Here is a 72,089-nt window from a genome sequence, read left to right on the forward strand (position 1 = left end):
GCTGGGTACGTATTTAATAGGCCTTTTTTAGTTTAATATACATATACTACGTATGGACTACCTTGCAATTTAGAGGACGGTGTTAGGAAGTTTTAAGATACCTTGCCATCGGCAAGTGTTACCGCAACCCAAGTAATGCGATTGTGGATGACAGTCTTCAGTAGAAGTTTCTACGCAATCCATGGTGGAGGGTACATAAGCTTCATTCCGAACTTACGGCCGTATATACTTGTTATAACTAGATTTGTCAATTTTTTATTGTTTTTTTTTATTTTTTTTAATTTTACTAAAGGGTTTGTGTTTCTTAAGAAATAAAATTCTTGAAGCAGGAGAATAATTTAAACAAATTTTAGGATTTGTTTTTTGGTAAATTTATAATTGTTACTTTACTAACTTATCATGTTCTTACAAAAAGGCCTTGTAAACGAATACCTTTTCCATTAACTTTCGTTTAATATAAATCTGCCTCTATGATAGAAAGGGACCTTGAAGATTACCTAAAAAAAGCAAAAAAAAACGAACATTATTCCACTGACATTAAATGCGTAACTGCAGGTGTTGTTGTTTCGATGGTGCTGTAGGAGGTATGAAAATCATTGTTCACCGTAAAACTCAGAACAAATTTCAACGACACTCGTCTCAGACCAACATCAATTTAGCCAACACAAGGGAAATAATCAAAAGCTCTTTCGTCCTTTTTATCTACAATTCCTCACTCCGTTTTCACAAAACATTCCCCCTCAAGGTGTGGATTATTTTAAATATTCATCCGCGGTCTCAACGTTCCTGAAACTAAGGCGTTCGTTGTTTTTATTTTTACTGGGCATTTTTCTGCTGCTCTGCCAAGGAGATTGATTAACCATTTACTGCCATTTAAAGTATTCACAAAAAAACAGTGTAAAGGTGAATTGCTAAGGACAAAAAGGGGTTAAAAACACAGTTACGCTTTGTCGGTTTTTTGTCGGTGGTAGTCAGAGCCTAAGGATGAAAGGTGCATAAAGGTGGTTGGTTAGTTGATTCTGGGCCGAGATGATGCTTATGAAGCATACAAAATTTTCTTTTCGAAGGGCAAACATTTAAAAGTGTATAAAAAAATCTTTACAAATTATGGGGGTGTTCTAATGGATGATTTTTTCACCTCTCTCTCTGTCTCTCTTAGCTTTTCATTGATAATCCTTAAAATGTTTTGACAATTGTCATTGGTTTTTGACATAAGCCGTATGTCGGATATTTGTCCGGATTACTGGAGGCAGATATACATGATCAAACATAAGCAATTAAATGTAAATGTCACTAACATTACAGTTGAGATTATACAAATAACTCTGACAGTCAGTTCGACCTGGCCAAAGGTGTATACCCTCCGACATACATAGGTTAGCTAATATGTCTTGCAACCACGTTGGTGTCATTTCTGTCATTTGCCAGACAGCTGGCAGATTTATTCCAGTGACAGTTCAATTTATTGTTTAAAAGCTTACGAAATCATTTTGATCTATCACATTCGGAAATATGGCAGTGTTGCATTGCGTTCAACAAGTGGACAAAAAAACGGAAACAAAATCAGAAATGATCCGAAAAGTGAAGACCAGATTTGATTGAAATCTACGCCGCAGACGTAGAAAATTTCCTCGTGAGCTAAACATATCACTAGAATCAATGAAACTCGATGAAAGCCATTGTAGTTCATTAAGCCAAACTGCAAAGAGCCAAGGAGTTGATTCGCTTTCGCGAATGTCGCAAGTTACCGAATTTTCGTTTTCTCCGATGAAGGTTAGGTTAGGTTAGGTTAGGTTAGGTTAGGTTAGGTTAGGTTAGGTGGCAGCCCGATGTATCAGGCTCACTTAGACTATTCAGTCCATTGTGATACCACATTGGTGAACTTCTCTCTTATCACTGAGTGCTGCCCGATTCCATGTTAAGCTCAATGACAAGGGACCTCCTTTTTATAGCCGAGTCCGAACGGCGTTCCACATTACAGTGAAACCACTTAGAGAAGCTTTGAAACCTTCAGAAATGTCACCAGCATTACTGAGGTGGGATAATCCACGGCTGGAAAACTTTTTGGTGTTCGGTCGAAGCAGGAATCGAACCCACGACCTTGTGTATGCAAGGCGGGCATGCTAACCATTGCACCACAGTGGCTCCCATATGAAAAAAAACACACCAGAATTTTGCAGATTGTAAGCAAACTAAATAATCGAGTTTACTTGCCAAAGAGGTGAGCAGAAAATTTACAATGGATCTCAGGGTCAAAATAAATGCCGGATATAATCGGGAAATGTCCTATATGACCGCATGCATTAACCAAGAATGACTTAAAAAGGAAGCTTAATTTCTTCTGCACAATGGCCACCAAAGTCTCCGGAGCTCAATCTGTTGGACTTTGGTTTTCTCCGATGAGAAGCCATTCCAAATTGAGCATTTGGTGAACAAAGAAAATATTCAGAGTATATTGGAGTTATATAAAATTGTGAACCGATATGGATCAATTTTTGCAGGATTACCAAAATTCGATTACCTTTCAGGGCATCCGAAATTCAACTCTGGGGATCGGTTTATATTGGAGCTATATATAATTATGGGCCGATTAGGGCTACATTTTCTACGGTCATAGAGGAGGATATATTTCCTTCACGTACAACTTTTCATCCGGATCGCACGAATTTTGCTCTTCCAAGTCCAGGAAGTCAATCAATGAACTCCACCTTATTTCCTCCACGTCAAATCTGGGGGGCTATATGAAAAAATGGTCCAATATGGTCCATTTGCAATCACGATTGCCACTCGGGCCCAAAATAAACTACCAAGATTAGAAGAAAATATTACCAAAAATCTACCAAATTTGAAAATCTTAATTTGAAGCTCTGCATCACATTTTTGTAGAAAATATATTTTCATAGAAAATTTTGTCAAAATTTTATGTTTATAGAAAATTTTGTTAAAATTTGCTTCTGTAGAAAATTTTTCTATAGGATTAATCCTATAGAAAATTTTGACAAAGTTTTAATTCTATAGGAAATTTTGACGAAATATTAATTTTATAGAAAATTTTGTCGAAATTTCAATTCTATAGAAATTTTTGCAACAATTTTATTTTTATAGAAAATTTTGTCAAAATTTTAATTCTAAAGAAAATTTTGACAATATTATATTTTTATCGAAATTTTTGTTAAAATTATATTTTTATATAAAATTTTGTCAAAATTTTATACTTATAGAAAATTTTTTTAAAATTTGTTTCTGTTTTGTCAAAATTTTAATCTTATAGAAAATTTTGACAAAATTTTAATCCTATAGAAAATTTTGACAAATTTTTAAGTCTATAGAAAATTGTGACAAAATTTTTATTCTATACACTATTTTGCCGAAATTTCAATTCTATAGAAATTTTTGCCACAATTTTATTTCTATAGAAAATTTTGTCAAAATTTTATTTCTATGGAATATTTTGTCAACATTTTATTTCTATAGAAAATTTTGACAAAATTTTTATTCTAAAGAAAATTTTGTCGAAATTTCAATTCTGTCAAGATTTTATTTCCGATTTTTTTTTTGATTTCAGTTTAAAACCATGCATAAACTACAAGTGTAGCTTAACCAACAGAGGAAAAGAATATTTGAAGACGAAGCCCTATAGACTGTATGATGGTTGGATGGATACACGTTTCGGAATTACCACATTCCTCATCAGCATCCTCTACTTGCAGCAAAACTATCAACCAATTATCAGAATAAATTCAGGCAGTTCATTAAACCCAACAATGAACCACACTTGAACCTTCCGAAAAAAGGTGTTACATGATAGGCGGCTTATGCCGAAATAAATTCGTACAAACATATCTCTTTTCCTTTGCCACCGTTAAATCATCGATTTGAGTGCAGTTGGCTGGGTTTATTTTGAGCGTGCTTCCCCTTCTTTCATTCGTTTTGTTTTGTTATTATACCCTTCACCACTACTGTGGTACAGGGTATAATAAGTTTGTGCATTTGTATGTAACGCCAAGAAATAGTGGTCATAGACCCATCTTTAAGTATACCGATCGGCTTAGAATTAAATTCTGAGTCGATTTAGCGATGTCCATCTGTCTGTCTGTCTGTCTTTCCGTCCGTCCGTCTGTCTGTATATGTAATTTTGTGCACAAAGTACAGCTCGCAATTTAAGTCCGATCGTCCTCAAATTTGGCATAGGGCCGTTTCTTGGGACAGAGACAATCGCTATTGGTTTTGGAAAAAATCGGTTAAGATTTAGATATAGCTGCCATATATATTTTATCCCCGATATGGTCATAGTTAGCGTGTTTATCAACCGATGTTCTTCAAATTCAGTATATCCGAATATTTTATGAGTCTCGAAAAACTTGCAAAATATCAGCCAAATCAGTTCAGATTTAGATATAGCTCCCATATATATCTTTCGTCCGATTTAGACTCATATGACCACAGAGGCCAAAGTTTACTACCGATCTTCGTGAAATTTTGCACCGAGGGTAGTATTGACATTCTACCAATGCTTGGTAAATTTGATTGAAATCGGTTAAAATATAGATATAGCTCCCATATATATTTTTCGTCCGATTTGAACTTATATGGCCACAAAAGCCAGACTTTTGTCGTGATTTGCTTCAAACTTTGCACAAGGGGTACGTTTAATAGTATCGTTAAGTGTGTCAAATTTTGTTAAAAAAAAAAAAAAAAAATATATATATATATATATATATATATATATATATATATATATATATATATATATATATATATATATATATATATATATATATATATATATATATATATATATATATATATATATATATATATATATATATATATATATATATATATATATATATATATATATATATATATATATCTTTCGCCCGATTTGGACTTATGTGGTCTCAAAAGCCAGAGTTTTGCCCTGACTTACTCCTAATTTTGCACAAGCGGTACTTTTACCGGTACTATTGTATGTGCCACATATGGTCAAAATCGATTCAGATTTCGATATAGCTCCCATATATACATTTCGTCCGATTTGAACTTATATGGCCTCAAAATCCAGGGTTTTGCCGTGATTTGGTTCAAATTTCGCACAAGGAGTACGTATAGTAGTATAGGTAATTGTGGCAAATTTGGTTGAAATCGGTTCAGATTTAGATATGGCTCCCATATAAATCTCCCGTCCGATTTACACTCATATGACCAGGGGGGCCAAAGTTATACTCCCATTTACGTGAAATTTCGCATAGATAAATATCAGAATTATTATTCTAACTATGGTTAGGTTAGGTTATGTGGCAGCCCGATGTATCAGGCTCACTTAGACTATTCAGTCCATTGTGATACCACAGTGGTACATGTCAAATTTAGTCAAAATCAGGTTCAGATTGTATATAGCTCCCATATATACGTACACCAGAGTTGGGGAAATATGGTAGATTGTTACACATTTAGACCCATTTTCAATGGAAGTTTCCTCCAATTAACTGGATAGCGTTAGCCGATTTAAATTTTAAATCTAGAGATTTTGTAGAAGTAAAAAAATTGTCTCCTTTATATAGCTTCCAGCAAATGTAAAGTAGTTGAGATGGTAACACAAATTTTGGCCTACATAGGCCTACGCTGGGTTTATTTTGATCGTGCTTCCCCTTCTTTCATTCGTTTTGTTTTGTTATTGTTGGTGTTGTTCTTTAATCATTGTTATTGTTTTTTTTTTTTTTTTTTCAGCTTAAAACCATACATTGATTAAACTACAAGTGCAGCTTAACCAACAAAGGAAAATAATGTTTGTCAAATTTATTTGGGCAAAACCCTATAGACTGCAAGATGGTTGGATGGACGCACGTTTCGGAATTACCACATTCCTCTTCAGCATCCTCTACTTGCAGCAAAACTATCAACCAATTATCAGAATAAATTCAGGCAGTTCATTAAACCCAACAATGAACCACACTTGAACCTTCCGAAAAAAATTTTATTTCTATAGAAAATTTTGTTAAAATTTTATTTTTGTAGGAAATTTTCCTACAGAAAATTTGTCAAAATTTTACTTCTATTGAAAATTTTTGTCAACATTTTAATTCTATAGAAAATTTGGACAAAATTTTATTTCTATAGAAAACTTTGACAAAATTATATTCCTACAGAAAAATTTGTCAAAATTTCATTTCTATAGAAAATTTTTTCAAAATTTTATTTCTATAGAAAACTTTGACAAATTATATTCCTACAGAAAAATTTGTCAAAACTTTTTTCAATAGAAAATTTTGTTTCTGTACAAAATTTTGACAAAAATTGTAATTCTATAGAAAATTTTGACAAAATTTTAATTCTACAGAAAACTTTGTCAAAATTTTGTTTCTATAAAAATTTTGTCGACATTTTATTTCTATAGAAATTTTGTCGGCATAAGCCGGCTATCAATGTAAAACCTTTTTTCGGAGGGTTCAAGTGTGGTTTTTGTTGGGTTTAATAAACTGCTTGAATTTATTCTGATAATTGGTTGATAGTTTTGCTGCAAGTAGAGGATGCTGATGAGGAATGTGGTAATTCCGAAACGTGCGTCCATCCAACCATCTTGCAGTCTATAGGGCTTTGCCCAAATAAATTTGACAAACATTCTTTTCCTCTGTTGGTTAAGCTACACTTGTAGTTTAGTCAATGTATGGTTTTAAGCTGCAATAAAAAACAACAACAATGCTTAAAGAACAAAACCAACAATAACAAAACAAAACAAATGGATCTTTAATTTCTATAGAATTTTTTGCCACAGTTTTTGCCAATATTTTTTTTTTTTTCAATTGAAAATTTGTGTTTTTATTTCTATAAAAACTTTAAGTACCTCTTAAGCTATGGTTGATTAAAAATTTAAAGTAGGATCGTTAAAACTATTTCCAAAAAAAATTATAATAAATTTTTATGATTTAAAGAACATTATGTTTTTTTTTTATTTCGAAAATAAATTGCTAAAAAGAAGGAAATAAGAAGAACTCTTTATTTTCTACCCATATATCAGTCACATGAACTCCACCTTATTTCCTCATAATTTTTCCTCTGGCAATTGCAACAAGGAAATCGAAAAAGGACGTATTCTTCGCAACTGCAAGAAATCACTCTGGAACACATACCACAATAGGGAAACAAAATCTCATAGATTCTGCAAATGGTTTCACAGAAAAGACAATGATAACGAAGCATAGTGGGGCAAAGGAAGTATTTTTATAGAATATATATAATATATATATATATATATATATATATATATATAATATATATATATATATATATATATATATATATATATATATATATATATATATATATATATATATATATATATATATATATATATATATATATATATATATATATATATATATATATATATATATATATATATATATATATATATATATATATATATATATATATAATATATATATATATATATATATATATATATATATATATATATATATATATATATATATATATATATATATATATATATATATATATATATATATATATATATATATATATATATATAATATTCTATAAAAATACTTAGTCGGGAATCATTCATAAAGTGATAAAAAATTTGTAATGGAATTTTTTGTTAATTAAAAAAAAAGAATAAATAAGAAGTTGCTTAATCCTCCAAATGGTCTTAGCCTATATTTTAATCTTTTTTATCTCTAAGCCAAAGGCTAAATATCTCAATTAGTTTAAGATTTTTTGAGGTCAAAATTTTTTTTCATTCCTGTAAGGAAAATTTGTCTTACTTCATAGACATACGACCTTAATGGAGGGACACATAGTTCGTAGGGTTGCGTCCTAAATTTAAAGATTATTAAGTTTGTTTAATTAAAATTTCTCCTTTTTTAAGAACTTTGTCCGTAAATTTAGGACACTACAAAATCTTTCATATTTGGTCAGTACCATATTTCATTGTACGAATTATTTAAAATCAGTTTACAATTTAATCAATGCTATTTCCTTTAGTTTTCGACCCATAGTCCCACTGTCTAACGTCGATGCCGAAGAAGCGAAAAAAACTATTAAAGTGTTTTATGGACCTAGAGACAAGCAGAAGAAATAATGGCGTCTATGGATGAAGATTTAAAGGTTTCAAACGATTTTGGCAACATCAATGCTACGAGCACTGATGCTGGTTCCTTCACCACCCACCAATGTTAATGTCATGACCCCATCACCTAATATCTAACCCTTACCAACCAACAACCACCCTCAACTCAAAGCAACGATTTGTGGTGCTTGCTGCTGCTGCCCGTTCAATAATAAATTATTAGTGTTTGCCGCACACATTACAAACATGGCCCAAAAACAAAATGAGAAGCATGCAGTAGTGGCAGGAATCGGAATGCAGGTTACTTGCACGTTGCACATTGAATGAGCGATAAAGAAAACAATAAAATAATGCTAAGACTTTTGATATAAAATACGACTAAATGACGATTTGGAGAAAGACGGAGGATTTATTGTCTTGATTTGTTTGATATTGCCGTAGAAAAAAAGTAATAGGGGAAGCATGGAGACGAATACCTTCGTACTTTTTTGGAGGGATATATAAAGTTCTCTATTTTACACAGTATGGGTTTAAGGATATTAAATGTGACAAATGAGAGTTAGGACTATCACATTTGCATCTCACCATGTAGTAGAGTCCAAAGGTGTCAATTATAACCTCTAATAGCATAACCTCAGATACGTAGACCAATATACCCTTGAATTTGTTGAATCATTTTGCCCTAGAATACAGATTATGTCCCCAAACCTACGCCTTCACTAACAATTTTGTGTTTCCGGAAATGGCTAACATAAACGTGATTTCCGGAGCAGAAATCAAGCCGCAGCTGTGAGACACGCGAGTTGCACAGCCTCAGATACTCTGATCAACATACTCTTGACTTTATTAAATCTTTCGACTCCAAAACCCCAAAAATGTCCCCAAACTTAGACCTTCACTGGATTTTTTGAGAGTTCGATTTTGGATCCAATCTTGTTACTCGAGAATCCCAAACTTACACCTTGACTGACAATTCCGAAAATAATCGTGACAATGGAAATGACTGACAGTGTAACACGCGAGTTGCACAGCCGCAGATATTCATATCAACATACCTCTGACTTTGGTAAATCTTTTTGCTCAAGAACCCTAAAAATGTCCCCAAACTTAGACCTTCACCGCACTTTTGAGATTTCTGGGATAACGGTGACAATGGAAGATGCCGTCATCAAAGTGCGTTGCTGGAAAGGATTCAAGCTGACACTGTGAAACACTCGAATTTCACAGCCACTGATATTCAGACCAATAGACCTCTGACTTTGTTGATTCCTTCATATCGAGAACCCCAAAAATGTTCCCAAACCTACATCTTCTCTGACATTTTTGAGATTCCGGGAAAAACGGTGACAATGGATGAAGCTGAAATCAAGGCGATTTGCTGGATACGGTTCAAGGTTTTGTGATCGTGAACCCCCAAAAATGTCCCCAAACTTACACCTCCACTGACACTTTTGAATCTGACATAAACGCATTTTGCGCACTTTGAAAGAACGCCTGAATTTTCTTAGTCTCCCCAAGAAGATCAAACAGCTTGTGGCATATAAGCGTGAAACAAGAATATGGAAGGGTCCGAAAAAATGGTCAGCTATGTCTTTACAAGATCGTCCAAGAGGTCGCATTCTTAGAAGTATAAACGTCGGCAAATGGGATGGTTGATATCCAGAGAAGACGCATACTTAGTCTCTTTACAACGACCACCTTATAGCTGAATATATCAGAGTCCGATTTCGAACACAAACGAATACGATTTGAAATCTTTCGAACGCCCTAAATGGAGTTAGCAACTGTATTTTGTTGGGATGTGAAGAACGATACTCGATGGCAGCTGTTTTCTGCAAACAATTTACAAAATAACCGCAGACCGCATATCGAATAACCGCAGACTGCAGATCGTGCAGTTACAAGCAAAACTTTCGTACTCGCAAACCAGAAGAATCAACTTTGGCAGGATGCTATCCCCGATCCAAGGATTCTCAGTCTCGCCAACATTTATCTACACCTAAACGAGAAATGTGGCACCACCGTCTACAAATGTCTGATTCAAATCCAATCGGTTATATACGACGATTCGGAATCTATCGCAAGCCAGCCAGAATGACAACATCATCATTCCGTCTATGGTGAAAATATTCAGGAACGATAGCCATTTGGTAAAACTTTCGTACTCGCAAACCAGAAGAATCAACTTTGGCAGGATCTTATCCCCGATCCAAGGATTCTCAGTCTCCCCAACATTTATCTACACCTAAAAGAGGAATATGGCACCACCGTCTACATATGTCTGATTCGGATCCAATCGGTTATATACGACGATTCGGAATCTATCGAAAGCCAGCCAGAATGCAAGCTATGTATCCACATTCCTTAGCACGGACATTTGGGCTCACAGTTGCCCCACAGACATGTTCGCCCCCACAGATCCCACATTGAGACAATTGAGACCTTCGAGCCTTTATTGTTGCTTCAATTCGACTGCTTCGACCTTCGAACCGACAAACCCCCATTGAGACTTCGAACCTATGGTTTACCTTCAGGCCTACAGTTCTATCAATGAAAAGACGTACTCACTCACTGATAGGATCGGGCACCCATTTTTCCCGACGAGGCATTTGAAGTCACAGTTCCCCCAACAGAGACAATTTCTCACTGGGACCATAGGGCATACGCTCCCTCAGTTAGTCATTTTGACTCGCAAATTTCACACTGAGACTCCTGCACATACAGATCCCACATTGAGATATTTGGGTCCACCGAAACGTTCGTGCCTATACTAGTTGTACCACATCGACCTTTGAACCGACAATTCCCCCTCTGAGGCTTCGAAGTTCAACCACTGAGACTTTTAGCAGTATTATTCCTCCGCTGATATTAGTGGGCTTCTCTCCCTCGCAGCGGCATTACAGCTCACACCACCGAGACCCATGGACTCGCAGTTCCCCATTGATAGTTTTCGGTCTATATGTTCTCCATAGAATAAAGGGTGATACGGTCAAAATTTGGTCAAGGGAAAACGCGTGTAAATCGGTGAAATCGTTTATTTAAAAAATCAAATTAAATTTCTTTTTCAAGTTCAATTAGTATAAAATTCAGGAAAAATATTCAGTTAGGCTTTCGCTTTTCCAAATCCGAATTGCCGGGCCTCACGCTTGACACCTGCCATCAGATTTTGTACAGCCACCTTGTAAACCTTCTTCGCCGCAGAAAGCCAGTTTGCCTTGAACTGGTGCTCGTCCTTAGCAGTTTTTTTGGTTCCGCTTGACAATAGCCCAGTAGTTCTCAATTGGGCGGAGCTCTGGCGTGTTGGGAGGGTTCTTGTCCTTGGGAACCACCTGCACGTTGTTGGAGGCGTACCACTCCATGGCCTTTTTACCGTAATGACAAGATGCCAAATCCGGCCAAAACAGTACGGAACAACCGTGTTTCTTCAGGAAACGCAGCAGATGTTTATTCAAACACTCTTTCACGTAAATTTCTTGGTTGACAGTCCCGGAAGCTATGAATATGCTGTTTTTCAAGCCACAGGTACAGATGGCTTGCCAAACCAGATATTTCTTTGCGAACTTTTACAGTTTTATGTGCTTGAAAATATCTGCTACCTTTCCCCTTCCTTTTGCCGTATAAAATTCCTGTCCTGACGTAGGTTTCGTCGTCCATTACCACGCAGTCAAACTTCGTCAGCATCGTCGTGTACAGCCTTCGGGATCGCGCTTTGGCCGTCGTATTTTGTTTATCATCGCGATTTGGAGTCACTACCTTCTTGTAAGTCGATAGTCCGGCTCGTTTTTTGGCTCGATGCACGGTTGTAGACGATACACCCAGCTTATTTGCGGCATCTCGGAGAGAGAGATTAGGGCTTCGCTTGAAACTACCGCAAACTCTCTTTGTCGTCTCAGCGGCTTCCGGTTTTCGATTTCCCCCGATCCAGACTTCCTGGCTGTCGACAAACGTTCCCCAAACACTTTAATTACATTTGTAACGGTTGATTTGGCAACTTTTAGCGATTTTGCCAGCTTTGCGTGCGAGTAGCTCGGATTTTCGCGATGCGCGAGCAAAATTTTGATACGCTGCTCTTCTTGCTTGGACGGCATTTTGACAACTGAATAGTGAATTCCAAAATCAAAATAGGAGCAACATTCTACACACACACACACCTTCAAAATGAGGGGTGTTCAGATTCTTTAAATGCAAAATTGAAAGAAATACGTCAAGTTTATATTGACCAAATTTTGACCGTATCACCCTTTAGTATAGCAGCCCCACCGAGATCGTCAGTCCTACAAATTCATCACTTAGAAAATTTGATATACAGCTCCCCTATTGATAGCATTGGGCCTCCGTTCTTTCACTAAGGCATTAATTATCGTTCTACTGGAACCTTTGGATCTACAGTTCTTACGCAGAACCCTTCGGACAATTCCCTTACTGGGACTTAGAGCATAGACTTGAAACGTAAAATGCGACCTTCAGTTCTATTGTTCCATCGTTCGGGCGTATAGTTGTCCCACTAATATCGTATGCTCTACAGTTCCACCATTTTGACATACATTTCCTCACTGAGACGTTCGAACTCACTTTTCTCCACATGAGTTTCACGAAACTCCATCCCCAATACATAAACCATTGCGCCCAAAGTCCCACTGAGACTCGAATCTACAGATCTACCACTGAGACTTTTCGAACAGCATTTCCCTCGCTGAGATTTTATAGCCTACAGATGTACCCCCTCAATCTTCGGACTGAGAATTCCCTTACACCATTTTGACATACAGTTCCTCACTGAGACATTCGAACTCACTTTTCTCCAAATGAGTTTCTCAAAACTCCAGCTCCAAGACATATACTGTTGGGCTTAAAGTCCCACTGAGACTCGAATATATGGATCTACCACGGAGACTTTGGGAGACTTTGGATTTTATAGCCCCCTCAACCTTTGGAATGACAATAATGCTAGGAGTGATACATTCTATTCTATTGTTCCATCACTGAGACGTTTACAGGTATTATTCCTCCCATAATATCGGGAGAATATACTCCCCCACAGAGACCCATGAACTCGCAGCTCTCACACTTGAACCTTTGGGCTTACAGTTCCTATACAGAATCCTTCGGACATATAGCTCCTTTACTGAAACTGTCTGTCCTACAGCTCCACCCCTGTGATGTGTCAAGTTTTCCTACTGAATTCTAAATCACATTTCTGCTACTTAGACTCTTGAACCTAAACATCCAACAACCAGACCGTTAATCCTACAGTTCCACTAAAGAAATATTTAGACCAACACTGAGAGCAATGCGCATCCGTTCCCTCGCTTTGGTCTCACAGTCCTCCCACTGAGACTCTCGTACCAATCGCACAGAACCCACACTGCGACTTTTCATTTCCCTCACTTCCAACTTCGTTCCCGCAGACACTGAATTCACTGAGACCTTTGGGTTTGTAGTTCTTTTTCCTTCTCCACTGAGACCGTTTGTCCTACAGCTCCGCCACTAAAAAATTTTAACATAAAATTCCTCGTAAGGTTTCGCGGCTATTGTTCAAATGTAAAATATTAACAAAGTATTCAGTGAGACCCACGAACGTACATTCCCACCACTGAGGCAATTAGACATAAAATTCCTCCATTGAGGCCTCGGTATCCCCCTCCTTCGCTGAGACATTTCAACTCACAGTTCCCCCCACTAGGATCCTCGAACTTGCAATTCCCACATTAGGCCTTCAAAAGTTTCCCCACCGACCGAGACTATCGGCAACTATGGTCTCGGTGAATATTCAGTGAGACCCACGGACGTACATTTCCACCACTAAGGCAATTAGACATAAAATTCCTCCATTGAGGCCTCGGTATCCCCTTCCTTCGCTGAGACATTTCAACTCACAGTTCCCCCACTGAGATCCTCGAACTTGCAATTCCCACATTAGGCCTTCAAAAGTTTCCCCACCGACACCGTCGCATATATGGATATACGCGTCCCCCACCTAGACCATCGGCAACGGTGGGGGAAGCGTATAACCCTTTCTCACTGAGACATTAGTAGCCACATTTGCCCAGTGAGTCCCTCAGACCTAAAATTCCAACAATGCGATCATCGGAACCAGCACTGAGATATTTAGAAGTACTATTGCTACGCTGATACCATCGGACCCCACTTCTTCGCAGAGGCATCACAGCTCACCCCACCGAGACCCATGGACTCGCAGCTTCACATTGATAGCTTTCGACCTACAGGTTCTCCATAGAATCCTTCAGACTTATAGCTGCCCCACTGAGATCACTGAGACATTAGGACTTACATTTCCCTATTGAGTTCCTCGGGCCTCCAATTCCTACGAGATAATCGGAAGTGTTTCACCTACCCTGAGGCCTTCTGTCCTACAGTTCGAGCCTGTACCTCAGAATGTAGAAGGTAGTCTGCCAGATTTCACGAATATCTGTTCACGTCAGTTGAAGATCCACTGTATTTCTCGTCCTTTATACACCAGCTAGATCATCTGCATACACCATTATGTACCGTCTGGTATGAAGTCTATCGACTCTAGTATCATTGAACTTCTACAGCTTGTCCCGAAATATCAATAGCCTATTTGTGATATTCATACCGACTGGGCGTTATTGCCCTCATGCCTTTACTCATTGGCTGCTGTTTAGATTTCCATGTCCATGTTCATGTCCAAGTTGGCAAAAATTTTTACAGAAAATTTCAAGTGATCACCGGCTGCCCTCTGCTGTCAATGTAAAATGTTACTTTTAGCGCATTTAATGAGTGCTGTGTTTTGTTTTTATGTAAGAAATTTGTATTCCTTTCTGAAATTCAGGTATTTGTAACATCTTACAATTCCTGCTCAACCCCAAAAAAGTGCACATGGAAAAGGATCAAATTTCTCGCTTAATTTGTTTACGGCATTATGTATGGCAACGGTAGGAGATCACAGCAATGGAAGCTTGGATGAACCAAAAGGAGCCACATCAAATGGCTGCAAGTAATGAGTGGTACAATACTTTTGCATTTTTCACATGTCATGGATACCATTCGCCATGGAGTCAATTACATTCTGCCCACTTGGATGATTGTTGCTCTATTTTCAATTCAGGTAGTCTACTCAAGGCTTTGTGCTTTTTTTAAAGACCATTTAGTTAGGTCTTTTGGTTAAGCACAAAATGCTAGAGTATCAAATTTATAATCGCTTTGTGATGGAAGAGCTTGTAAAATTGGTGATAATTAGATGGAACGGATCCAACACATTATTGAATTGCTGATGCTTTTGTATTCAGGTATCTTATGGAAAGTTGATATACAGTGTGGCTGGTATGCATTTCAACTAACTTTAGATTGCTAAAATTTCCAAACCGTTCGTCTGAGAGCTGTCAGATTTATTCCTGATTTATTGTATACAAGCTTACAAAGCATTTTGTGTCTTTTTTTAAGAAATAAAGTTATTTGTGACGGATAATAGGGAAGGCTAACGGTGGAGGTCGCAATAATCCATCATCGTATACTTGAGGTGGCCATAGCTGCCAAGTGTGACATCCTGACGCCAATAAAATGATGCTGGAAGTATGGGACTCCAAAGTAGATATCAGAGTGAAGTGGCTGCTACACTGATGGATCGAATATGGGTGAGAGGACGGGAATGGGCGTATATGTAGAGGACCCAGGCACCGAGATCCTGTTACGATTGCCGGATCCCAGCACAATCCTGTAAAGCGGGAGAGCGTGCCACTAATGTCTCGGAAATAGCACAAGTCCTCAAAACATGGACATTGTCACAGATTGCCAGAGGGCAATGAAGGCAATATCAGATACTATCGTGTCGATGATGGGCTAGCCGTATATGTACAGGACCCAGACACCGAGATCCTGTTCAGATTACCGCATCACAGCACAATCCTGCAGGCAGAAGGGCGTGTCGCAAATGGCTCGGAAATAACGCGAGACCACAAAATCTGAACATTTTCGCAGAAGGCAATAGCAGACGTTACCAATCGAAGATGGATCGGGACTGGGCCGAGAAACCGAGATCATGTTCATATTACCGGATCACAGCACAATCCTGCAGGCAGAAAAGCGTGTCACAAATGGCTTGGAAATAGCACGAGACTACAAAGCGCGAAAATTTTCACAGATTGTCGGGGGACAATGACAAAGGAAATAGAAGACATTATGGTTCGAATGCAAAAGAATGGTCAACGAATACTCGTAACACGGCAGCATGCGTATCATATAGGTGCCAGGACATGCCGGAATAAGCGAAAAAAAGGTATGTGAACTGGCGATAAGAGTTACGACACACAGGGAAGTGAACTTAGAGAACCCAAATCACATAAGGGATGAGATGGGTGAATGGGTAAGGGAGTACAATGCAGGGGGCAGAAGGACGACTAAACTCTATGGCATGAGATCAAAGAGAGCAAAAGTCAGGAGGGCCGAGGAAATAATGACCGGGAACCTAGAATTGAGACCACGTCTGTGTCAAATAGGAGCAGCAGAGAATCGTACATGTGGAGCTTATTTTGAGGATGGTGAGACCTTGGAACACAGGATCTGGAAACATATTAGGGAATTCGTTACACAGAGTCCATCATATGGAAGCCGGGACATGCCGGAACAGGCGGAAACGTAAAGGTAAATGAACTGGCGATAAGAGCTTCAACACACGCGAAGTGAACTTAGAGAACCCAAAGCACATAGAGGACGAGTTGGGTGAATGTGTAGTAAAATTTAGAGGTTAGAAGGACGACGAAACTCTATGGCATGGGTTCACAGAGGGCAGCAGTCAGGAGGGTCGTGGAAATAATGACCGGGAACCTAGAATTGAGACCACGTCCGTGTCAAATAGGAGCAGCAGAGAATCATACATTTGGAGCGTATTTTGAGGATGGTGAACTGGAAACATATTAGGGATTTCGTTACACAGAGTCCCTGGTATTCTTTTATACCAGGGTACAATGGAAAGAAGAAGTTAGATCGCACAACAAGACGAATACACGCAAATCATTCGCTATAGATTCGTTGGATGGAAGCTAGAAAGAAGATTTAAACAAAAGAAAAATGATAAGCCAATATGCGTAATACAGTAGTATCCGTATCATATGGGTGCCGGAATTAGAGGGAAGATGAAGGCAAATGAACTAAGTCAGTTAAAAATGTGATTAACATTTTTTTAAATTTTTAATTAAATTTTTTTTTCAAACAATCAATTGTTAATCCAAATAAAAATTCTAAGCCAATTCAAACGGTAATTGAAAATAGTTACCTTTTTTTAATTAATAAATTAATTGAGTTTTGCAATCAACCTCAATTAAATTTTTAATTGAATCAATTAAAAAATTAATTGAAATTTGGTAATGACATCAATTAATTTTTTAATCAAGATTTTTTTCTATGCCCAATTAAAACTGTGATTGATACTATCATTTTCGTGATTGAAGACATTTCAATTAAAAAATTAATTGGATCAATTAATTTCGTGATTGAATCAGAAAAAATTTTTTTTGTGTGTAGAGAGCCAGAATTGAAATATGGGGGTCGCTTATATGGGGGCTATATACAATTATGAACTTAATATGGACCAATTTTTTGTGATTGGGGATCGATTTATCTGAGGGCTATATATAACTAACATATAGACCGATATGTTAGGCATGGTTGTTAGCGGCCATATACTAGCACAATGTACCAAATTTCAACTGACTCGGATGAAATTTGCTCCTCCAAGAGGCTCCAAAACCAAATCTCGGGATCGGTTTAAATGGGGGCTATATATGATTATGGACTGATATGGACCACTTTTGGCATGGCTATTAAATATCATATACTACCACCACGTACAAAATTTAAACCAGATCGGATGAATTTTGCTTCTCCAAAAGGCACCGGAGGTCAAATCTGGGGATCGGTTTATATGGGGCTATATATAATTATGGACTGATATGAACCAATTCCTGCGTGGTCATTAGAGACCATATACTAACACCATGTACCAAATTTCAACCAGATCGGATGAATTTTGCTTCTCCAAAAGGCACCGGAGGTCAAATCTGGGGATCGGTTTATATGGGGCTATATATAATTATGGACCGATTTCGACCAATTTTTGCATGGGTGTTTGAGGCCATATATTAACACCACGTACCAAATTTCAACTGAATCAGATGAATTTTGGTCTTCCAAGAGGCTCCGGAGGCCAAATCTGGTGATCGGTTTATATGGGGGCTATATATAATTATGGACCGATATGGACCGTTTTTGCATGGTCATTATATATAACTATGAACCGATATGAACCAATTTTTGCATAGTTGTTAGAGACCATATACTAACGCCATGTACCAAATTTTAACCGGATCGGATGAATTTTACTCCTCCAAGAGGCTCCGCAAGCCAAATATGAGCGTCGGTTTATATGGGGGCTATACGTAAAAGTGGTCTGATATGGCCCATTTGCAATACCATCCGACCTACATCAATAACAACTACTTGTGCCAATAACAACTACTTGTGTCGATAGCTTGTTTCGTTCGGAAGTTAGCGTGATTTCAATAGACGGACGGACGGACATGCTAAGATCGATTCAGAATTTCACCACGACCCAGAATATATATACTTTATCGGGTCTTACAGCAATATTTCGATGTGTTACAAACGGAATGACAAAGTTAATATACCCCCCAACCTATGGTGGAGGGTAAAAAACGGCAACTAAACCAAAATAAGGCCAGATGGGATCGAAATCCACTACGCTATGCTAGAAAATGTGCTCGTGAAAAATGAGTTTGAACTAAAGCCATTGAAATTCCAAAAAGTTCAAGAGCTCAAAAAAAGTTAAATTGAAAAGAGCAAAGAGACAGTCCGATTTATTCCTGGCTCAGTTAGACTATTCTCTCCAAGGAGTTGTTTCGCTTGCTTGATCAGTTCCCCAATTTAGTTTTCCCCCATGATATACCATCCCAACTGGAGCAGATTTCGAAGAAACTAGTTTACGTGCCCAAGAACTTTAAAGCTTTTAAAATGTACACCTTCGATTGGCCACCAGAATTTAAGCACCGCCTAAGGAGGCCGTTGTAATGGCCCATGATGACTCCACGCTCGTATAGATGGTGGGGTCGAAACATATGCCGAATATTGTCGGGAATATTACGTAAATAGACAATTCTGAAGCCCTAGGCAGATAAACATTTCGGCCTCAATTAAGATTGCCTTAGAAAGAAGATTCCACGCTTCATTTCCACTAAACAATAACCATCAAAATCGTCCGATCTGAATCCGTTGGATTTTTGCGTTTGCGGCATTTTGGGAGTAAGGTTGGTACCAAAAAAAAAAAAACTACCAAGGTCTCGATCATCTCAAGACGGCACTTTTCCCGGAAAATCGGCCAAAATTCTGCAGAGCCACTTTCGTGCAACAAACTTAGAGCCTTCTAAGTTCTCTATTTTATGACGCATTTCCAGTTCCGTCGGTCATCTAAAACTACCCCTAAGGGGACAATACATGTATCTCTTACTAAGAAAACTCGATCCGATAGGTTCAACAATTTTGGCCTTTTTGGTAAATAAGCATATAAAATTTTGACAACATTTTCTATGGAAATAAAATTTTGACAAAATTTCTATAGAAATAAAATTTTGAGAAACTTTTCGATAGAAATAAAATTTTGACATAACTTTGTTTCGAAATAAAATTTTGACAAAATTTTCTAAAGAAATAAAATTTTGACAAAATTTTCCAAAGAAATAAAATTTTGACAAAATTTTCCAAAGAAATAAAATTTTGTCATAATTGTTTATAGAAATAAAATATTGACAACATTTTCTATAGAAATAAAATTTTGACAACATTTTCTATGGAAATAAAATTTTAACAAAATTTTCTATGGAAATAAAATTTTGACAAAATTTTCGTCAGAATTAAAATTTTGACAAAATTTTCGATAGAAATAAAATTTTGACAAAATTTTCCAAAGAAATAAAATTTTGACATATTTTTTTTATAGAAATAAAATTTTGACATAATTTTTTTTATAGAAATAAAATTTTGACAAAATTTTCTAAAGAAATAAAATTTTGACTAAATTTTCCAAAGAAATAAAATTTTGACATAATTTTTTATAGAAATAAAATTTTGACAAAGTTTCTATAGAAATAAAATTTCGACAAAATTTTCTATGGAAATAAAATTTTGACAAAATTTTCTATAGAAATAAAGTTTTGACAAAATCATTTTTAGAAATCTTAATTCAAATTTTAGGTCATACTATTAAAGTCCATTGTGGGTAAGTTCTCCCTAGTTGTAGAAATAAAATTTTGACAAAATTTTATTTTTATAGATAAAATTTTCGATAGAAATAAAATTTTGACGAAATTTTCTATAGAAATAAAATTTTCACAAAATTTTCTATGCAATAACATTTTGACAAAGTTTTCTATAGAAATAACATTTTGACAAAATTTTCTTTAGAAATAAAATTTTGACAAAATTTTCTATGGAAATAAAATTTTGACAAAATTTTCTATAGAAATAAAATTTTGACAAAATTTTCTCTACGAATAAAATTTTGACAAAAACATCTTTAAAAAATTTAATTCTAATTTTAGGTCCTACTATTAAAGTCCATTGTGGGTAATTTATCCCTTGTTTTGGAAGTAGCAATTTTGCCTTGTTTGTGCAAGCTAACAATTTTTAAAACTTCTACACATTTATAACTCGAGGAATATTTATATACTCAAATATATTGTCGAAGTGATCATTATATAACAATAAACTTCTAAAATAAAGTAATAAACTTTTCTTTAGAAGAATGTGTTTTTATACCCTCCACCATAGGATGGGGGAATATTAACTTTGTCATTCCGTTTGTAACGCATCGAAATATTGCTCTAAGACCCCATAAAGTATATATATTCTGGGTCGTGGTGAAATTCTGAGTCGATCTAAGCATGTCCGTCCGCCCGTCCGCCCGTCCGTCTGTGGAAATCACGCTAACTTCCGAACGAAACTAGCTATCGACTTAAAACTTGGCACAAGTAGTTGTTATTGACGTAGGTCGGATGGTATTGAAAATGGGCCATATCGGCCCACGTTTACGTGTAGCCCCCATATAAACCGATCCCCAAATTTGGCTTGCGGAGCCTTCCGGAGCAGCAAAATTCATCCGATATGGTTGAAATTTGGTACGTGGTCTAAGTATACGGTCTCTAACAACCATGCAAAAATTGGTCCATATCGGTCCATAATTATATATAGCCCCCATATAAACCGATCCCCAGATTTGACCTCCGGAGCCTCTTGGAGGGGCAAAATTCATCCGATCCGGTTGAAATTTGGTACCTGATGTTAGTATACGGTCTCTAACAACCATTCAAAAACTGGTCCATATCGGTCCATAATTATATATAGCTCCCATATAAACCGATCCCCAGATTTGATCTCCGGAGCCTCTTGGAGGGGCAAAATCCATCCGATCCGTTTGAAATTGGGTACCTGATGTTAGTATACGGTCTCTAACAAGCATGCAAAAATTGGTCCATAATTATATATAGCTCCCATATAAACCGATCCCCAGACTTGAACTCTGGAGCCTCTTGGATGAGCAAAATTCATCCGATCCAATTGAAATTTAGTACGTGGTGTTAGTAAAGGGTGATTCTTTTGAGGTTAGGATTTTCATGCATTAGTATTTGACAGATCACGTGGGATTTCAGACATGGTGTCAAAGAGAAAGATGCTCAGTATGCTTTGACATTTCATCATGAATAGACTTACTAACGAGCAACGCTTGCAAATCATTGAATTTTATTACCAAAATCAGTGGCAGAAAATCCGCTTTTTTATCGACAAATTTTGTTCAGCGATGAGGCTCATTTCTGGTTGAATGGCTACGTAAATAAGCAAAATTGCCGCATTTGGAGTGAAGAGCAACCAGAAGCCGTTCAAGAACCGCCCATGCATCCCGAAAAATGCACTGTTTGGTGTGGTTTGTACGCTGGTGGAATCATTGGACCGTATTTTTTCAAAGATGCTGTTGGACGCAACGTTACGGTGAATGGCGATCGCTATCGTTCGATGCTAACAAACTTTTTGTTGCCAAAAATGGAAGAACTGAACTTGGTTGACATGTGGTTTCAACAAGATGGCGCTACATGCCACACAGCTCGCGATTCTATGGCCATTTTGAGGGAAAACTTCGGAGAACAATTCATCTCAAGAAATGGACCGGTAAGTTGGCCACCAAGATCATGCGATTTGACGCCTTTAGACTATTTTTTGTGGGGTTACGTCAAGTCTAAAGTCTACAGAAATAAGCCAGCAACTATTCCAGCTTTGGAAGACAACATTTCCGAAGAAATTCGGGCTATTCCGGCCGAAATGCTCGAAAAAGTTGCCCAAAATTGGACTTTCCGAATGGACCACCTAAGACGCAGCCGCGGTCAACATTTAAATGAAATTATCTTCAAAAAGTAAATGTCATGGACCAATCTAACGTTTCAAATAAAGAACCGATGAGATTTTGCAAATTTTATGCGTTTTTTTTTTTTTAAAGTTATCAAGCTCTTAACAAATCACCCTTTATATGGTCTCTAACAACCATGCAAATATTGGTCCATATCGGTCCATAATTATATATAGCTCCCATATAAACCGATCCCCAGATTTGACCTCCGGAGCCTCTTGGAGGAGCAAAAGTCATCCGATGCGGTTGAAATTTGGTACATTTCGTTAGTATATGGCCTCTAACAGCCATGTAAAAATTGTCAAATTTTATTACTATAGAAAGTTTTGTAAAAAGTTTATTTCTATAGAAATGTTTGTCAACATTTTATTTCCATAGAAAATTTTGTCAAAATTTTATTTCTATAGAAAATTTTGTAAAAAATTTATTTCTGTAGAAAACGTTGTCAACATTTTATTTCTATAGACAATTTTGTCAACATTTTATTTCTATAGAACATTTTGTCAACATTTTATTTCTATAGAAAATTTTGTCAACATTTTATTTCTATAGAAAATTTTGTCAAAATTTTATTGCTATAGAAAATTTTGTCAACATTTTACTTCCATAGAAAATTTTGTCAACATTTTATTTCTATAGAAAATTTTGTCAAGTTTTTATTTCTATAGAAAATTTTGTCAAAATTTTATTTCTATAGAAAATTTGGCCTTTTTTTTTTTGTTTAATATATACCCCTTATGGACTAACTTACAATTTAGAAGACAGTGTTAAAAAGTTTTACGATACCTTGCCATAGGCAAGTGTTATCGCAACCCAAGTAATTCGATTGTGGATGACAGCCTTTAGTAGAAGTTCCTACGCAATCCATGGTGGAGGGTACATAAGATTCGGCCTGGCCGAGCTTACGGCCGTATATACTTATTTTTTTTCATAATAGGCGCAAAATGTTGATCATAAACTGCAAGATAAGATTTTTTATTTTATTTTTTATTAGTTTTTTTTTTTGGCAAAAATTTCTTCAAATTTTGATATATCATTTTTGGCTTTTGTGGCAACTCAACCAATCATAGATAGAGTGGTGAGCGCTACCCAACGGACTGTTCAACTATTTCCGTATGGTGTTTACATGGTCAACGCAATATCGCTGCGCTCTAAAGCCATGCTTGTGAGCTAGAAAGGGATTTTACTTTGATTTTTAACCTCTACGCATATGAATTTTCAATAAAATCTATCCATTTAAGGCTAACCCCCTATATATAAATAGGAGGTTTGGGGATGTTCGTTCGACCCTTAAATATCAAACTATGGTGCCCTTTGTTTTAGGCACAGAGAAATTTGGTTTATCAAACTCCACACTTAATTCCCTTGATCGAAGAGGCAAACTTCCTTTCCCAAATATCTAAAAGTAAGAAAGGTGGCATATTCAACCTTCATTTGGTAGATCCTATATTAGAGATTAGTAACAAGCCAGAAAAAAAACCGTGCAAAGTCATCCTTTCTGACGCATCACTGGACCATCATGGAAGCAAACGCCAAATGTTAGGAATCACTTTTCTGTGTGTGTGTGTGGACAATTGTATCCATTCAAATATCAGCGCTAGATGCAAACGAGTGAGGTGCTTTTATTTATGTTTATAGCTTGGAAGACACGACATACATACGTTACAATGAAATCTTTAAGCCACCACCACCTCCTGGTATATCAGAGTATGAGAGAAAAGGCCAGATCCAAAATGCATTTGGTGACCAACCACCAGCTTTTTGTTTTTTGGGGGTATCAGCATGGAAGCCATGCTACTGATGGGGTTGTTGTTGTTGTCATCGTCGATGATGATGACGACGATGCTGATCAGCAGCGGCAATATAAGGTTCAAAACAATTGTTTTGGTGTCCTGGAAGACGTTGTTGCATCAATTGCTTATAATGGCGCACTACTTCCATTGCTATGTGACTATGTGGTTGTCTGCCACCATCATCAGCAGCCAGTTAGGCAGTCATGGAACGACAATAAACGTAGCAACAATGGCCTGGGTGATTTAACAGCAACATGTCGATCGTTTCACATTGATCGGCGTTGCACAGTGGAGACAACAAGACACAAGAGACATTGTTTAGTGACAGAGATATTAAGTAAAGCCAAGAGAAAGGGGTCTCCCACTCTTTTCCTTGCAGGTTATTCCTCTATGACTTTGAGATATTCGTGACATTATTATTGGCACATTGTGGAACAGGGTATTAGTGCATATGTTTGCAACACCCAAATGCAGACAAGATAAACACACTGTGTCTTTGGCAGTAATGCTCAGGGTGGATCCCTGAGTCTATCTAGCCATGTCCGTCTGTTTGTGAACACCTTTTTGGTCTAGGTCGCACTCTTAGTCCAATCGAAATAATTTTGTAAAGAAATAAAATTTTAATAAAATGTTCTATCCAAATAAAGTTTCCGTTTTGTTTTGTTATTGTTGGTTTTGTTTTTAATCATTGTTGTTGTTGTTGTTTTTTTTTTTTTTTTTTGATTTCAGCTTAAAACCATGCATTGACTAAACAACAAGTGTAGCTTAACCAACAGAGGAAAAGAATGATTGTCAAATTTATTTGAGCAAAGCCTATAGACTGCAAGACGGTTGGATGGACGCACGTTTCGCAATTACCACATTCCTCATCAGCATCCTCTACTTGCAGCAAAACTATCAACCAATTATCAGAATAAATCCAGGCAGTTCATTAAACCCTACAATGAACCACTCTTGAGCCTTCCGAAAAAAGGTTTTACATGATAGACGGCTTATGCCGAAATAAATTCGTACAAACATATCTCTTTTCCTTTTGACAAAATTTTCTATAGAAAAAAGGTTTGAAAAAATTTTCTATAGGAAAAAATTTGGACAAAATTTTCTATTGAAATAAAATATTAACGACATTTTTATAAAAATAAATTTTTGACAAAATTTTTAATCGAAATAAAATTTTGATAAAATTTTCTATCCAAATAAATGTTGGACAAAATTTGCTATCCAAATAACAATTTGACAAAATTTTCCATAGCAATAAAATTTTGACAAAATTTTCTATATAAATAAAATTTTGATAAAAATTTCAATTGAAATAAAATTTTGACAAAAATTTCAATTGAAATAAAATTTTGACAAAATTTTCTATCCAAATAAATTTTTGACAAAATTGTCTATCCAAATAAAACTTTGAAAAAATTTTCCGTTGCAATGAAATTTTGACAAAATTTTACATCCAAATAAAATTTTTACAAAATTTTCCATGGCAATAAAATTTAGAGAACATTTTCTGTAGAAATAAAATTTTGAGATAATTTTCTATAGAAATAAAATTTTGAGAAAATTTTCTATTGAAATAAAATTTTGACAAAATTTTCTATAGAAATAAAATTTTGACAAATTTTTCTATAAAAATAAAAATTTGACAAAATTTTCTATCCACATACAATTTTGACAAAACTTTCTATTGAAATAAAATTTTAACAAAATTTTCTGTAGAAATAAAATTATAACAAAATTTTCTGTAGAAATAAAATTTTGACAAAATTTTCTATTGAAATAAAATTTCAACAAAATTTTCTGTAGAAATAATTTTTTTTTACAAAATTTTCTATCCAAATAAAATTTAGACAAAAATTTCTATTGAAATAAAATTTTAACAAAATTTTCTGTAGAAATAAAATTTTAACAAAATTTTCTATTGAAATAAAATTTCAACAAAATTTTCTGTAGAAATACATTTTTTATAAAATTTTCTATCCAAATAAATTTTTGACAAAATTTTATATCCAAATAAATTTTTGACAAAATTTTATATCCAAAAAAAATTTGACAAAATTTTCCATAGCAATAAAATTTTGACAAAATTTTCCATAGCAATAAAATTTTCACAAAATTTTCTATTGAAATAAAATTTTGACAAAATTTTCTATTGAAATAAAATGTTGACAAAACTTTCTATTGAAATAAAATTTTGACAAAATTTTCTATTAAAAAAATTGACAAAATTTTCTATAGAAATAAAATTTTGACCAAATTTTCTATAGAAACAAAATTTTGACAAAATTTTCAATAAAAACAACATTTTGACAAAATTTTCCATGGCAATAAAATTTTCTATAGAAATTAAAATTTTGACAAAATTTTCTATTGAAATAAAATTTTGACAACATTTTCTATAGAAAAAAAAATTTAGATATAAAATGTTGATAAAATGTTCTATCCAAATAAAATTTTAACAAAATTTTCTATTGAAATAAAATTTTGACAAAATTTTCTATTGAAATAAAATTTTGACAAAATTTTCTATTAAAAAAATTGACAAAATTTTCTATAGAAATAAAATTTTTACCAAATTTTCTATAGAAACAAAATTTTGACAAAATTTTCAATAAAAACAACATTTTGACAAAATTTTCCATGGCAATAAAATTTTCTATAGAAATTAAAATTTTGACAAAATTTTCAATAGAAATAAAATTTTGACAACATTTTCTATCCAAGTAAAATTTTGACAAAATGTTCTATCCAAGTAAAATTTTGACAAAATGTTCTATCTAAATAAAATTTTCCATAGAAAGAAAAGTTGCACACAATTTTCTATAGAAATAGAATTTTGACAAAATTTTCTATCCAAATAAAAGTTTTACAAAAATTTCCATAGAAGAAATTTTCTATTGAACTAAAATTTTGCCGAAATTTTCTATTCAATTAAAGATGTGAAACAATATTCCATTGAAATAAAATTTTCTATTGAAATAAAATTTTCCCAAAATTGTATTTCTATACAAAATTTTCTCATTTTTTATTTCTATAGAATATTTTGAATTTCCATTTAATTTTAATAGAAAATTTTCTATAGAAAAATTTTTTGGAGGTATTGGTCTACAATGAAGAGTATAATATAGTTGGGCCCACCCGACTTTATACTTTCCTTGTTTTAAATAGAAAATTTTTACAAAATTTTCTATTGAAATAAAATGTTAACAAAATTTTCTATTGAAATAAATTGTTGACAAAATTTTCTATTGAAATAAAATTTTGACAAAATTTTCTATTAAAATAAATAGACAAAATTTTCTATAGAAATAAAATGTTGACAAAATACTCTATAGAAATAAAAATTTGAGAAAATTTTGTATAGAAACAAAATTGTGGGAAAATTTTCTATAGAAATAAAAAAAAATTGTTTAACGTATTGGTCTATAATGAAGGGTATAATATAGTTGGGCCCGCCCGACTTTAGACTTCCCTTAGTTGTTTTGTAATAGTTTTCCCATATTTGATTTGTTCCCATTTTATTAAAGTAAACCCCTCTCACCGATATTTTGGCTTTACTCTACATTATTTAACCACTGTGCCATTTTTTGTTTGCTAGTGAGGTGATTTTGGGATGCATGGACATATGTGCATCGTCCTCCTGCATATCTTCTATTGTCCGTCCATTCTCCTGTCTACCTATCTGTTTTTGTTCCAAGTGTCTGTTTTGTTTGCTGAATTTGCAGCTTGTTATGTTGTGATTTCTCTCAATGCTGACATTTTGGAATTTAGTTAAACGCGCGCTTGCGTTCATGTCTCATCAGCTTGTTAGTAACGAAAAAATCGCCAAATACACCAACAACTATAACAACAGCAACACAAAGAAAAAAAAACGCGAAGCATATCAGAGCATATCACCATCAGGCTTTATTTAGTTCATAGTCACAGTCCGAAAAATGAGAAGCTTCTTTTCTCAATATACATAGAGAAAATATTTTTACTATTTTTATGTTAGCCTGATATCAATGTAGGCTAATTCAATGTCCAAATCATTTAAACTACATATTACAATATTTATTCGAGCTTATTGGACAGGAAGATTATAAATGTAATAATATGTAGAAAATATTTTTATTAAATTGAAATATCTTAATCTAAACTAATATTAATTAATTTGTATTCAATTAGGTTTATAGCAATCGAGCTCCATAGAGTAAAATTAGAGTAAATAATACGAACTTAAATAAAATTAATAAAGGGTATGTAACCTTTTCAGATTCGGATATAATTTGTCTTGGTGTATTGGGATCATGTCTGGTATGACAAAATTTTGTCAGAAAATTTTGAAAAATTGTATTTCTATGAAAAATTTTGTCAAAATATTATTTCTATAGAAAATTTTGTCACAAATTTATTTTTATAGAAAATTTTGTAAAAGTTTCTATAAAAAATTTTGTAAAATTTTATTTATATAGGAATTTTTGTCAAAATTTTATTTCTATAGAAAATTTTGTGAAAATTTTACTTCTATGGAAAATTTTGTGAACATTTTATTCCTATAGAAAATTTTGTCCAAATTTTATTTCTATGGAAATTTTTGTCAAAATTTTTGTTGGATAGAAAATTTTGTCAAAATTCTATTTCTATAGAAAATGTTGTCAACATTTTATTTCAATAGAAAATTTTGTCAAAATTTTATTTCAATAGAAAATTTTGTCCAAATTTTATTTCTATAGAATATTTTGTCAAAATATTATTTCTATAGAAAATTTTGTCAACGATTTATTTTACAGAAAATTTTGTCAAAATTTTATTTCTACGAAAAATGTTGTCAACATTTTATTTTTATAGAAAATTTTGTCACAATTTTATTTCAAAAAAAAATTTTGTCAAAATTTTATTTCTATAGAAAATTTTGTCAAAATTTTATTTCTCTAGAAAATTTTTCCAAATTTTTTTTTATAGAAAATTTTGTCAAAATTTTATTTCTATGAAAAATATTGTCAAAATTTTATTTCTATAGAAAGGCTAGAGGTGGCAGCCCGATGTATCAGGCTCACTTATAGTATTCCATTGTGGTAGCACAGTGGTGAACTTCTCTCTTATCACTTATCAAAATATTAAAAATTTTAAATTTTTTCTAAATTGAATTTCTATAGAAATTTTTATCAAAAATTTATTTTCTATACAAAGAAATTTTATCAAAAATTTGTTTCTATAGAAAATTTTGTCGAAGTTTTATTTCTATAGTAAATTTTGTCAAAATTTTATTTCAATAGAAAAGTTTGTCAAAATGTCATTTCTATAGAACATTTTGTCAAAATATAATTTCTATAGAAAAATTTGTCAACATTTTAGTTCTGTAGAAAATTGTGTCAAAATTTATTTCTATCGAATATTTTGTCACTACTTTATTTCTATAGAAAAATTTTGTTAAAATTTTAGTTCTATAGAGAAATTTGTTAAAATTTTAGTTCCATAGAAAATTTTGTCAACATTTTATTTCTATAGAAACTTTTGTTAAAATTTTATTTCTATAGAAATTTTTTTCAAAATTTGATTTCTATAGAAATATTTTGTCGAAATTTTATTTCTAAAGAAAATTTTGTCAAAATATTATATCTATAGAAAATTTGTCACAATTTTATTTCTGTAGAAAATTTTGTCAAAATTTTATTTCTATACAAAATTTTGTCAAAATTTTATTTTTATCGAAAATTTTTTTTTAAGTCATTTCTATAGAAAATTTTGTCAAAATTTAATTTCTTTAGAAAAATTTGTCAAAATTTTATATATATAGAAAATTTTGTCAAAATTTTATTTGGAGGTAGCAGGCTCACTTAGACTATTCAGTCCATTGTGGTACAACAGAGGTGGACTTCTCTCTTATCACTGAGTGCTGCACGATTCCATGTTAAGCTCAATGACAAGGGACCTCCTTTTTATAGCCGAGTAAGACCGGCGTTCCACATTCCAGTGAAACAACTTAGAGAAGCTTTGAAACCCTCAGAAATGTCACCAACATTACTGAGGGGTGATTATCTTTTGGTGTTCGGCCGAAGCAGGCATTGAACCCACGACCTTGGGTATGCAAGGGAGGCTTACTAACCATTGCACCACGGTGACTTCTGTATAGTAAATTTTGTCAAAATTTTATTTCTATATAAGAAATTAGGTCAAAACCTTATTTCTATAGAAATTTTTTCAAAATGTTATTTCTATAGAAATTTTTTCAAAATTTTATTTCTATAGAAAACTTTGTTAAAATTTTATTTCTATAGAAAATTTTGTCCAAATTTTATTTCTATAGAAAATTTTTTCAAAATATTATTTCTAAAGAAAAGTTAGTCAAAAATTTATTCTATAGAAAATTTTGTCAAAATATTATTTCTGTAGATAATTTTGTAAAAGTTTCTATAGAAAATTTTGTCAAAATTTTATTTCTATAGGAAATTTTGTCAAAATTCTATTAGAAAATTTTGTCAAAATGTCATTTCTATGGAAAACTTTTTCAAGATTTTAGTTCTATGGAAAGTTTTGTCAAATTTTATTATTTGTATAGAAAATTTTGTCGAAATTTTATTTCTATTAAAAAATTTTCTCAAAATTTTATTTCTATAGAAAATTTTTCAAAAACTTTATTTCTATAGAAAATTTTGTCAAAATTTTATTTCTCTAGAAAAATTTTCTAAAATTTTTTTTCTATAGAAAATTTTGTCAAAAGTTTATTTCTATAGAAAGGCTAGAGGTGGCAGCCCGATGTATCAGGCTCACTTATACTATTCCATTGTGGTAGCACAGTGGTGAACTTCTCTCTTATCACTGAGTGCTGCACGATTCCATGTTAAACTCAATGATAAGGGACCTCCTTTTGATTGCCGAGTCCAAACGGCGTTCCACATTGCAGTGAAACCACTTAGAGAAGTTTTGAAACACCCAGAAATGTCACCAGCATTGTTGGGGTTCGGTCGAAGCAGGAATTGAACCCACCACCTTGGGTATGCAAGGCGGGCTTGCTAACCATTGCACAACGGTGACTCCTGTGTAGTAAATTTTGCCAAATTTTATTTCTATTTAAGAAATTAGGTCAAAATCTTATTTCTATAGAAAATTTTGTGAAAATTTTATTTTTTTTAGAAATTTATTTCAAAATTTTATTTCTATAGAAAACTTTGTCAACATTTTATTTAAATAGAAAATTTTTTCTAAATTTTATTTCTATAAAAGTTCTGTGAAAATTTTATTTCAATAGAAAATTGTGTCAATATTTTATTGCTATAGAAAATTTTGTCACAATTTTTTTTCTATAAAAAATTTTGTTAAAATTTGATTTCTATATAAAACTTTGTTAAAATTTTATTTTTATAGAATTTTTTTTTCGAAGTCATTTCTATAAAAAATTTTGTCAAAATTGTATTTATATAAAAAATTATGTCAAATTTTATTTCTATAGAAAATTTTGTCGAAGTTTTATTTCCATTAACAATTTTTCTCAAAATTTTAATTCTATAGAAAATTTTTTAAACATTTTATTTCTATAGAAAATTTTCGTAAAATTTTACTTCTATCGAAAATTTAGTCAAAATTTTGGTTCTCTAGGAAATTTTGTCAAAATTTTATTTCTAAATAAAATTTTGATAAAATCTAAATCTAAATCTAAATCAAATTTTATCAAAACTTTATTTCTATAGAAAATTTTGTCAAAATTTTATTTTTTCAATGAAATGTTACGTTAATGCAATGAAATATACTTGGCTCAGTTTTAATGAAATTTCCTTTGTGTGAAAGAATTTTCTAAATTCCTGCCGCCAAAAATTTCTCTCAATGTCTGCTTGTCTACTGTTCTGGTTATTGTCATCTTCAAGCTAGTCCTTCTCATCTCTGGCTTGAATGCAACTGTTAAGATGGCATGGCCAGCTTTTCTGGTCACTGATCATCATCTGCATCGAATGTCTGTCGTCGTCGCACGCGTTTCCATTCAACCAAATTTATTGGTATCATTGATTTGTGTTGTTTCGAAGATGCTCGTTTGTTTTTGTGTTGTGTGGAGCTTTTGTTTTTCCATGGACTCAGGAATTTTTGGCCAGATCTTGACCACATATATTTTTATATACCTATTGGTAAATCTGCTGCACCATGCCATTGGAACGCAAGTTAGCCGTCAAAGTAGCCCATAGGTAGTTGGTGTTCGGTTCGAATTTGGTTTGGTTATTGTTTTATTTGTGGCAACTATGTTGGTTTCTTGTTGCAAATTTCGTTAGTATTTTATCAGCAGTTGTCAGTTGATTTCTTCACAGTGCGTTCTTCAGGTCGAGTCTCATTGTTCGTAGCCGAATGGGAAGGGTCCTCTGCGAATTGCGAGAACGATATCGATCTGGGGCTGGTGATGTGTGTGTGTGTGTTTGTGTGATTTGCCTTGTTTTAGGGGGTTTGCACTTTACTCTTCACTCGTTTTTATTTGAAATTGGTGACATTGTTCGCTTTTGTATTGTCCCCACAAAGATTTGGTTGTTGTTTTTTTGTTTTGGCCTTTTCGACGGCTCTTGATGGCCGAAAATTTGTGACATTTTTGCAAGATTTTGAAGTGATTGGACTTTGGCTGCTATGGCAAATAAAGTTATCAAATGTGGCTATGCATCCATTTATGTTTCAGCATGGTGCAATTGTTTTCAGCGACAACCTGTAATTGCTTATCCTGATCAAATACCCTAACGTATTTTTTTAATTGCGTGATTTATTGGTAGCATCTTTCAAATGCTTAGGACCAATGCAAGAAAATTAAATATGAAATGGAATTTTTTAGGTGACTTTACTATTTTAGTTCTTGGCGAAATAAGTACTACCAGAACTATAAAGAAGTATAGTAAAAAAACAATAATTTCTCCAAATATATACGCGCTAAAATTCGGCCAGTTTAAATATTATATTGCCTCTATGATGAGTTGCGCCAGAGAAGCTGGCCATAGCATACTTACCAGTCGTATTAAAGATAGTGATGTGAAGGATTAGCTTCAAGATGACAATAACCAGAACAGTAGACAAGCAGGCATTGAAAGAAATTTATTTAATTTTTTTTTTTTAATTTACAAAATTCTTTGAAGTGTGAGGAAAATATATTAAAAATTCAAAAAATTGTCTTTGAAAACAAAATGACTGATGCAACAAAGTGAAGAGCTATATTTTTATACCCTCCATCATAGGATGGGGGTATATTAACTTTGTCATTCCGTTTGTAACACATCGAAATATTGCTCTAAGACCCCATAAAGTATATATATTCTGGGTCGTGGTGAAATTCTGAGTCGATCTAAGCATGTCCGTCCGTCCGTCCGTCTGTTGAAATCACGCTAACTTCCGAACGAAACAAGCTATCGACTTGAAACTTGGCACAAGTAGTTGTTATCGATGTAGGTCGGATGGTATTGAAAATGGACCATATCGGTCCACTTTTACGTATAGCCCCCATATAAAGGGACCCTCAGATTTGGCTTGTGGAGCCTCTAAGAGAAGCATATTTCATCCGATCCGGCTGAAATTTGGTACATGGTGTTGGTATATGGTCTCTAACAACCATTCAAAAATTGGTCCACATCGGTCCATAATTATATATAGACCCCATATAAACCGATCTCCAGATTTGGCTTGCGAAGCCTCAAAGAGAAGCAAATTGCATCCGATCCGGCTGAAATTTGGTACATGGTATTGGTATATGGTCTCTAACAACCGTACAAAAATTGGTCCACATCGGTTCATAATTATATATAGCGCCCATATAAACCGATCCCCAGATTTGGGTTGCGGAGCCTCAAAGAGAAGCAAATTTCATCCGATCCGCCTGAAATTTGGTACATGATATTGGTATATGGTCTCTAACAACCATGCAAAAATTGGTCCACATCGGTTCATAATTATATATAGCCCCCATATAAACCGATCCCCAGATTTGGCTTGCGAAGTCTCCAAGAGAAGCAAATTTCATCCAATCCGGTTGTAATTTGGAACATGGTGTTAGTATATGATCTTTAACAACAGTGGCAGAATTGGTCCATATCGGTCCATAATTATATATAGCCCCCATATAAAACGTTCTCCAGATTTGACCTCCGGAGCCTCTTGGAGGAGCAAAATTCATCCGATCCGGTTCAAATTAGGAACATGGTGTTAGTATATGGTCGCTAACAACCATACCAAAATTGGTCCAATCACACAAAAATTGGTCCATATCGGTTCATAATCATGGTTGCCACTAGAGCCAAAAATAATCTACCAAAATTTTATTTCTATAGAAAATTTTGTCAAAATTTTATTTCTAGAGAAAATTTTGTTAAAATTTTATTCGGTTCACAATAAAATTTTCATCATTGTCAAAATTTTATTTCTATAGAAAATTTTGTCAAAATTGTATTTCTATAGAAGATTTTGTTCAAATTTTATTCGGTTCATAATCATGGTTGCCAAAAATAATCTACCAAGATTTTATTTCTATAGAAAATTTTGTCAAAAGTTTACTTCTATAGAAAATTTTGTTAAAATTTTATTTCTGTAGAAATTTGTGTCAAAATTTTCTTTCTATAGAAAATTTTGTCAAAATTTGTATTTCTATAGAAAATTTTGTGAAAATTTTATTTCTGTAGAAAATTTTGTCAAAATTTTATGTCTACTTTGTCAAACTGAATTATATACGTATTGGATCGATCTTTTTTGATTTGATATATACCACGTATGGACTTACATACAATTTAGAAGATGGTGTTAGGAGGTTTTAAGATACCTTGCCATCGACAAGCGTTACCGCAACTTAAGTAATTCGATTCTGGATGGCAGTGTTTAGAAGAAGTTTCTACGCAATCCATGATGGAGGGTACATAAGCTTCGGCCTGGCCGAACTTACGGCCGTATATACTTGTTTGATTTAATATATACCACGTATGGACTTACATACAATTTAGAAGATGGTGTTATGAGGTTTTAAGATACCTTGCCATCGGCAAGCGTTACGGCATTTTAAGTAATTCGATTGTGGATGGCAGTGTTTAGAAGATGAATCCATGGTGGAGGGTACATAAGTTTCGGCCTGGCCGAACTTACGGCCGTATATACTTGTTTTTGTATTAAAATTTATTGTTCAAAAACAAACATATTCGGAAATAACATAAAATTTTGAAATCACTTTAGATTTGTTAAAATTGACACCCTTTGACACGAATTATGGCCTTCAAACGGGCGGACAAGGCATCACATTCTGCACGAAAGCGGATCTGGTTCATTCTTGGTTCATTCTCGGCGAAGCAACGTCTTGAAGTGATCGACTCGTTGGTAGCTTTTAGTGCCAAACTTACTCTCCAAAATTCTCCGGCCACAAAAATCCAACAAATTGAGATCCGGAGATTTTTGTGGTCATTGCGCGATAGAAATGAATCGGGGATCCTCCTTTTTAAGCTATTCTTGATTGAAGCGTGCTGAGTGCGATTTTACGACTGTATGTACTTGCACTTGTACTCTCTGAATTTTTTCGCCAAGTAAAAATTTGTTGCACTTTTGATAACACAATCGCCACGGCTATCTTCATTATTAAATAAATTCCTAAATTCAAATGAAATAGTCTTGTCATTTGGTTAGTTAAGATTTCGAAAAGAGTTTATGTAGAGCAATGATCCATATGAGATCATATCTAATGGCTTTGAATGAAGCAGTACTAAATAAAAACCATAACCATACATCAAATATAATGATCATCTTTCAAACTCGTAAAAGCTTCAATACAAAAAAAAAACGCCTGCAACAGCAGTCAAAACTGCATTAGCTCCAGCATTGCATTGGTCAGCCTAAGATGCAGCATTTGCCGAAGCTTCAACAATAACTACTACTCGATTGCAAACACGGTTGCCACAGTTGGTAGAATTCTACCAAAAATGGAAGATTTTTCAAATGTTTGGTAGATTGGTAGAATTCTTGATGTTTTGGTAGATTTTGCAAAATATACCTCTCCAAAGAAAAAGGTACATCAATTTTCTACAGGAATGCAATTTTGACCATCTTTTCACTAAAAATAAAATTTCGACCAAATTTTCTATTGAAATAAATAACAAAAAAGTAACAAAACTATGCGAAATTTTCTATAGAAATAAAATTTTGAAAAAAAAAAAATTATTAAAATAAAATTCTGACGAAATTTTTTTTAGAAATAAAATTTTGAAAAAAAATTTTATTGAAATAAAATTGTGAAAAAAGTGTCCACAGAAATAAAATTGGAAAAAAAATTTCTATAGAAATAATATTTTGACAAAATTTTGCATAGAAATAAATTTTTGGCAAAATTTTCCATACAAATAAAGTTGTGACTCAATTTTCCATAGACATAAAATTTGACAAAATTTTCGATAGAAATCAAATTTTGGAAAAAAAATCTATAGAAATAAAATTTAGAAAAAATTTTTTATAGAAATAAAATTTTGAAAACATTTTCAATAGAAATAAAATTTTGACAAAAATTTCTATAGAAATAAAATATTGACAAAATTTTCTGTAGAAATAAAATATTGACAAAATTTTCTATAGAAATAAAATATTGACAAAATTTTCTATAGACCTAAAATATTGACAAAATTTTCTATAGAAATAAAATATTGACAAAATTTTCCGTAGAAATAAAATATTGATCAATTTTTTCTGTAGAAATAAAATATTGACAAAATTTTCTATAGAAATAAAATATTAACAAAATTTTATATAGAAATAAAATATTGACAAAATTTTCCATAGAAATAAAATATTGACAAAATTTTCTATAGAAACAAAATATTGACAAAATTTTCTATAGAAATAAAATATTGACAAAATTTTCTGTAGAAATAAAATATTGACTAAATTTTCTGTAGAAATAAAATATTGACACAACTTTCTATAGAAATAAAATATTGACAACATTTTCTATAGAAATAAAATTTTGATAAAATTTTCTATAGAAATAAAATATTGACAAAATTTTCTATAGAAATAAAATATTGACAACATTTTCTAGAGAACTAAAATATTGACAAAATTTTCTATAGAAATAAAACATTGACAAAATTTTCCATAGAAATAAAATATTGATCAAATTTTTCTGTAGAAATAAAATAATGACAAAATTTTCTATGTAAAAATATCAAATATTGACAAAATTTTCTGTAGAAATAAAATTTTGACAAAATTTTCTATAGAAATAAAATATTGCCAATTTTTTTATAGAAATAACATTTTGACAAAATTTTCCACAAAAAGCAAATTTTGACAAAATTTTCTGTAGAAATAAAATTTTGGCACAATTTTCTGTAGAAATACTATTTTGACAAAATGTTCTATAGAAATAAAATATTGACAAAATTTTCTATAGAAATAAAATTTTGACAAAATTTTCCATAGAAATAAAATATTGACAAAATTTTCTATAGAAATAAATTATTGACAAAATTTTCTGTAGAAAAAAAATATTGACAAAATTTTCAATATGTTAGAAATAAAATTTTGGCAAAATTTTCCATAGAAATAAAATATTGATAAAATTTTCTATAGAAATAAAATGTTGGCAAAATTTTCTATAGAAATAAAATATTGACAAAATTTTCCATAGAACTAAAATATTGACAAAATTTTCTATAGAAATATAATATTGACAAAATTTTCTATAGAAATAAAATGTTGACAACATTTTCTGTAGAAATAAAATATTGACAAGATTTTCTATAGAAATAAAATATTGACAATTTTCTATAGAAATAAAATATTGACAACATTTTCTGTAGAAATAAAATATTGACAAAATTTTCTATAGAAATAAAATATTGACAAAATTTTCTGTAGAAATAAAATATTGACAAAATTTTCTATAAAAATAAAATATTGACAAAATTTTCTATAGAAATAAAATATTGACAAAATTTTCGATAGAAATCAAATTTTGAGAAAATTTTCTATAGAAATAAAATTTTGTCAGTATTTTCTACAGAAATAAAATATTGACAAAATTTTCTATAGAAATAAAATATTGACAAAATTTTCGATAGAAATCAAATTTTGAGAAAATTTTCTATAGAAATAAAATTTTGTCAGTATTTTCTACAGAAATAAAATATTGACAAAATTTTCTATAGAAATAAAATATTGACAAAATTTTCTGTAGAAATAAAATTTTGACAAAATTTTCTATAGAAATAAAATATTGGCAAAATTTTCTATAGAAATAAAATATTGACAAAATTTTCTGTAGAAATAAAATTTTGACAAAATTTTCTATAGAAATAAAATATTGACAAAATTTTCTATAGAAATAAAATATTGACAAAATTTTCTGTAGAAATAAAATATTGACAAAATTTTCTATAGAAATAAAATATTGACAAAATTTTCTGTAGAAATAAAATTTTTACAAAATTTTCTGTAGTAATAAAATATTGACAACAATTTCTATAGAAATAAAGTATTGACAAAATTTTCTGTAGAAATAAAATTTTGACAAAATTTTCTATATAAATAAATTATTGACAAAATTTTCCATAGAAATGAAATATTGACTAAATTTTCTATAGAAATCAAATATTGACAAAATTTTCCATAGAAGTAAAATATTGACTAAATTTTCTGTAGAAATAAAATATTGACAAAATTTTTTAGAAATAAAATATTGACAAATATTTCTATAGAAATAAAATATTGACAAAATTTTCTGTAGAAATAAAATGTTGACAAAATTTTCTATAGAAATCAAATATTGACAAAATTTTCTATAGAAATATAATATGGACAAAATTTTCTATAGAAATAAAATATTGACAAAATTTTCTATAGAAATAAAATATTAACAAAATTTTCAACAGAAATAAAATATTGACAAAATTTTCTGTAGAAATAAAATTTTGACAAAATTTTCTATAGAAATAAAATATTGCCAATTTTTTTATAGAAATAACATTTTGACAAAATTTTCCACAAAATGCAAATTTTGACAAAATTTGCTGTAGAAATAAAATTTTGGCACAATTTTCTGTAGAAATACAATTTTGACAAAATGTTCTATAGAAATAAAATATTGACAAAATTTTCTATAGAAATAAAATTTTGACAAAATTTTCCATAGAAATAAAATATTGACAAAATTTTCTATAGAAATAAATTATTGACAAAATTTTCTGTAGAAAAAAAATATTGACAAAATTTTCAATATGTTAGAAATAAAATTTTGGCAAAATTTTCCATAGAAATAAAATATTTATAAAATTTTCTATAGAAATAAAATGTTGGCAAAATTTTCTATAGAAATAAAATATTGACAAAATTTTCCATAGAACTAAAATATTGACAAAATTTTCTATAGAAATATAATATTGACAAAATTTTCTATAGAAATAAAATGTTGACAACATTTTCTGTAGAAATAAAATATTGACAAGATTTTCTATAGAAATAAAATATTGACAATTTTCTATAGAAATAAAATATTGACAACATTTTCTGTAGAAATAAAATATTGACAAAATTTTCTATAGAAATAAAATATTGACAAAATTTTTCTGTAGAAATAAAATATTGACAAAATTTTCTATAAAAATAAAATATTGACAAAATTTTCTATAGAAATAAAATATTGACAAAATTTTCGATAGAAATCAAATTTTGAGAAAATTTTCTATAGAAATAAAATTTTGTCAGTATTTTCTACAGAAATAAAATATTCACAAAATTTTCTGTAGAAATAAAATATTGACAAAACTTTCTATAGAAATAAAATATTGACAAAATTTTCTGTAGAAATAAAATATTGACAAAATTTTCTATAGAAATAAAATATTGACAACATTTTCTATAGAAATAAAATTTTGATAAAATTTTCTATAGAAATAAAATTTTGATAAAATTTTGATAAAATTTTCTGTAGAAATAAAATTGTGGCACAATTTTCTATAGAAACACAATTTTGACAAAATGTTCTATAGAAATAAAATATTGACAAAATTTTCTATAGAAATAAAATATTGACAAAATTTTCTATAGAAATAAAATATTGACAACATTTTCTATAGAAATAAAATTTTGATAAAATTTTCTATAGAAATAAAATTTTGATAAAATTTTCTATAGAAATAAAATATTGACAAAATTTTCTATAGAAATAAAATATTGACAACATTATCTGTAGAAATAAAATATTGACAAAATTTTCTATGGAAATAAAATATTAACAAAATTTTATATAGAAATAAAGTATTGACAACATTTTCTATAGAAATAAAATTTTTATAAAATTTTCTATAGAAATAAAATATTGACAAAATTTTCTATAGAAATAAAATATTGACAACATTTTCTGTAGAAATAAAATTTTGACAAAATTTTCTATAGAAATAAAATATTGACAAAATTTTCCACAAAAAGCAAATTTTGACAAAATTTTCTGTAGAAATAAAATTTTGGCACAATTTTCTATAGAAACACAATTTTGACAAAATGTTCTATAGAAATAAAATATTGACAAAATTTTCTATAGAAATAAAATTTTGACAAAATTTTCCATAAAAATAAAATATTAACAAAATTTTCTATAGAAATAAATTATTGACAAAATTTTCTGTAGAAATAAAATATTGACAAAATTTTCTATATGTTAGAAGTAAAATTTTGGCAAAATTTTCCATAGAAATAAAATATTGACAAAATTTTCTATAGAAATGAAATATTGACAAATTTTCTATAGAAATAAAATATTGACAAAATTTTCTATAGTAACAAAATATTGATAAAATTTTCTGTACAAATAAAATATTGACAAAATTTTCTATAGAAATCAAATATTGACAACATTTTCTGTAGAAATAAAATATTGAAAAAATTTTCTGTTGAAATAAAATATTGACAAAATTTTCTATAGAAATAAAATATTGACAAAATTTTCTATAGAAATAAAATATTGACAAATTTTTTATAGAAATAAAATATTGACAAAATTTTCTTAGAAATAAAATATTGACAAAATTTTCTGTAGAAATAAAATATTGACAAAATATTCCATAGAAATTAAATATTGACAAAATTTCCCATAGAAATAAAATATTGACAAAATTTTCTATAGAAATAAAATATTGACAAAATTTTCTATTGAAATAAAATATTGACAAAATTTTCTGTAGAAATAAAATTTTGACAAAATTTTCTATAGATATATATTTTTGCCAAATTAATCTAATTTGTCCCTAAAGCTCGAGTAATAATTAATTGTAAAATAAGTAATTATGCATTTGGACGTTAATCGCCTGTTTCAGTAGTAGGCTAACATGAAAAGGTAATAAAATTTTGGAAAAATTTCCATAGAAATAAAATTTTGACAAAATTTTCCATACAAATAAAATTTTTACACAATTTTCCATAGAAATAAAATTTTGCAAAAAATTTCTGTAGAAATAAAATCATGACAAAATTATTTACAGAAATAAAATTTTGCCAAAATTTTCTATAGAAATAAAATGTTGACAAAATTTTCCATAAAAATAAAGTTTTGATTTTTTTTAAGTTTGGAAGATTTTTTGGTAAATTTTTCTTTAATATTTGGTAGATTATTTTTAGCACGAATGGCAACCGTGATTGCAAACCACAAAACTACTCAACTATATCACTCAATTGAGAATAGAGCGTTTGGGTATGTTGAAGACAATGGCGGCAGATTGTCCGGACGCTGGGGCGACATAGACCATTGCAAACGCTAAATAGTGACACAAGTTGGACAAGTTTGAGTTGCTAATGAATGATTGATTTATGAATGCATCGCATAAAACAACCAAAAACAAAGGTCTTAAAGCGAATGCAAATAAAGCCAGACGTGAGCAGCAAAAACGCCTGGCGTACAAAAAGCTAAAATACGCCAACTGCATTAACCACAACCATGACTTTTCATCCATTCACACACAATGAAAATGACCTTGTTGGATGAAAATCGAGTCACCGCGAAATAAAACAGTGGTGGAATATGAAAACATTGATGGATCACTCGTGCGTTCGTATAGATAAATGTGTATGCAGTGAAAGAATGATATATACATCATTCCACTTGCCACAAAATGATAAGCTGACGCCTATGTATAGCTGCTAAGGAGGGATATTGGACACAAGTATGGGGCCTTATTAGAAAGCGGGATTAATATGATGACCCTACCAACAAAGTCTTATTTTCGAAAATTTTATTTCTATAAAAATTTTTGCCAAATTTAATTTCTATAGCAAATGTTGTCAAATTTTATTTCTATAGAAAATTTTGTAAATTTCTATTTCTATAGCAAATTTTGTCAAAATTTTATTTGTATAGAAATTTGTTACAATTTTAGTTGTATATAAAATTTTGTCAAAATTTATTTTTATAGAAAATTTCGTCAAAATTTTATTTCTATAGAAAATTTTGTCAAAATTTTATTTGTATAGAAAATTTTGTCAAAATTTTATTTCTATAGAATATTTTGTCAAAATTTTATTTCTATAGAATATTTTGTCAAAATTTTATTTCTATAGAAAAAATTGTCAAAATTTTATTCCTATAGAAAAATTTGTCAAAACTGTATTTCTATAGAAAAAAATTTCAAAATTTTATTTCTACAGACAATTTTGCCAAAATGTTATTTTTATAGAACGTTTTGTCAAAATTTTATTTCTGTAAATAATTTTGTCATAGTTTTATTTCTATAGAAAATTTTGTCAAAATTTTATTTTTATAGAACATTTTGCAAAAATTTTATTCCTATGGAAATTTTTTCCAAAATTTTATTTCTTTTTCATGTTAGCCTGATACTGAAACAGGTTATTAACATCCAAATCCATGATAACTTAATTTAAAATTAATTATCACTAGAGCTTTAGGGGCAAATTAGATTAAGGAACTTATGGAACATTTTATTTTTATAGAAAATTTGTCGAAATTTTATTTCTATAGAAAATCTGTCAAAGTTTTATATCTATAGAAAGTTTTGTCAAAATTTTATTTCTACAGAAAATTTTGTCAATATTTAATTTCTATAGAAAATTTTGTCAATAATTTATTTCTATAGAAAATTTTGTCAAAATTTTATTTCTATGGCATATGTTGCCAAAATTTTATTTCTATAGAAAATTGTGCTAAAATTTTATTTCTATAGAATATTTTGTCAAAATTTTATTTCTATAGAAAAAATTGTCAAAATTTTATTCCTATAGAAACATTTTTCAAAACTGTATTTCTATAGAAAAAATTTTCAAAATTTTATTTCTATAGAAAATTTTGCCAAAATGTTATCTTGATAGAACGTTTTGTCAAAATTTTATTTCTGTAAATAATTTTGTCATAATTTTATTTCTATAGAAAATTTTAGGCAAAATTTAATTTCTGTAGAAAGTTTTGTCAATACTTTATTTCTATAGAAAATTTTGTCAAAATTTTATTTTTATAGAAAATTTTGCAAAAATTTTATTCCTATTTAAATTGTTCCAAAATTTTATTTCTTTTTCATTTTAGTCTGATACTGAAACAGGTTATTAACACCAAATTCATGAAAACTTTATTTAAAATTAATTGTCACTCGAGCTTTATGGACAAATTAGATTAAGGAACTTATGGAAAATTTTGGCAAAATTTTATTTTTATAGAAAATTTTGTCGAAATTTTATTTCTATAGAAAATCTGTCAAAGTTTTATTTCTATAGAACATTTTGTCAAAATTTTATTTCTACAGAAAATTTTGTCAATATTTAATTTCTATAGAAAATTTTGTCAATAATTTATTTCTATAAAAAATTTTGTCAAAATTTTATTTCTATGGAAAATGTTACCAAAATTTTATTTCTATTTTCTATAGAAATTGTGCTAAAAATTTATTTCTATAGAAAATTGTGCTAAAATTTTATTTCTATAAAAAATTTTCAATAGAAAATTTGTCAAACAGTGTTTTGTTAAATTTTATTTCTTTTTTTTAATTTTTTAAAAAAAATTCTATTTTTTTTAAATCTATTTTTTTATAAAATTTTCTATTTTTTTAAAAAAATTTTATAGAAAATACTATTTCTATAGAAAATTTTGTCAAAATTTTTACTTCTATAGAAAATTCTGTCAACATTTTTACTTGTATAGAAAAGTTTGTAAAAGTTTTCCTATATCTTACAAATTTACGTATGTACTAAAATTTTGACAAATAAAAAGCACTATTGAAAATACATATGCAAGATCATAAACAAAAATATTTTTTAGATAAAGTTTTTACCACATTTTGAACTATTCCTCTTATAAACTTTATTTAAAAATTGTCTTTATTCACTTTAATTGCGAAAATAATTTAAGCGCAAAATTTGTCAATTTTTGCTCTCCTTGATTACACACAGGTTGCATAAATGTTGGTAAACATTGAAAACTTTTTGCTCATGATCAGGGTAGCCAAGCTCTAAATATTCTTTTGATTTGTACTTTCCAAGCTCTTGTAAAGTAGTTTTAATTGGATCATTTAACAATTTTTCATTTTGAAAATTTGAATTTTTGGCGCTGGTTTGGACTGAATAGACTGTATGATCTAAGTGAGCCCAAAATAAATAGGGCTGCCACTAAAGCCTAACTCAAAATAGGTCAATTAAAAAATTAATTGATACTATTAATTTTTGTGATTGATTTTTGTTTCAATTAAAAAATTTGTTGATTCAATTAAATTTTTAATTGACTATTTTTTAAAACTCAATTAAAATTTTAATTGGAAAAATGTTCGTGAATTTTTTTTCTGTGAATGACCCCTCTTATCAGCGACAATTGTTTGTGTATGAAATAACACGAAGAGTAAAAATACTGAATTTATATTTTGTCAAAATGTTATTGCTACAAAATGTTGGTCAACATTTTATATCTATAGAAAATTTTCTCACAATTTCATTTCTTTAGAAATTTTTCTCCAAATTTAATTCCTACAAATTTTTGTTTCAAAATTCTATTTCTATAGAAAATTTTCTTAAAATATTATTTCTGTAGAAATTTTTTTTAAAATAATATTTCTATCGAAAATTTTTCCAAAATTTCATTTCTATCGAAAATTTTCGCAAAATTTTATTTCTATCGAAAATTTTCTACAGACAAATTATTTTTATAGGAAAGTTTGTCCAATTTTATTTTATAAAATATGTTCTTAAAATTTTATTTCTATTGAAAATTTTCTTAAAATCTTATTTATAGCAAATTTTCTTAAAATTTTAGTTCTATGGAAAATTGTGTCAGAATTTTATTTCTATAGAACATTTTCAAAAATGTTTATTTCTAGAAATAATATTCTCAAAAATTTTTTTATAGTAAATTTGGTCCAAAATTATTTTTATAGAAAATGTTCTTCAAATTTCATATCTATTGAAAATTTTCTTAAAATCGTATTTCTGTAGAAAATTTTGTCAAAACATTATTTATATAGAACATTTTCTAAAATTTTCATTTCTATAAAAAATTCTCAAAATTTTATTTCAATAAAACAATTTCTCCACATTTTATTTTAAAACAAAATTTTCTCAAAATTTTATTTCTATACAAAATTTGATTAACATACCATTTCTATAGAAAATTTGGTTAAAATTTTATTTCTTTAGAAAATTTTCTCACAATTTTATTTCTATAGAAAATTTTTTCAAAAATGTATTTATATAGAAAATTTTGTCATAATTTTATTTCTGTAGAAAATTGAATTCCCTCTTAGTTGAAAAAGATTGTTTTGCAAACTCAACGAAATCATCTACCAAATAGTAAACTTCCTTATTTTGTTAAAATGAAATCCGAAATACTGAACTAATGCGAAATCAATGCAGCAAATGCCTTAAAAGGTGAGGTTCGGTGAGCTCATTTTACGTACTTGTTATAGACAATATACTTACACCATGTACCAAATTTCAGCCGAATCGGATTAAATTTGCTTCTCTTAGAGGCTCCGCAAGCCAAATCTGGGGATCGGTTTATATGGGGGCTATATATAATTATGGACCGATGTGGACCAAGTTTTGCACGGTTGTTAGAGATCATATATTTACATCATGTACCAAATTTCAGACGCATCGAATGAAATTTGGGAAGAAGAACCGAATCTGCTTATTTTCTAATTAAAATTTGGCTGGTTTATTCCTGACCAGGAAGAAATTCTAAAATTATATAACGATGTCCGTCTGTCACTGTGTTGTAATTAGGCAACAATCTTTAATAATTGCGCTATCATTCTGAAATTTGACAAAGATTCGTTGTTATTTTTTTCAACAATCAATTAAAGTTCGATAATGAGCTATATCCTCCCATATAAACCTTAGACAGCACAATTTTTTATGGTTCCCTGAAATTGGAAGTGTTTTATGTCCAAGATATAGATGTCTCTCAAATTTTCCCAATTTTTGCTTCTCAATTGACTAGGAGAAATAAGGGGAAGTTCATAATCTTGCTTTTATATTTGCCTGGCTTCAGTAGCACAATCACTTTATATATTTTCCAGACTTAAGGTATTGCGAAGGATGGCAAAATACCACAGAAATACAGGGGTTTAGGTTAGGTGGCAGCCCGATGTATCAGGCTCACATAGACTATTCAGTCCATTGTGATACCATATTGGTGATCTTCTCTCTTATCACTGAGAGCTGCCCGATTCCATTTTAAGCTCAATGACAAGGGACCTCCTTTCAGAAATGTCACCAGCATTACTGAGGAGGGATAATCCACCGCTGAAAAACTTTTTGGTGTTCGGTCGAAGCAGGAATCGAACCCACGACCTTGTGTATGCAAGGCGGGCATGCTAACCATTGCACCACGGTGGCTCCCGGTAGCCTCCCATATAAACCTATTCGTCGAATTTGGGTCTTGAGCATTTAGACACCACAATTTTTTACGGTTCCCTGAAATTGGAAATGTTTTATGTCCAAAATATAGATGTCTCTCATATTTTCCAAATTTTTGCCTCTCAATTGACTAGGAGAAAGAAGGGAAAGTTCATACTCTTGCTTTTATATTTGCCTGGCTTCAGTAGCACAATCACTTTATATATTTTCCAGACTTAAGGTATTTCGAAGGATGGCAAAATACCTCAGAAATACAGGAGTTTCAAAATCCGAATTAAGATCGCGGCGGGACCAGCAACTAGGAAACATAGGCGTGGATGATTATATCCCCGAAATCAATAATAAAATGTTCCTGAGACCTCTAATGCGACTATTGCTTCTTTTTGTCGATCTACCACTCTCGGATCTACCACTGCTCTCCCTTTGATCGGTTAACTATCTATTTCAATAACGAACCTATCCTAAGCCTTATTTACATTGCATCAGATTCTGAAGTCACGTGTTTATGTTCCTTGACTCTCTTATTCCCCTGGAGATTCCGTCCCTGAGACTGATTGACTGACTCAGTCAATGAGATGAAATCATGGGGTCGTTTTGGTACACATGTTCAGGCGCTTTTCAGAGGTTTAAAGGCCTTTTCTCAACCGCCATTTTCCGCATATTTCCCACAATTATATGGGTCTTCTCCACAACATAGAATAATGCAACAAGAATGCAAATAAATGATCGACAATAAGATCAATGTGACCATCAGCATAGTAAAACCATCATTCTCTGACGAAGATGATGATGATGACGAGGATGAATGACCATCATTTGCCGGGCGTTGCAAATAAGTTGAGGATAACAAACAATTTCCAGCAACTGCCACCGCATAAGAGTAGAAGAAAAGCTCTAAACGAATTTGATCCCATGGTCTGTTTTTGTTTTTATTTTCTTTGCGTGAGTAATTAGTCGAACGGGGCCAAATAAAACATAAGACCTGAGTGGATGCATGACGATCCACCAGCAATCCATCCATCCATATTCACTCACACATCCGGTGATTGATGGCAAAGCGAAAGGAGAGCATCATACTAACGAAATTCAAGAATTAGAGAGATGTGCAAAGCAGAAGCGGGATCGAGAGCAAATAGCATCAGAAAATTTTAAGAAAGGATGCCAGGCAGCTGTCAAGTTGTTGAGAAAAGGATTAGTAGCGCAAATGATGACGACGTCGGACGTCGGTAGCTTCAAATAATGCCGCTCACAGCAGCCAGTCAAGTCCAGGCGAGTCGGGACTAACAGCCACTCCAGCTCATTGCAGGTCGATATTCTTCTTAGTTAGTTAATGCAGTTAAGGCAGTGCATTTAGCGTAGCGGTGCTGATGTTATGGCATTTGGATGAATAGTTCCATATATGGATGGATGGATGGATACCAACGATGGATGGATGGTTGAATGAATGTTACGGAATGAATTTTTGTTGCTTCGTTCTTTTTGCCAAAGTCCAATTTATAATGCCATGCAAAGAATACCAGAAGACATCATAAACGAAATTATCCATACATTAGCATGCCGCATATTCATCAAGTTGACATTTTAATGCCAATGAAATAGAAAGTCTCTCAGAGTTGAACACAACATTTACTTGTTTGAGATGTTAAACATGAGGCAAAGAGATTGCAAAGGATTCCAATGAACTGATGACTGAATCAGGGTCGTAGAATTTTCCCTAAAGTTGATCGGCATGAATCATAACGATCTGTATGGATAATTCAAAACAAATCTGGCAAATCAAATGGAATGATTCTGAGCTTTGATCATGAACCATGGTTCACCGAACATTTTCATGGTCTCGCCTGATATCTATAAGACTCGCCATATATCTGTGAACAGAGGATGTTTTCATAACTCTAAATCGACTCACTTAACATTCGAAGAGATGTCAACTTTTGATGTTTTTATACGATAGAAAGCTTCATTCTGCAGGGATCATGAAAGAGAGAGAGAGCGCGATTGATGTAAACGTACCTAAGTTGTCAGAGTTAGAATATCACCGAACCTGATATTCTAACTCTGACTGGTCTTACTGATGGCCGATGGTATTTCATCAAGGATGATGCTATACCAATTGATCGGAATTGTCACCTTAACCGCTTCGTGGCATGGAGTACGACTTCTGGCAGGGGTCAGGATGAAGAGTTTTTGTTGAGATACCGGAGCTGGGATAACACCGATCTAGTTTTCCTTAGCATGCTTCTCTAGTCTACACTTAAGTGCAGTAGTAGCTTCATTCTGCAAGGATCAAGAAATAGAGAGAGAGAGAGCCATTGATGTAAACGTACCTAAGTTGTCAGAGTTAGAATATCACCGAACCTGACTCCCTAAGATATCATGCCTGGTCTTACTTATGGCCGATGGTATTTCATCAAGGATGATACTATACCAATTGATCGGAATTGTCACCTTAACCGCTTCGTGGCATGGAGTACGACTTCTGGCAGGGTTCAGGATGAAGAGTTTTTTTGTAGAGATACCGGAGCTGGGATAACACCGATTGGCGACAAGTGCTGGAGGATAAGCATTTGTCATAGATTAAAGCTCCCTGATGTCATGTCCTGATCCAAGTGTCGTCCACATACCTGATTCTGGTGGTGGGGAAAGTCTCAACCACATGGAAATTGAATAGGAGGATGATAACAATTCTAGGCAAAGGTCTCTTTCTTATGAACTCGATTTCGTGGAATCCACTGTAACGAGAGGAGAGAGCTTGCAAGGCTTCTTGTTGTTTAGTCCCTCCGAAATCATTAAGTTCGGTTATGGAAATAGGTGAAAATTGACAGTGGCACCGCTTCCAGTACCTCATAACATGGAGGAGTACTAGGCCCATATGACGCACTAACATGTACCTGCTTCAGGGGTATCAACGACGAATTGAACCTCCGTATTTTCCAGATACCATGACCGACTAAGGTGCTGAGACACAGTGCTTCAGCACCTCCATTTTCAGTCCATCTGGATCAATAGCGGTAGAGCCCTAGGCGGGTCATATCGTCTAGAGGATAACTTCCAACTGATTACCCTAGGCGGTTGTCCGTACTGAGCACTCGGATGTCAATAGATGTCAATTTTCTCCTACACGATCTTGATGATATGGGTGCTCAACGAATTGTTGACAACAGCCGGACGATCTCTTTGCCCAATGCTAATACGGATATTATTTCTCCCCATTACAAACTTCGATGCTATCCGAACCGCCGGAACACAAGCCTCGGGAGTAAACCTACGAAGAAGTTTTCTCCAGTTGGGGCAAATGTTGGTAAAAAAGCTTCCAGCTCGATTTATCGAAATTCACAAATTCTCTGATAAGTTAGTGTTTGTCTCATGGTGAATGGTCATCGAAATCGTGATGTGATCTACATTAAATCCACGTCGTCTTTGTCACAAAGTCAGAACTGATTATGTTAACATTGGGGAATGGTATGGGGTGGATGGCCCAGGTTGATGGCAGCGAAATCTGTGTCATCAGGCAGCACCGGAAAACATTATCGCCTTGGGTAGCACATCAGTTCTGAGAACAAGCTGTAGACATTAAGATCACATCCTGTTCTCTGATAATTTGGTGTTTGTCTCAAGCTCAATGTTCACTGTAATCGTGATGTGATCTAGTTTAGGGCAATATAGACGTTGTCCGGGTTAAAAATCTGAACTGATTATGTTAACATTAGTGACAATGGCACGGGTTGAAAGGTCGTCGCTAATGCCACACAAATCCTTGTCAGTTTTGGACCTCAGAAAGTCTTTTCTCCATAAATAGTCCAGTCCAGTTCTGAGAACCAAATGTAATGGGGGATATTCATCTCGTGATGCTTTATAAGTTGATAACGAAACTCAATGTATACTGTGAATGGGATGTGGTCTAGTTTAGGTCAATATCAACGTCGTCTGGGTCACAGAGTCCGAACAGGTTGGATGGTCCTTGTTAACGGCACAAAGATCTTTGTCATCTTGCAAACGCGGAATGTATTCTCCCCTCGTATAACGGCCCAGTTAATCGAACCAAATGTGATGGTGGAGCAGGCTTCAAATCCTCGAGTTTAAAGCTGTATCCACAAGCCACGTTGCTAAGGCCTGAACTCATTATGTTAATGCCAGAGAGCCGTCGTGATGCAATGGTTAGCATGCGCGCCTTGGGTGCCACCGTGGAGCAATGGTTAGCATGCCCGCCTTGCATACACAAGGTCGTGGGTTCGATTCCTGCTTCGACCGAACACCAAAAAGTTTTTCAGCGGTGGATTATCCCTCCTCAGTAATACTGGTGACATTTCTGCGGGTTTCAAAGCTTCTCTAAGTGGTTTCACTGCAATGTGGAACGCCGTTAGGACTCGGCTATAAAAAGGAGGTACCTTGTCATAGAGCTTAACATGGAATCGGGCAGCACTCAGTGATAAGAGAGAAGTTCACCAATGTGGTATCACAGTGGACTGAATAGTCTAAGTGAACCTGATGCATCGGGCTGCCACCTAACCTAACGTATGCGCGCCTTGCATTCGAAATTTCATGCGTTCAATCCCATTTTTGACCGAATATCAAAAACGTTTTCAGCAGTGGATTGTCCACTCCCAATAATACTAGAGACATTTCTGAGTGTCAAAAGTGGAAACGCAGTTCGAGCTCAAGGTTCCTGGCTGTGGTGGACAGCGCGATGTGCCTTAATCCCTCAAGAGTAATGATATATGACTCTGAAATCTATGCCGAGGTTTTAGTTTCTGCCTAGCCTAATGACAGCATAGCTGGATGACCTCGAAAACCTGTTCCTTATGGAGAGTTTCAAATGGCTTTCTAGGCTCTAACCAGCCTAATAATAGTTCAAGGTTCGGGTCTGTCGTGGACAGGGACATGAGTCTAAATGTCACACAGTCATGAACAATGAACACAATTTCTCGGCAGATGTTCCAGTCTCGGTTTCGCCTAATGACGGAGTAGCTGGAGTTTCCAATGGCGTTCTAGGTTCTTTCCAAACTAATGACAGAATAGCAGGATGATCTAGGGAACCTTATCCTTTTAGAGAGTTTAATTTTCTGGATTAGAAAAATTGGAATCTTTTTCTTCAAATCACTATAGGTCCATTAGTAGATTTGTAAGCCGATATTTGAGTCTCTGTGGCCTTGGGAACTTATTCCTTCTAGCGAATTTCATTAGCTGGATTGCAGTTATGGAAGTATCGTTCGTGTCCATAAAGTCTGTGATTTCTGTGATCTTCTCCGTCAATCCGCTATATTTCCATTGGATAATTTTTAAGCCGATATTTGTGTATCTGTGACTTTGTCAAATAATTCCTTCTAGCGACTTTAATTAGCTGGATTGCTGCAATGGAAAGAATTTTCTTGTCGATAAAGTCTGTGATTTTCTGTGTTTTGATAAAATACTGTTTTCTGAAGGCAAAAAATACGGTGGAAGCAAAAACTTGGCTTGATAATGAGTTTCCGGACTTTGCCCCAGGGAAATCAACAATAATTGATTGGTATGCAAAATTGAAGCATGGTGAAATGAGCACGAAGGACGGTGAACGCAGTGGACGCCCGAAAGGGGTGGTTACCGACGAAAACATCAAAATAATCCACAAAATGATTTTGAATGACCGTAAAATGAAGTTGGTCGAGATAGCAGAGGCCTTAAAGATATCAAAGAAACGTGTTGATCATATCATTCATCAATATTTGGATATGCGGAAGCTCTGTGCAAAGTGGGTGCCGCGCGAGCTCACATTACATTTGACCAAAAACAACAACGTGTTGATGATTCTGAGCGGTGTTTGCAGCAGTTAACTTGTAATACACCCGAGTTTTTCCATCGATATGTGACAATGGATGAAACATGGCTCAATCACTACACTCCTGAGTCCAATCGACAGTAGGCTGAGTGGACAGCGACCGGTGAACCGTCTCCGAAGCGTGGAAAGACTCAAAAGTCCGCTGGCAAAGTAATGGCCTCTGTTTTTTTGGGATGCGCATGGAATAATTTTTATCGATTATCTTGAGAAGGGAAAAAAGGGCGTTATTGGAGCGAAATCGCGGCAAATCGGACCATATGAAGAAGAAACAAGTATATACGGCCGTAAGTTCGGCCAGGCCGAAGCTTATGTACCCTCCACCATGGATTGCGTAGAAACTTCTACTGAAGCCGATGGCAAGGTATCTTAAAACTTCCCAACAACGTAATATATACCACATAGTCCATACGTGGTATATATTAAACTAAAAAGGGTTGACTAAATACGTATACAATTAAGTTTCTATAGAAAAAAATTTTTTGACAAAATAAAATTTTGACAACATTTTCTATAGAAATAAAATTTGGAAAAAAATTTCTATAGAAATAAAATTTTGACCAAATTTTTGCATAGAAATAAAATTTTGTCAAAATTTTCTATAGAAATAAAATGTTGACAAAATTTTCTATAGAAATAAAATTTTGTCAAAATTTTCTATAGAAATAACATTTTGCCAATGTTTTCTATAAAAAAAAAATTTGGTAGATTATTTTTGGCTCGAGTGGCAACCATGATTATGAACCGATATGGACCAATTTTTGTGTGATTGGGGATCGGCTATATATATTAGCGGCCTTATACTAACACCACGTTGCAAATTTCAACCGGATCGGATGAATTTTGCTCCTCCCAGAGGCTCCGGAGATCAAATCTGGGGAACGGTTTATATGGGGGCAATATATAATTATGGACCGATATGGACCAATTCTAGCGTGTTTGTTAGAGACCACATTCTAACACCACGTTGCAAATTTCAATTGGATCGGGTGAATTTTGCTCCTCCAAGAGGCTCCGGAGGACAAATCTGGGGATCGATTTATATGGGGGCTATATATAATTATGGACCGATATGGACCAATTCTTGCATGGTTGTTAGAGACCATATACTAACACCATGTACCAAATTTCAACCGGATCGGATGAATTTTGCTCCTCTAAGAGGCTCCGGAGGTCAAATCTGGGGATAGGCTTATATGGGGGCTATATATAATTATGGACCGATGTGGACCAATTTTTGCATGGCTATTAGAGAACATATACCAACATCATGTACGGAATTTCAGCCGAATGAAATTTGCTTCTCTTAGAGGCTTCGCAAGCCAAATCGGGGGATCGGTTTATATGGGGGCTATATGTAATTATGGACCGATGTGGACCAATTTTTGCATGGTCATTAGAGGCCATATACTAACACTATGTACCCAATTTCAGCCGGATCGGATGAAATTTGCTTCTCTTAGAGCAATCGCAATTTGGGGGTCCGTTTATATGGGAGCTATACGTAAAAGTGGATCGATATGGACCAATTTTTGCATGGTTGTTAGAGACCATATACTGACACAATGTACCAAATTTCAGCCGAAACTTGCTTCTCTTAGAGCAATCGCAAGCCAAATTTGTTGGTCTTTTCATATGGAGGCTATACGTAAAAGTGGATCGATATGGACCAATTTTTGCATGGTTGTTAGAGACCATATACTAACACCATGTACCAAATTTCAGCCGGATCGGATGAAATTTTCTTCTCTTAGAGCAATCGCAAGCCAAATTTGGGGTCCGTTTATATGGGGGCTATACGTAAAAGTGGACCGATATGGCCCATTTTCAATACCGTCCGACCACATCAATAACAACTACTTGTGCCAAGTTTCAAGTCGATAGCTTTTTTCGTTCGGAAGTTAGCGTGATTTCAACAGACGGACGGACGGACATGCTCAGATCGACTCAGAATTTCACCACGACCCAGAATATATATACTTTATGGGGTCTTAGAGCAATATTTCGATGTGTTACAAACGGAATGACAAAGTCCTATGGTGGAGGGTATAAAAAGTGTTGTTCCACCAAGACAGCGCATCGTGTCACAAGTCATTGAGAACGATGGCAAAAATTCATGAATTGGGCTTCGAATTGCTTCCCCACCCACCGTATTCTCCAGATCTGGCCCCAGCGACTTTTTCTTGTTCTCAGACCTCAAAAGGATGCTCGCAGGGAAAAAATTTGGCTGCAATGAAGAGGTGATCGCCGAAACTGAGGCCTATTTTGAGGCAAAACCGAAGGAGTACTACCAAAATGGTATAAAATAATTGGAAGGTCGTTATAATCGTTGTATCGCTCTTGAAGGGAACTATGTTGAATAGTAAAAACGAATTTTGACAAAAAAATGTGTTTTTCTTTGTTAGAGCGGGGACTTATCAGCCAACCTCTTATGTTAGGTTATGTTAGGTGGCAGCCCGATGTATCAGTCCATTGTGATACCACAGTGGTGAACTTCTCTCTTATCACTGAGTACTGCCCGACTCCATGTTAAGTTCAATGGCAAAGGGACCTCCTTTTTACGCATAATTACACCCCAGCAAAAAAATTGGAAGTTGTTCCACAAACATTTCTTTTAAAGCCCATCCCAAAATCCCCCATCGAGTTTTTTCAACTTCCGATGGAGGCCTTTTAGACAAGTCCATAAACATTTCTTCTAAAGCGCATCGTGGGATCCCACAATAATTTTTTTCCACTTCCGATGCAGTCCTTTTGGACAAGTGCACAAACATTTCTTCTAAAGCGCATCTTGGGACCTCTCTTATCACTGAGTACTGCCCGATTCCATGTTAAGTTCAATGGCAAAGGGACCTCGTTTTTACGCATAATTACACCCCAGCAAAAAAATTGGAAGTTGTTCCACAAACATTTCTTTTAAAGCCCATCCCAGAATCCCCCATCGAGTTTTTTCAACTTCCGATGGAGGCCTTTTAGACAAGTCCACAAACATTTCTTCTAAAGCGCATCTTGGGACCTCCCATTGATTTTTTCTACTTCCGATGCAGTCCTTGTGGACAAGTATTAGAAAGAACGTAATCAGGCTATTTTAAGTGAAAATTTTGTACAATTAAATTTTACAAAATAATAGAAAACTAATAAAAAACTAAAAAAAAGAAAAAGAAATTAATAAAATAAAGTAAAAAAATAATAAAAAAAATTAATTTCAACCCCCCTGGGATTTGAACCTGTGCGGTTTGACTTTTTCGCTTCCATGAAAGTTCTTTTGAGAAGGTTTTGCAAATTACGAGAATTTTTAATTTTTTTGTTGATTTTTAATGGCAAAAATATATTTATACGAAAATAAAAAATAAAAACGATGCATGACATAAAAAAATAATTTTTTAGAAAAATATTTGATAAAAAAATTGCCGCTGGTGAGATTTGAACCTGCGTTTCTTATTTTTTCGTTCATACTAATAAAGAACATCTCGAGAAGCAATTAGAATGTTATTCCTTGGTGTCGTATTACGATCATATTACAAACATTTGAATTGACCTTTCGACGCTTTATGTTCAATGGCGTTTGTGGCTGAGTGTGCTAAGGCGTTCTGTTATGGTGCCAGCAAACCCAGGTTCAACCCCTGGTCGGAGCGAAAAAGTTTTTCAAATTGTAACAAGTATATATGGCCGTAAGTTCGGCCAGGCCGAATCTTATGTACCCTCCACCATGGATTGCGTAGGAACGTCTACTAAAGGCTGTCATCCACAATCGAATTACTTGGGTTGCGATAACACTAGCCGATGGCAAGGTATCGTAAAACTTTTTAACACTGTCTTCTAAATTGTAAGTTAGTCCATAAGGGGTATATATTAAACAAAAAAAGGCCGATTAAATACGTATATAATTCAGTTTGACAAAATTTTCTATAGAAATAAAATTTTGACAAAATTTTCTATAGAAATAGAAACTTGACAAAATTTTCTATAGAAATAAAATGTTGACAAAATTTTCTTTGGAAGTAAAATGTTGACAAAATTTTCTATAGCAATAAAATTTTGACAAAATTTTCTATAGAAATAAAATGTTGACAAAATTTTCTATAGAAATAAAATATTGACAAAATGTTCTATAGAAATAAAATGTTGACAAAATTTTCTACAGAAATAAATTTTTTACAAAATTTTCTATAGAAATAAAATTTTGACAAAATTTTCAATGGAAATAAAATGTTGGCAAACATTGCTATAGAAATAAACTTTTTACAAAACTTTCTATAGAAATGAAATTTTGACAAAACTTTCTATAGTAATAAAATTTGACAATTTTTACATGGCTGTTAGAGGCCATATACTAACGAAATGTACCAAATTTCAACCGAATCGGATGACTTTTGCTCCTCCAAGAGGCTCCGGAGGTCAAATCTGGGGATCGGTTTATATGGGAGCTATATATAATTATGGACCGATATGGACCAATTTTTGCATGCTGTTAGAGACCGTATACTAACATCAGGTACTCAATTTCAAACGGATCGGATGAATTTTGCCCCTCCAAGAGGCTCCGGAGGTCAAATCTGGGGATCGGTTTATATGGGAGCTATATATAATTATGGACCGATATGGACCAATTTTTGCATGGTTGTTAGAGACCATATACTAACACCACGTACTAAATTTCAATTGGATCGGATGAATTTTGCTCATCCAAGAGGCTCCAGAGTTCAAATCTGGGGATCGGTTTATATGGGAGTTATATATAATTATGGACCGATATGGACCAATTTTTGCATGCTTGTTAGAGACCGTATACTAACATCAGGTACCCAATTTCAAACGGATCGGATGAATTTTGCCCCTCCAAGAGGCTCCGGAGGTCAAATCTGGGGATCGGTTTATATGGGAGCTATATATAATTATGGACCGATATGGACCAATTTTTGCATGCTTGTTAGAGACCGTATACTAACATCAGGTACCCAATTTCAAACGGATCGGATGAATTTTGCCCCTCCAAGAGGCTCCGGAGGTCAAATCTGGGGATCGGTTTATATGGGAGCTATATATAATTATGGACCGATATGGACCAATTTTTGCATGGTTGTTAGAGACCATATACTAACACCACGTACTAAATTTCAATTGGATCGGATGAATTTTGCTCATCCAAGAGGCTCCAGAGTTCAAATCTGGGGATCGGTTTATATGGGAGCTATATATAATTATGGACCGATATGGACTAATTTTTGCATGCTTGTTAGAGACCGTATACTAACATCAGGTACCCAATTTCAAACGGATCGGATGAATTTTGCCCCTCCAAGAGGCTCCGGAGTTCAAATCTGGGGATCGGTTTATATGGGAGCTATATATAATTATGGACCGATATGGACCAGTTTTTGCATGGTTGTTAGAGACCATATACTAACACCACGTACCAAATTTCAATCGGGTAGGATGAAGTTTGCTCCTCCAAGAGGCTCCGGAGGTCAAATCTGGGGATCGGTTTATATGGGAGCTATATATAATTATGGACCGATATGGACCAATTTTTGCATGCTTGTTAGAGACCGTATACTAACATCAGGTACCCAATTTCAAACGGATCGGATGAATTTTGCCCCTCCAAGAGGCTCCGGAGGTCAAATCTGGGGATCGGTTTATATGGGAGCTATATATAATTATGGACCGATATGGACCAGTTTTTGCATGGTTGTTAGATCATATACTAACACCACGTACCAAATTTCAATCGGGTAGGATGAAGTTTGCTCCTCCAAGAGGCTCCGGAGGTCAAATCTGGGGATCGGTTTATATGGGAGCTATATATATTTATGGACCGATGTGGACCAATTTTTGCATGGTTGTTAGAGACCGTATACTAACATCAGGTACCAAATTTCAACCGGATCGTATGAATTTTGCCCCTCCAAGAGGCTCCGGAGGTCAAATCTGGGGATCGGTTTATATGGGGGCTATATATAATTATGGACCGATATGGACCAATTTTTGCATGGTTGTTAGAGACCGTATACTAACATCAGGTACCAAATTTCAACCGGATCGGATGAATTTTGCTGCTCCGGAAGGCTCCGCAAGCCAAATTTGGGGATCGGTTTATATGGGGGCTATACGTAAACGTGGGCCGATATGGCCCATTTTCAATACCATCCGACCTAGTTTCGTTCGGAAGTTAGCGTGATTTCCACAGACGGACGGACAGCCAGACAGACGGACGGACATTCTTAGATCGACTCAGAATTTCACCACGACCCAGAATATATATACTTTATGGGGTCTTAGAGCAATATTTCGATGTGTTATAAACGGAATGACAAAGTTAATATACCCCCATCCTATGGTGGAGGGTATAAAAATTAGATAATAAGAAAATAATTGTGTAATAAAAAATTTGGATGAAAAAAAGTAAAATTGGTTGAAAAAAAAATCGCTTTTTTAAATTTCTTCATTCAAATTAACTTCCTGGGCACAACTTCTAAAGCAATGCAAAGGATCCAAAAAGGGAGTACTTCCGTCCTATGACAAGCCCATGTAAAATTCATTGGAGATGATCCAAGTTTGCACTACTTCCGGATCACAGATAGGGGATCCAAACTACTTTTTTGGAAGCTCTTTTTTTGCTGGGACGTTGACTTATTGTACTTCCGACAAAGGCTTCATCACATATGACGTGATATAGTGCCGGTCTTAACTCGACATTGATATATTCATCTCCGTTATCGTTACGATATCATCCAACTTCCTTACAAAGGATGACCGAAATTTTTTATTATCTGGCAGAGCAAAAAACCTTAAACTTCCAATTCGACTACGCCTCTGAATTCTCAAATGTACATGATTCCATCATATGTCAAAAATATGTCATTGTCACTGTCAAAGTGATGAGATTTGCGCACATTCCCATATCGAGCCCAGACAAGCAAATGTCATATTCCCAGCCTTTCTACACGAAAAAAAAAACAAATCAGAGGATTTACTTTGGTATTCTCATACTTGGTCTTCGACCGAAAATTCAAAGACATGATCTCACAATGACGAAGATTGCCTTGATTCTGATGAAGTTGATGCTCCTCATCAAGATGATGAAGATGACGATGAAGAAGATGATTTCGTCTACAGCTTTTTACTCCAAAAGATTGACAAGAGAAGAATAAGCAACTACACCAAGTATGGTTGTTTTTTTTTTCGTGCTGATTGTCTTACTAATCCAATTTAATTTAATGTCAGTTCGTCTGGTAGATGAGTTCTTTCTTTGGATCGCCTTCAAAATATGCTTTGGAGTTGATGGATGTGTGTGCGTTTCCTTTGCACGCTTATCAAGATTCTCTAACTTTTTTGCTTCATATCGATGTGATATTCCCTTTGGGGCAAAAAAAAAAAAAACCAAACACAAAGCAAAACTCCTCTCCCAACGAAATGCGCCAAAATTTTATCATGAAAAAATACCTCTTTTTTGATTTTGCATTCACTCAAGACAAATCGGTTTACGGTTGAAGTGATAAGCAGCGCTAAAGTTGCTAACCGACATCAATGTCCATCATCGTCAGAATTCATCTCAGCCACCGTCCCACCGGATAAACAGACGGGCGCATAGGGATTTCCAGTAGACACCTTCTACATCCATATACTACGCATGCGCAAATCTTCCACCAGCAGCTTTGATGTATGTCGTTGTGTGTCTTTGGCTTGACATATGATCTTTGTACGGTGAATGATCACGATCACTTTGCCGTGACTCTTTTATGGTAAGAAGCCCCCCTTCATCGAATTCATTCAGTTTTTTCCCCATTTTCTTAACAAATCAGGTAAATATTAATTATTGAGATTTTTTTAGATCTCTTATCGCATTTGTGTATTTCCTCTGAATGAAGTGGACACAAATGCTTGAAGTGCTTATTTCACTTGAATGAATTTCGCATCTCAATTCTATGAAATGAAATTGAGCGTTTTAAGAAAATGCTACCGTTTTTTAGTTTTTAGTCAAGAATTACAAAAAAAAAAAATCATGGTCGAATACAAAGGAAATAGGGTAGCATTTAATCTGAACTACTTTATAATCTGTTTAGGTGCTCATCAGCACCTGGGATATAATAGTGGACATTTCTATGACGGTGATGAGGATTGGATGTCACATGACAACTCTTTGGCGTATATGATTTGGTGTGACTGGGAAGACATTGTAGCTTCCTGATGGACAAATAAAATAGAATTTTTTATAAAAAGGGTATTAATGAATGATATAATTTTGGGAATTAAATATTGGAGGTGGTAGAGATTTTTTTTTTTCGAAAAGTAGAATTTTCAATTTGTTCATAATTTAAAAAAAAGTAAATTTCTGACTTATGCAATCATGGACTTTTCGATTCATCGACAAAAATTAATCAAAAAATTAATACCTTAACCCTATGGAATTCGTTTGAGTTTCATATGAATTTTTTATTTATTTATTTATTATTTAAATTATTATAATTACAAATTACAAATTGCAATAAACTTATTTATACGGGCACTAGCAACTAAAGGCTATTGGCCTAAATATTTTTTTATAACCTCCACGATATAGGGGTATACTAACTTTGACGTTTGTAACACACGTCGTTTTGTAACACATCAACATATTGGTCTCAGACCCCACAGAGTATACATACTCTGCTTCTGTGTCGATATTCCGATGTCCGTCCATCTGTTGAAATCCCGCTAACTTCCGAACGAAACAAGCTATCCACTTGAAACTTGCCACATCTAGTTGTTATTGATGTTGGTTGGATGGTATTGCAAATTAAACCGACCGACTTGTTGTACCTCTTGGGAGAGAAAATTTCATCCGATCGCCAGATTTGATTTCCGGGGCTACCTTGAGGTGTAACTTTCATCAGATCCGGTTGAAATGTGGTAAGTGATGTCCGTATATGTTTTCTACTAATAACGCAAAAATTGATCCATATCGGTTCATAATTGTATACAGCCCTATTATAAACCGGACGAGGTCGCTCTGGCGGCATATACGTCGAAAAATGTAGCAGCGGATTTATTGCCATCTTAAAATATCAAGAAAATTTGTGGAAATTTCAATACAAAATTTTGTCAAAATTTAATTTCTATAGAAAATTTTGCCAAAATGTTATTTCTATTTAAAATTCTGTCAAAATTTTATTTCTATATAAAAACTTTGTCAACATTTTATTTCTATAGAAAATTTTGTAAAAATTTTATTGTACCCTCCACCATAGGTTAGGTTAGGTTAGGTGGCAGCCCGATGGATCAGTCTTACTTAGACTATTCAGTTCATTGTGATACCACATTGGTGAACTTCTCTATTATCACAGAGTGCTGCCCGATTCCATGTTAAGCTCAATGACAAGGGACCTCCTTTTTATAGCCCAGTCCGAACGGTGTTCCACATTGCAGTGAAACCACTTAGAGACATTTTGAAACCCTCAGAAATGCCACTAGCATTACTGAGGTAGGATAATCCACCGCTGAAAAACTTTTTTTGGTTCGGTCGAAGCAGGAATCGAACCCACGATCTGTGTATGCAAGGCGGGCATGCTAACCATTGCACCACGGTGGCTCCCTCACCCCACCACCATAGGATGGGGGTATATTAACTTTGTGATTCCGTTTGTAACACATGGAAATATTATTATAAAACCCCATAAAGTATATATATTCTGGGTCATGGTAAAATTCTGAGTCGATCTAAGCATGTCCGTCCGTCTGTTGAAATACCGCTAACTTCCGATCGAAAAAGCTATCGACTTGAAACTTGGCATAAGTAGTTGTTATTGATGTAGGTCGAATGGTGTTGCAAATGGGCAATATCGGTCCACTTTTACGTATAGCCCCCATATAAACGAACCCCCAAATTTGGCTGGCGATTGCTCAAAGAGAAGCAAATTTGATCCGATCCGGCTGAAATTTGGTACGTGGTGTTAGTATATGGTCTCCAACAACCATGCAAAAATTGGTCCACATAGGTCCATAATTATATATAGCCCCCATACAAACCGGTCCATAATTATAAATAGCCCCCATATAAATCGATCCCCAGAATTGAACTCCGGAGCCTCTTCAAAGAGCAAAATTCATCAGCTCCTATTTCTATAGAAAATTTTCCCAACATTTTATTTCTATATAAAATTTTGTAAAATTTTATTCCAATAGAAAATTTGTGCAAACTTTTATTTCTATAGAAAATTTCGTCATAATTTTATTTCTATAAAAAATGTTGTCAAAATTGTATTTCTATAAAAAATTTTATCAAAATTTTATTTCTGTAAAAAACTTTGCCAAAATTATATTCCTATAGAAAATTTTGTGATAATTTTATTTCTATAGAAAATTTTTTCAAAATATTATTTTTATAGCAAATTTTGTCAAAATTTTATTTCTAGAGAAAATTTCGTCAAAATTTTATTTCTACAAAAGATTTGGTCAAAATTCTATTTCTATAAAAAATTTCATCAACATTTTACTTCTATAAAAAATTTTGTCAAATTTATATTCCTAGAGAAAATTTCGTCAAAATTGTATTTATATAGAAAATTTTGTCAAAATTTAATTTCTATAGGAAATTTTGCAAGGTTTTATTTCTATAGAAAATTTTGTCAGAATTTTATTTCTTTAGAAAATGTTGTCAAAATTTTATTTATATAAAAAACTTTGTTAAAAATTTATTTCTATAGAAAATTTCGCCAAAATTTTATTTCTACAGAATGTTGTGTCAAAATTTTATTTCTATAGAAAATTTTCTCAAAATTTATATTTCTATAGAAAATATTCCCAAAATTTTATTTCTATAGAAAATTTTCCCAAAATTTTAGTTCTATATAATAGCTGCGCAAACTTTTATTTCTATAGAAAATTTTTTTTTCGTCATAATTTTATTTCTACACAAAATTTTGTCAAAATTGTATTTCTATAAAAAATTTTATTTCTGAAAAAACTTTGCCGAAATTATATTCCTATAGGAAATTTTGTGATAATTTTATTTCTGTAGAAAATTTTGTCAACATTTTATTTTTATAGAAAATTTTTATTTTTCAAAATTTTATTCCTAGAGAAAATTTCGTCAAAATTTTATTTATATAGAAATTTTTGAACTCACCTGAAAACAATGCATTGACTAAACTACAAGTGTAGCTTAACCAACAGAGGAAAAGTATGCTTGTCAAATTTATTTGGGCAAAGCCCTATAGACTGCAAGATGATTGGATGTACAGCTGTTACGGAATTACCAAATCAAAAACAACAATAATGATTGAAGAGAAACCAACGATAACAAACAAAATTTTATTACTATAGAAAATTTTGTAAGAATTTTATTTCTATACACAATTTTTTCAAAATTTTATTTCTATTGAATATTTTTTCAAAATTTTATTTCTATAGAAAATTTTGTCAAAATTTTATTTCTATAAATAATTTTTTCAACAATTTACTTCTATAGAAAATTTTCCAACATTTTATTTCAATTGAAAATTTTGTCAAAATTTTATTTTTATAGATTTTTTTTCTCAAAATTTTATTCCTAGAGAAAATTTCGTCAAAATTTTATTTACATAGAAAATTTTGTCAAAATTTTATTTCTATAGAAATTTTCTCAACATTTTATTTTTATAGAAAATTTTGTCAAAATTTTATTTCTATAGAAAATTTTGTCAAAATTTTAATTTTATAGAAAATTTTGTAAACATATTACTTCTATAGAAAATTTTGTCAATATTTCTTATTTATCACTGAGTGCTGTCCGATTCCATGTTAAGGTCCCTTGTTATTAAGCTTAACATGGAATCGGGCAGCACTCAGTGATAAGAGAGAAGTTCACCAATGTGGTATCACAATGGACTGAATAGTCTAAGTGAGCCTGATACAGCGGGCTGCCACCTAACCTAACCAAACCTTTCTCAATATTTTATTTTTATAGAAATTTTGTTAAAGAGGAATATTTTGCAAAATCTACTATAACATCAAGAATACTACTAAACTACCAAAGAGTAAACAATCTACCATTTTTGGTAAAATTCCAGCAACTGTGGCAATCGTGATCTGGGAGCAATATTTCAATGCTTACACACGGAATGACAAATTTAGGTTACCCTCCATCCTATGGTGAATGCAATGTTACACTTTCACTTTTATTATTTAAAGTTATCCAAAACAATAGATTACAATTTCCAGAAAAAAATCTACGAGCAATTTATAACATCTTTGTTTTAGTTTAGTTTTTGTAATACAATTTGCTAGTCTAAGACAATTTAACAAAACTAAATCCTTACTCTCGGTAGGAAACCTTTTTAATCTCTTGTTTATATGCCATAGACAAAAACAATAGAACAAATCAATTATCCTTCTTAGAGGTAGAAAAACTACCTGTCCTCAATAACTTTCACTTTCCTGTCAAGCATATCTTATCGTTTGTTAAAGTATTACGCATGCTCAGTAGTGATAGTCTATCACTCTCCCTAATATGCGTAGTTGGTAGCAGCCATAACGAATGTTAATCCTCCTTATGTATGCGTAACATTGCAAATTTACTTTTGTTGGGAAAAGGATATTTTTGTCAAAATAGTCATTGATCCTCAACTAATCCTGACGATTGAATACAAATAGCGGGGAGTTGTGTTGCCTAACTTACCGTTTTGGTACAAAGAATTTTCTGCGCCTATAGTTTTACAAATAATTATGCTACCTGTTGGTGATCGTTACACTAAATGTAGTCTCTAAATTCTATTGGGGTTTTCAGATTAACTCTATTTAAGGTAGTTTGCATCGTTGTCCAACAGCGTAAGTGGGAGGTATGTTGACAAAAAATTTGACTTCCGACATCTAATCCACATTAGGGGTCAATTTTAGGGTTCTCTGTTTAATTTTAGGGTTCTCTGTTTAATGGATTAACCAAAACGGGATTTGGTTAATCCAATAAACATCCTTTACGAAGATTTAGAAATACATCAATATTTGCATAATATTATTGCAACAATTGAAATTATTTGAGAATTTCAATACTGCAACTAATTTACAAACTACCTAGTGGTGAAGTGAGGCTTAAAGTCTTGCAGCAGATAATATTGAAATCCTTAAAATCGTTCGGTGGCATTTTGGGTCGCCGTCAAAAATTTTTCAATTTTTACTGTTTGGTAGATTGGTCGAATAGAAATAAAATTTTGACAAATAAAGTGTTGACAAAATTTTCTATAGAAATAAATTTATTTTTTCAATTATTTGAATTCGTCTTTATTGAACCAGATTTTATCTTTTAGATATTGCTACAAATAAGATTTTTCATCAGAGATATTAACAATATGTTTTAATCTATATTTATCTATACATTATCAAAGGGAAAAATTAGGATAAAACCTTTATCTACATTTTCATAAACAATTCAAATATTTTGGAATATGTATGACTATACAGGGATATGACAGGAATAGCCACGATAAACATAAAACTTTGCACAAATTTTCTAAAGAAATACAAATTTTTACAAATTTTCTATAGAAATAAAATGTTTAACAAATTTTCTATAGAACTAAAATTTTGATTTCATAAGAATAAAGTTTTGGCGAAATTTTCTATAGAAATAAAAATTTCCTAGGGAAATAAAAAAAAAATTTTTTTGAGAAAATTTTCTTAGAAAATAAAGTTTTGACAAAATTTTCTAAGGAATAACATTTTGAAAAAATTTGGTATAAAAATTACATTTTGAGAAAATTTTCTATAGACATAAAAGTTTGAGAAAATTTTCTATAGGAATACAATTTTGATAAAATTTTCTACAGAAATAAAATTTTGACATAAAATAAAATGTTGACAAAATTGACCATAAAAATGAAATTTTGGCAAAATTTTCTATGGAAATAAAATTTTGACAAAATTTTCTATAGAATTAAAATTTGAACAAAATTTTCTATAGAAAAAAAATTTGGACAAAATTTTCTGTAGAAATACAATTTTGCCAAAACTTTCTAATGAAATAAAATTTTGACTAAAAAATTTTCCAAAATTTTCCTTATGAATAAAATTTTGCACAAAATAAAATTTTAAGATAATTTTCTATGAAATGAAATTTTGAGAAAAAATTCTATAAAACTAAAATTTTGACAAAAATTTTTAGAGAAATACATTTTTGACAAAATTTCCTATAGAAAGAAATTTTTGAGAAAATTTTCTATAGAAATAAAATTTTGAGAAATTTTTCTATTGAAATAATATTTTGAGAACATTTTCTATAGAAATACAACTTTGCACAAATTTATATAGAAACAAGTAACGAAAGTCTAAAGTCGGGCGTGGCCGACTATATTATACCCTGCACCACTTTGTAGATCTAAATTTTCGATACCATATCACATCCGTCAAATGTGATGGAGGCTATATATAAAGGTTTGTCCCAATTACACACATTTAAATATCACTCGATCTGGAGAGAATTTGATAGACTTCTACAAAAACTATAGACTCAAAATTTAAGTCGGCTAATGCCTAGTGCATTGGAACACAATGTTAGTAAAAAAATATGGCAAACATTTAAATCTGAAGCAATTTTAAGGAAACTTCGCAAAAGTTTATTTATGATATATCAGTCGATATATATGTATTAGAAGTTTAGGAAAATTAGAGTCATTTTTACAACTTTTCGACTAAGCAGTGGCGATTTTACAAGGAAAATGTTGGTATTTTGACCGTTTTTGTCGAAATAAGAAAAACATATATATGGGAGCTATATCTAAATCTGAACCGATTTCAACCAAATTTGGCACGCATAGCTACAATGCTAATTCTTCTCCCTGTGCAAAATTTCAACTAAATCGGATCTAAAATTTGGCCTCTGTGGTCACATGAGTGTAAATCGGGCGAAAGCTATATATAGGGGAGATATATCTAAATCTTATTCGATTTCAACCAAATTTGGCACGCTTAGCTATAATACTAATTCTACTCCCTGTGCAAAATTTCAACTAAATCGGAGCAAAAAATTGGTCTCTGTGGCCATATGAGTGTAAATCGGGAGAAAGCTATATATGTGGGAGCTATATCTAAATCTGAACCTATTTCAATAAAATTTGGGACGCATAGCTACAATGCTAATTCTACTCTCTGTGCAAAATTTCAACTAAATCGGAGCAAAAAATTGGCCTCTGTGGGCAAAAGAGTGTAAATCGGGCGAAAACTATATATGGGAGCTATATCTAAATCTGAACCGATTTGGCTGATATTTTGCAAGTTTTTCGAGACTCATAAAATATTCGGATGTACGGAATTTGAGGAAGATCGGTTGATATACACGCCAATTATGACCAGATCGGTGAAAAATATATATGGCAGCTATATCTAAATCTGAACCGATTTTTTCCAAAATAGGGATCGTCTTTTAGCCGAAACAGGACCCTATACCAAATTTTAAGACAATCGGACTAAAACTGTGAGCTGTACTTTGCACACAAAAATACACCAACAGACAGACAGACGGACAGACAGACAGACAGACGGACATCGCTAAATCGACTCAGAATTTAATTCTAAGACGATCGGTATACTAAACGATTGGTCTCAGACTTTTCCTTCTTGGTGTTACATACAACTGCACAAACTTATTATACTCTGTACCACTGTAGTGGTGAAAGGTATAAATATTTTGAGAGCATTTTCTATAGAAATAATATTTTGAGAACATTTTCTATAGAAATACAACTGTGCACAAATTTATATAGAAATAAAGTTTTGACAACATTTTTTATTGTTCTTTGTTTTTTGTACATGTAGTAAATTTCCATTGTTGGTACAAGCCAAAATCGTTAAAATATTCAAAATTTTACACATTTACAATTCAAGGAATATTTATATTATAAAACAAATTTTCGCTAATAGGAGGAATTATTCATTCATTTAAATGAAAAACTTTTTATTCATACTAATCACAAAAAAAAATATCAACAACTTCAAAATAAGATTTTTAAATTTGGTAGATTTGTGGTAAAATTTACTTCAAATTTTGGTAGATTATTTTTGCTACGAGAGGCAAACGTGATGCTGACCATTGCAAAGTGGCACCCAATGATCGCGATTATTTGCCAAGCTCATCGCAGCACAACAAAGCTAGACTGGAAATAGTCAAGTAATTGCTTCGCCTGCATGAAAGTGTCCAATTATTGAATTTGGTGTTTTCCGATGAGAAGCCATTTCAAATTGAGTACTTTGTAAAGAAGCAATATAATCGGGCTTATTTGCCGAAGAGATCAGTTGGCCTCAGAACTTAAGAGCCGCCGATGAGAATGGTGTGGGCCGTAGTAATGGCCGATAATCGCTCCCCCTCGCATTCATCAAAATAATTTTCCGGTAGCATTGAAGCCCTGGTTAGACAAACATTTCGGTCATGGACATTCCAATAGAACTTTGTACTATAGCACTCAGCACTCGTCAACCAAGAATGGCTTTACAAAGAAGTTCCCCTATAGCACAATGGTCACCAAAATATGTGGTTCATAATCCGTTGGACTTTTGCAACTATAGAATATGGAAGAGTAAGGTTGGCAATAAAGACTACCAGTGTCGATAATAAAACAAAGTTACACCATGTACCAAATTCCAAACGGATCGGATGATTTTTGCTCTTTTAAAGGTATCCGCGAGCCAAATCTGTGGATCGGTTTATATGGGGGCTATATATAATTATGGACTGATATGGACCAATTTTTACATGGTTGATTATAGACTAAAATCGCGTACCATTTTCAAACGGATCGGATGAAATTTGGTTCTCAAAGAGCATCCGTATCCCAAATCTCGGGTTTGGTTTATAAGAAAGCTGTATGTAAAAGTGGTCCAATATGACCCATTTGATTCGCTCGAAAGTTAGAGTGATTTCAACAGACGGACAGACGGATGGGCATCACTAGATCGACTCAAAATTTTACTACGACCCATAATATCTATACTTTATGTGGTTTGAGAGCAATATTTCGATGCGTTACAAAAGGGAATGACAACGTTAATTCTTATATACCCCACCATAGGATGGGGACTATCATCCTATGGTGGAGGATATAAGAAAATAACACTTTACTTTGCTGCATAACATATCTGTCACCCTATATATTAGTGGGATCTGAATGATTTTGAGATGTTTTAAAAAATTCAAATTTACCAAATTTTCCGAATTATTTCAAAAATTTATTGGGTCTTTTATAAAAGGTCATTATTTTATTTTTTGTTGTTAATAAACGGTATTGTTTTTATTGTCAACTAGTCATCCATTATAAAAACAATGACTTGATATTAATTGAGACTCACCATCATCTTTGTTCCATGATCGCTGAGTTTATCATCATTTGAAATCATTAGTGTGACATTACATTAATCATAAAATATTTGCCTCAATGTAAATGAGGTATTAACGCAGTCTAAATTTTTGAATTTCATGTCGTGAAACTTGTTTGTGTTTCTTTTTTTGTTGATGAAATACAAAACAATTTTAATGATTTGTTAAAATGTCCAAATTAAGCAGATATGAAATGTTGATGTGCTCATATGGAGGTAGATTTGCTTTGTGAACACGACAAAATATACAAAAAAATTTTAAAAATGTTCATCATGGAGACATTCCAATGTTATGTTTTATAGTAGCGCCAGAGTTATTGTTTCAACAAGTTTTAAGATAACTTATTTAGTTAATGATAAATTTTAATTTATTTACACTCGGAAAAAAATCATACGGTTCCAAATATTTTCTCTTAACCCTAATGAGTTTGGCATTGATTGTGAGAAAATTTTTTTTTGAGAAATTTGGGAAACAAAGTCAATTAAAAACCAAATAAATTTCCAAATTCAGAATCGAATTAATTCATAATATATGGCATGTAAATGATTATACTATAATCATTTTAACAAAATTCTCTATAGAAATAAAATTTTGATAAAATATTCTATAAAAAAAAAAATTGCAAAAATATTCTCTAGGTATAAATATGACAACATTTTTAAAGGAAAAAAATTTTGACAAAATTTTCTATAGGAATAAAATTTCGACAAAATATTTTATAGGAATAAAGTTTTGACAAAATTTTCTATAAGGATAAAATTTTGACAAAATTTTCTATAAAGACAAAATTTTGACAAAATTTTCTATAGGAATAAAATTTTAACAAATTTTCTATAAGGATACAATTTTGACATAATTTTCTATAGGAATAAAATTTTGACAATATGTTCTATAAGGATAAAATTTTGACAAAATTTTCTATAGGAATAAAATTTGAACAAATTTTCTATAAGAATAAAATTTTGACAATATTTTCGATAGGAACAAAATTTTGACAAAATTTTCTACAGAAATAAAATTTTGACAAAATTTTCGATAGGAACAAAATTTTGACAAAATGTTCTATAGGAATAAAATTTTGACAAAATTTTTTATAGGAACAAAATTTTGACAAAATTTTCTACAGAAATAAATTTTTGACAAAATTTTCGATAGGAACAAAATTTTGACTAGATATTCTATAGGGATACAATTTTGACAAATTTTTTTATAGAAATATTAGGAATAAAATTTTAACAAATTTTCTATAAGGAAAAAATTTTAACAAATTTTCTATAAGGAAAAAATTTTAACAAATTTTCTGTAGGAATAACATTTTGACAAAATTTTCTATAAATATACAATTTTGACAAACTTCTATAAGAATAAAATTTTAACAAATTTTCTGTAGGAATAACATTTTGACAAAATTTTCTATAAATATACAATTTTGACAAACTTCTATAAGAATAAAATTTTGACAAAATTTTCTTGAGGAATAACATTTTGACAAAACTTTCTATAAGGATACAATTTTGACAAAATATTCTATAGGAATAAAATGTTGACAAAATTTTCTACAGAAATAAAATTTTGACAAAATTTTCGATAGGAACAAAATTTTGACTAGATATTCTATAGGGATACAATTTTGACAATTTTTTTTTATATAAATATTAGGAATAAAATTTTCGATAGGAACAAAATTTTGACAAGATTTTCTACAGAAATAAAATTTTGACAAAATTTTCTACAGAAATAAAATGTTGACAAATTTTCGATAGGAACAAAATTTTGACAAAATTTTCTATAAGAATAAAATTTTGACAAAATTTTCTAGAGGAATAACA

This window comes from Haematobia irritans, chromosome 2, assembly GCF_050003625.1.
Source record: "Haematobia irritans isolate KBUSLIRL chromosome 2, ASM5000362v1, whole genome shotgun sequence".
Lineage (NCBI taxonomy): Eukaryota > Metazoa > Arthropoda > Insecta > Diptera > Muscidae > Haematobia > Haematobia irritans.